Here is a 72,089-nt window from a genome sequence, read left to right on the forward strand (position 1 = left end):
TTCATGAAAAATTTTGATCCTTTTTCGTTATATCAATAATATTTGAAGAAAAATGATAAAAAAACAATTTTGGCTAATGAATGACAAAAAGTTTAAACAATATTATTAAGGATCTTTTGTCAAGACCCAAAAAGCGAGGTCATAATGGCACGCATCCCAAACTCTATCTCGATGTGTAAGCCGAAAAGTAAAACAATATGAGACTCCCAAAGGAAAGTCAGGCCACAAACAAATGCAAAATAAAGAACGACAACGAAAATATATGAAGACCTAATGTCATAAGTGTAAAGAGCATCTAGATACAAAATCTAAATCTGAATGCATAGTTTAAGTCTATAAATATAGAAAAGATTGTAAATGAAAAATGGACTAGCGGCGATCTGGATCTTAAGATCTCACCATTGATTCAATGATGATGTGTCAGCTAGAATCAACTATAGCGTTGGGTACCTGACTAGTATCTGCATTAAAAGGGATATAAAAGTAGGGGTGAGTACAATCCACATGTACTCAGTAAGTTTAACCAACTGAGTATAAGAAATTAATCAAAAGCTAAGAAATAAACTAAGGAACACTTTCACCTGCATGCAGAATAGTTCCACTCCAGCTAGTTGTCGCTAATTTATATAGAAAGATGCGAATAAAATAAATACATAATTATAGTTCAATATCACAATTAATAAGATAAAATAATTATCACAGGTATCAATGCAATGCAATGCACTATGATGATGGAATAATATGATGGTATGGTGGGATCAAGGCTGTCTCACAACCTGTCGTATACACCTGCTGAGTCGTGCTACATAGCAAGACCCAAAGGGGTCTCGCAGATCATATACCTCGTCACAATCTTAATGTATCAACTACCTCACCACCCAACTTGTGGCCAAGGACTCATGATACTAATATCCCTTCCACTTGCCACCTACTCATGGTCAAGGGATCACAATGTATCCACTGCCCTGCCATAAAACTGCCTCGGTCAGAGACTCAAGATACAAGGGTTTAAAGGTGTCACATTTCTTTCTCAAAAAGAATTTTCACAGATCTCAACTTCCCAATGATCAATGATAATATGAATGACGATGAATGAATTCATATCATATAAGGCATGGAGGTAGTTTACAACTCAACATGTAATACAAGGTTCAAAGTTCTCAAAACTTAACCAAAACATGATGTTTACCCTTAATAGACAGTAATGGGAAGGAAATGCCTCAAATTAAGTGTTTACCACTTTATAAATAATATTTCAATACTCAAGCATGCTAAAAAAACCAACTCAACCCCTCGAGCAGGCATTACAAGTCAAATAACCTCTTCACATCTCTAACTCAGTTAACTCATGGATTACAAAGTCTCAATCACAAATAAAATATCACATAAGACCCCCACACGGGTTACACAGCACAGGTAAGCCCCCACATGGGCATCACAATATAAATTATCAGTCCCAAACTATACTACCACTCCATCCCAAAGTCTACAACATAGAATTTGACTAATCACCCCAACTCATCCCCAAGAAGGATAGCCAAACCTACCTCGATAGCCAAAACCGCACTTGAACACCTCCATCGGATGATCAACTCTCGTATTTAATGTCCGGAATGACAATCCACTATCAAAAATAAAATATACACATCACAAATAGTCCAATGACACCCATATTGATAGGTTTCGAAATCGGAGGTAAAACAGTCCAAAAATTGATAAATTTCTAAAAGAGTCGAATCTGAAATTGGATTACAAAAATACGTTCTACTAGTAATATGGAACTCATGGTTGAAAAAACTCATAAAAATAGAGTACAAAATGAGTTAGAAATCACCAATTTCCTTAAATTTGGATTAGGGAAGAAACAGGAAGCTTTTGGGGTATGAATCTCACATTTACGAATGTGAAACTGATAGGAAATGAATTAGAATTGAAAAAGGAACTTACCCTAAAGGATTTTCTCAAAAAACTTCATCAAAATTGCCTCCCACAAGCTTCAAGAGTCTGAAAATGGTGGTAATGAAGAAATTGGACCTTTTTCCCGAAGTTATTGTTCAGGGACCCTTAATTACTCATCATGATCATGAGTCATTAAATCTCACGATAGCACCACTATCGTGATCGCGTAGACACATCATAATCTCAAAGAACACTAGAAAAGGAAACCCTTCGCAATCGTGGAGTCCACCCTCATGATCGCAAAGCCTACGAAATCTGTACATCACGATCGTGTGACCCCATGTCGCGATCGCGATGAAGAGAGAGTACAACACCAGAAACCAGAACACAACAGATTGTCAAGTCTAAAAATGCTATCGGTTAAACCCTCGAAAACCATTTAGAGTCTGATAAAAATAAACCGAATATGCTAATACACTGAATTCAACATTGTGGACTCAATGGAATTGTCAAATTTTTGAAAAGAAGTCATTTTGACCAAAAATACCCTCCCCAACCCCTTATAGGCCTAAAACTCAACTTTTGGCCTAAAAATTCAAAACGATAATTAAGGTCTCGGGGCTTTAAATCAATGCTCAACTAGACCAAACTCAATGTTCCAGACGCAACGGAATTGACAGAAATCTCATCCGACGCTCAGATCTCAAAATGTTGACCGAAGTCAAACCAATTCATTTAAAACCTCACTTTTCAACTTGAGACTTCAAATTCACATATCAACTCCAAATCAGTTTTTGACGACACTACTAGACCAAATTCCCAATTCTGAAGCTGATGAACTGATGAAATCCCATTCCGAGACCCGTAGCTCCATTTGGTATGGAAAACCACTTTTTCACCTCTTAACTATGTAGAACTCAAAAATATACCCATTTCACTATCTATAAATACTTAAACACATTCAACCACACAAACTAAACAAATAATACTCGGAGGCACTAATGATAGAGGTAAAATGGTAATTTTGTGCAAATTTCCAAAAATGACCCTCAAGGTCATTAAAACATCTACTACTAAAAATGATGTTCGTCCTCGAACATAAGATAAGGGAAAGTACCTGGAGTATCAAAGAGGTGAGGATATCAGGCCCGCATATCAGACTCTAACTCCCATGTCGCCTCCTCAATAGGCTGATGTCGCCACTGCACCTTGATCGAAGCAATCTCCTTAGTCTTGAGCTTACGAATCTGTCTATCTAGGATAGTTATCGGCTCCTCCTCATAAGTTAAATCAGGACCAACCTCTATCGCACCATAAGAGATCATATGGGACTCATTCGGTATGTACTTGCTAAGCATAGAGACATGAAACACTAAATGGACAGCTAATAGTCTAGGGGTTAAGATAAGCCACCCCACCCACTCTCCTTAAAACCTCGAATGGTCCAATAAACATCAGGATAAGCTTGCCCTTCTTCCCAAATTTTATCACATCTTTCATGGGCAATATTTTAAGCCACACACAATCACCTACCATAAACTCTAAGGTCGAACCCTCCTGTCAGCATAGCTCTTTTAACGACTCTGTGTTATCAATATTCGACCCTGAATCAAACTTACCAACTCCATCGTATCTCTGAGTAAGTCAGTATCTAATGCATCGACTGCAACTGAATCAAACCACCCAATGGGTGACCGACACCTACGACCATACAATGCCTCAAATGGTGCCATTTGAATGCTGGAGTGATAGCTATTATTATAGGCAAACTCTGTTAAGGGCAAGTGTAGGTCCCATCGAACACCAAAATCAATTACACAGGCCCTAAACATGTCCTTCAGCACCTGAATAGTCTGCTCAAACTGGCCATCAGTCTGGGATGAAATGCTGAACTCATCTCTAGTTGTGTACCCAAACCATACTGCAATGCCTCCCAGAAGTGAGAGGTGAACACAGAACCCCAATCCAACACAACAGAGATAGGCACCCCATGCAACCTAACAATCTCACGAAGATAGATCCTACCTAACTAATTCGCATTATAGCTAGTCTTCACCAAAAGGAAATAGGCTAATTTGGTCAATCGGTCCACAATCACCCATACAGAATCATACTTACCCAATGTCGTGGGTAATCCAGACACAAAGTACATGGTAATATGCTCCCACTTATATTCGAGAATGGGCATCCTTTACATAGAACCACCCAGTTTCTGATGCTCATACTTCACCTGTTGGCAATTTAGACACTTAACCACAAAATCAACAATGTCCCTCTTTATGCCACACCATCAATAGTATTGTTTCAAGTCATGAAACATCTTTGATACTCCTAGCTGAATTGAATACTTGGAATAATGGGCCTCCTCCAATATTATACGTACCCAATCACCAACCTTGGGCATACAAATATGACTATTTATCCTCAAAACTCCCTCCGGATCAAGAGAAGATGATTTTGGTTCACCACTCAATAATTTGTCTCGAATGGTCCTCAACTTTTCATTCTCAAACTGGTGTGCCTGTATCTGGTCCATCAAGATAGATCTAGCCTCCACAAAGGCCAAAATGCTAGGATGTGTAGAAATATCAAGTTAGACCAACTTCCTAGACAATGACTGAACCTCCAAATCCAAAGTCCTCCCATCCGCCTTAAGGAAGGCTAAACTACCCATACTAGATACTTTGCAACTCAGGGCATATGCTACCACATTAGCTTTGCCCAGATGATAAAGAATGGTGATGTCAAAATCTTTCAATAACTCCAACCACTTACGCTACCTCATATTCAGATTCGACTGAGAAAAGATGTACTTAAGGCTACGGTGGTCAATAAAGACCTCATAATGCATACCATAGAAATAGTGCCTCCACAACTTCAGAACGAACACCACCGCCAAATCTAGGTCATGGGTAGGATAGTTCTTCTCATATACCTTAAACTTTCGAGAAGCATAAGTTATAACTCTACCCTTTTGCATCAAAACACCACCCAAGCCGACTCCCAAAGCATCACAAAACACGATGAAGGACACACCCTCCTTGGGTAAGGCTAGAATAGGCGTCGAAGTCAATAACTTCTTGAGCTTTTGAAAACTCACCTCACACTCATTGGTCTATAAAAATGCTACGATCTTTTGAGTTAGCCTAGTCAATAAGACTGCAATAGAAGAGAAGCCCTAGATAAACCGACAATAATAGCCTACCAACCCAATAAAACTCTGAATCTCGATAGCTAAAGTAGGCCTAGCCCAATCAAGAACCGTTGCAATCTTGGCCGGATCGACCATAATACCATCTTTGATCACCATATGACCCAAGAACATCACAGACTCGATCCAAAACTCACACTTGGAGAATTTTGCATACAACTTCTCCTCTCTCAATCTCTAAAGGACTGTCCTCAAGTGTATAACATGTTCTACCTCACTCTTGGAATAAACCAAGATGTCATCAATAAACACGATCACAAATGAGTCCAAATAAGGCCGGAATACATGGTTCATTAACTCTATGAAAGTAGTAGGGGCATTAGTCAACCCAAAGGACATAACCAAGAACTCATAATGACCATATCGAGTCCTAAACGCAGTCTTTGGGATATCATATTCTCAAACTCTCAAATGATGATAACCCGACCTCAAATCAATTTTAGAGAACACAGATGCACCCGAAGTTGGTCAAATAAATCATTGATGCGAAGAAGAGAGAGTACTTGTTCTTGATGGTGAATTTGTTCAACTATCGATAATCAATACACATCCTCATAGTACCATCCTTCTTCTTCATAAATAAGATTGGTGCACCCCACGATGATACACTAAGCCGAATAAACCCCTTCTTCAACAAATCTTCCAATTGTTATTTTAACTTCTTCTACTCTGCCAGAGCCATCCGATAAGGAGAAATAGAGATGGGCTTGGTGCCCAACTCTAAATCAATCACAGAATTGATATCACGATCAGGAGGAACACCAGGTAAGTCTATAGGAAACACATCCATAAACTCTCTCACCACCCTCGTAGTTTCAAAAGGAAGTGATTTTATAGTGAGATCACGTACATGAGCCAAATAATACAAACAACCCTTATCCATCAGACGACAAGCACTAATATATGTCATCACCCCCTTCGGATACGAACTCGGATTACCCTTTCATACCAAGCTAGGCAAATCAGGATAAGCTAAGGTCTAATAATCTAATATAGCATGATAAGGAGATACTAGTCCATAAATAATATCACATCAAAATTAAGCATGTCTAATAAAATCAAGTCCATATGGGTCTCTCTACCCAAAAATATCACCAAATACCTTGATATAAATTGATCCACCACTAAAGACTCACCTACCGAGGTAGAAATAGTAATAGGCACAATAAGAGGCTCACACACATAATCTCTACCCATATCAAAATATGTCGACACATAAGAATAGGTAGACCCTGGATCAAATAATATCGAAGCAAGATGTTGGCAAATCGGAAAAATACCTATAACAACTGCATTAGAGGCCTCCGCCTCAGATCTACCTGTTATACAACACAGCACAACTGACGGTCACTTTGGCTTGTGAACCACCATGAGCGCCACCTCTAGCTCCACCCTTGGAACCCTTGGTGCCACCTCTAGTGCCTTGTGTAGTACCTCGAACGGCTGGGGCAGGAATAGAATGAACAGTCGGTATCTCGGGCTGCCCGATAGAAGGAGCATGCTTGGGGCAATCTTGGATGTTATGCACAAATTCATCACATACAAAGCAGCCTCGAGGTCTTAAACCCCGTGGAGGATAACCAAAAGTGTTAATATGGCCTCCAAAACTCGAAGAACCACCATAACCCATTTGATATGACCTAGGCCCACCTGTACTATCTGAGCCCTGGACAGCTGCCTAGACTAGTTTGCCCTGATAGTTGTGGGTACCTGAACCTAGATATTCCCTGCCTCTAGAGGAGTGACCACCAAACTGACCCTACAAACGAAACCTCTTAGCCCCACCCTGTTTAGAATGTCGAATTCTCTCAATCATCCTGGTGTGGTCAATAACACTCTGAAAAGTACCACCTGATAACACAAGGAAAGTTGTAGCCTCTTGAGATAACCCGCGAATCCATTCACTAGTTTGCGGATCTGCTCAAACTCAGTAGGGATATTAGATATGGCATAATGAGACAACTCATGAAAGTGAGCCTCGTACTCAGGTACAGATAAGGAGCCTTGATCCAATCTATCAAACTCATCTTGGCACTGGTCACGGAGGCTATAAGGCATAAACTTCTTGAGGACACTGCAGTAAGAGGTGCAACATACTCCATGTACCTCCAAAATACCCAAATTGAACAACCTATCTTGACACTCGATCAAAATTCAAAAGCCTCTTCATCGGTTATACCATCAAACTTGAGAGGCAAAGATTTGATGAATCTCTCAAAACTTTTCTGCCCCCATGCAGACATAGCAACACTAGCACAAAAATTGGTGAAGCCACAAATTTTGGAGGAATGAAAAGTGGGGCTGAATGGATACCCAAAATCTGAAATCCAAACACTCAAGGTCTAACCGATCACTTCTCTGCTTTTTCAACCTGATGCTACACATTCTCATACTTATAAATGGGCTCGGGTGGGGCCTCACTAGATCATCTTCGAGCAGGAGCTGTCCTCTCAAGCCCGACCATTACCTTTAACCCGGAAAGAATAGAATAGAGGTTTACAATATTTGATATGAATAACTTGCACGAAAGAAATCAAAAAAAGGAATTTATCCTAACAAATATATTATAGCCTCTCGAAGATAAGTACAAACGTCTACATATCAATCTGCAAAACTCTACTAGACACCCTGCCCTTTAACACATGAGATCGATGAACCTAGCACTCTGTTACTAATTTGTTAAGACCCAAAAAGTGAGGTCATGAAGACACGAATCACAAACCCCATCCCGATGTGTAAGCCAAAAAGTAAAACCATATGAGACTCCCAAAAGGAAGTCAGGCTACAAATAAATGTAAAATAAAAAATGAGAATGAAAATATCCAAGACCTAATGTCATAAGTGTAAAGAGCATCTAGATATAAAATCTAAATCTGAATACACAATTTAAGTCTCTGAATATAGAAAAGACTGTAAATGAAAGATGGACTAGCGGCGATCTGGATTCTAAGATCTCACCACTGATCCGATGATGATGTATCAACTAAAATCAACTACAACGCTGGGTACCCTGACCAGTATCTACATCAAAAGGGACATAGAAGTAGGAGTGAGTACAATCCACATATACTCAGTAGGTTTAACTAACTTAGTATAAGAAATTAATCAAAAGTTATGAAATAAACTAAGGAATGTTTTCACCTGTACGCCAAAAAGTTCCACTTCAGCTATGCTGCTGTCAATTTATATAGAACGACGTGAATAAACTAAACACATAATTATAGTTCAATATCACAATTAAACAGATAAAATAATTATCACAGGTATCAATGCAATGCAATGCACTATGATGATGTAATGATATGATGGTACGGTGGGATCAAGGCTTGTGCTACCAAGCAGGACCCATGGGGGTTTCGCAGATCATATACCTCGTCACAATCTCAATGTATCAACTACTTCACCACCCAGCTTGTGGCCAAGGACTCATGATACTAATATCTTTTCCACTCGCCACCTACTCGTGGTCAAGGGATCACAATGTATCCACTACCCTGCCATAAAACTGCCTCGGTCAAAGACTCAAGATACAAGGGTTTAAAGGTGTCATATTTTCTTTCTCAAAAGGAATTTCCATAGATCTCAACTTCCCAATGATCAATGATAATATGAATGAGGATGAATGCATTCACATCATATAAGGCATAGAGGTAATTTACAACTCAACATGTAATACAAGGTTCAAAGTTCTCAAAACTTAACCTAAACATGATATTTACCCTCAATAGACAGTAATGGGAAGGAAATGCCTCAAATTAAGTATTCACCACTTTCTCAACAATATTTCAATACTCAAGCATGCTCAAAAACCCCAACTCAACCCATAGGCGGGCATTACAAGTCAAATAACCTTTTCACATCTCTAACTCAGTTAAGTCATGGATTACACAATCTCAATCACAAATAAAATATCACATAAGGCCCTCCCACACGGGCTACACAACACATGTAAGCCCTCGTACAGGCATCACAAATATAAATTATCAATCCCAAACTACACTACCACCCCATCCCAAAGTCTATAACATAGAATTTGACTAATCACCCCAACTCAGCCCCAAGAAAGATAGTCAAACCTACCTTGATAGCCTAAACCCGACTCAAACACCTCCACTAGATGATCAACTCTAGAATTCAATACCCAAAATGACAACCCATTATCAAGAATGAAATATACGTGTCATAAAGAGTCCAATAACACCCATATTGTTACGTTTCAAAATCGGGGGTGAAGTAGTTCAAAAATTGATAAATTTTGAAAAGAGTCGAATATGAAATTTGATTGCAAAAATAAGTTCTACTAGTAATAAGAAAGTCAAGGTTGAAAAAAACCATAAATATAAAGTACAAAATGAGTTAGAAATCACCAATTTTGTTAAATTCGGATTAGGGAAGAAACAAGAAGTTTTTGGGGTTTGAATCTAATAGGAATATGAAACTGATAGGAAATGAATTAGAATTGAAAAAGAACTTACCCTAAAGGATTTTCTCTAAAAACTTCGTTAAAATTGCCTCCCACAAGCTTCAAGAGTTTGAAAATAGTGGAAATGAAGAAATTAGACCTTTTTCCCGTAGCTACTGTTCAAGGACCCTTAATTACTCATCGCGATCACGAGTCATTAAATCTCACGATCGTGAAGCATACGAGAGCACCACTATCGCGATTACTTAGACACATCGCGATCGCGAAGAATACTAGAAAAAGAAATCCTTCGCGATTGCAGAGCCTACCCTCGTGATCGCGAAGCCCACGAAACCTGTACATTGTGATCGCTTGACCCCACATCACGATCACGATGAAGAGAGAGTACAACACTAAAACCAGAACACATCAGATTGCTATCTAAAAATGCTCTCGGTTGGACCCTCAAAAATCATTTGGGGTTCGATAAAAATAAATCAGATATGATACTACACTGAATTCGATATTTCAGACTCAATGGAATTTCATCAAATTTTTGAAAAGAAGTCGTTTTGACCAAAAATACCCTTCCGTACCCCTCATTGGCCTAAAACTCAACTTTTGGCCTAAAAACTCAAAACGATGATTAAGGTCTCGGGCCTTTAAGTCAATGCTCAACTAGACCAAACTCGATGTTCTGGACACAACAGAACTGACAGAAATCTCATCTGATGTTCGGATCTCAAAACATTGACTAAAGTCAAACCAACTCATTTAAAACCTCAATTTTCAATCTGAGACCTTAAATTCACATATCAACTCCAAATCAGTTTCCGAAGACTATCCTAGACCAAATTCCCCATTTTGGAGTTGAGGGAATTGACAGAATCCCGTTATGATACCCGTAGCTCCATTTGGTACCAAAAATTACTTTTTCACCTTTTAAATCTATAGAACTCAAGAATATGCTCATTTCATTATCTATCAAGTCTTTAACACATTCAACCACACGAACTAAACAAATAATACTCAGTGGCACTAATGATAGGGGTAAAATAATAATTTTGCATAAATTTTTGAAAATGACAGTCAAGGTCATTACACCTTCATACTTTTAATATAGTATAAATAGATAGATAGATAATAGTCAAATTTAAAATGTTGAAATAAATAAAATATCTATTTTTAATGTAGGAGCCAAGTAAAATAAAATGAAATAATTAATAAAATTCTACCAAATTAGACAAAATTTTAAACAAAAGTAAATAATTGAAAGCAAACTAATTAGAAATTTTTTCAAGAGCCGCACATGACCATCAACGAAGAGCCTGCTTGACATTGTTGTTGGGAGCCAGAAACACTTATATTGTGAGAAAAGAACTTCTTTTGAAAAAATTAAGGTGTTTGGCTAATCAATAAAACTGCTTTTAATATAAAGCATAATCAATTTTTCTACTTTTGTGGAGAAGCTAAAAAAATTTGCTTCTTGAAAAAAGCAGAAACAGAAGCAGAAAATTATTTTTTTCACGACCGAACTATCCTTGTCATATATATATATATATATATATATATATATACCAATATATCTCTTACATTTATTTATTATATTGGTGAATTTTCGTATGTGATGATTTAATTTATGGAATGATTTTTAAATTTATTTTGCTTGATATTTTAATTATATTTAAATATCATGTTAATATTATTAATATTTAATTTATTTTTTTATTATCTATGTATAATATTTATTGAAAATTTGAATATTACATTTTAATTTAATAAAAATAAAAATTTAATTAAATTTTTTGTAATAGATGTTTAAATAATTTTTTTGTAAAATAATCTTAATATTAGTAGTGCATTGATACTTGTCATTTTTTTTTGGTAATTTGACTCTCAAAAGCATTTTTAAATTTTTTTTTTAGCCAAACACAACATGTTTATCAAACACACTTTTCAAATGAATTAACTAAACACAAATTATTTTTTAAAAGAACTTTTCTAAAAATCATTTTTAAAAAATGATTATAAAAAATAAGCCTTTTAGCAGAAATGCCAAACATGCCCGAAGAAGCCAAAAAATAGTGAATTGAAGCGGTTCAAAATTAAGTAAATTACCAAAGTATCTTCTCATTCCCACTTCTTCTAGTATAGTTAAAGGTATTTATGGTCTCTTGAGATAACGGCAGAGGCATTTTTGATCTCAAAATGTAACAACGGGTATAAGTGGTCTATTTCGCATAGTTCAGGAAATTTTTTGACCCTTTTCCATTATATCAATAATATTTGAAGGAAAACGATAAAAAGACGATTTTGCCTAATGAATGACAAAAAGTTCAAATAATATTATTAAGGACCTTCATACTTTTAATATAATATAAATAGATAGATAGATTTTTTTTATGGGAAACAGACCTTGCCCAAGGCTCCACCCCTCGTAGCGGTCAGGGGTTGAGCCGCACACCCCCAAGCCTTATTATAAATAAAATAGATAGATAATAGTCAAATTAAAAATGTTGAAATAAATAAAATATCTATTTTTAATGTAGGAGCTAAGTAAAATAAAATACAACAACAACAAATTGAGTATAATTTTACCATGTGGGGTCTGAAATAATATGCGACTCCACTGGAGATCGAACCCAAAATCTCTTATTTCGTAGACCAGCGCCTTATGAAACAATTAATAAAATTCTACCACAATAGACAAAATTTTAAACAAAAATTGATAAGTGAAAGCAAACCAATTAGCAATTTTTTCAGGAGCCGCCTGTGGCCATCAACGAAGAGCCTGTTTGACATTGTTGTTGGGAGGCCAAAAACACTTATTTTGAGATAAAACACTTTTTTTGAAAATGTTATGGTGTTTGACTAATCAATAAAACTACTTTTAATATGAAGCATAATCAATTTTTCTACTTTTGTGGAGAAGCTTAAAAATTTGCTTCTTGAAAGAAGCAGAAGCAGAATTTGTTTTTCAAGACTAAACTATCCTTGTCATATATACATATTTACCAATATATCTCTTACATTTATTTATTATATTGGTGAATTTTCGTATGTGATGATTTAATTTGTGGATTGATTTTTAAATTTACTTTGTTTGATATTTTAATTATATTTAAATATCATGTTAATATTATATTAATATTTAATTTATTTTTTTATTATCTATGTATAATATTAGATTGAAAATTTGAATATGTACATTTTAATTTAATAAAAACAAAAATTTAATTAAAATTTTTGTAATTGATGTTTAAATAATTTTTTTATAAAATAATATTAATATTAGTAGTGCATTGATACTTGTCATTTTTTGTAATTTGACTCTCAAAAGCATTGTTTTTTTAAAAAAATTAGTCAAACACAACATATGTTATCAAACACACTTTTCAAATGAATTAACCAAACACAAATTATTTTTTTAAAACACTTTTCTAACAAACCATTTTAAAAAAGTGATTCTAAAAATAAGCATTTTTAGCAGAAATGCCAAACATGCTCGAAGAAGCCAAAAAATACTCAATTGAAGCGGCTCAAAATTAATTAAATTACCAAAGTATCCTCTCATTCCCACTTCTTCTAATATAGTTAAAGGTATTTGTGGCCTCTTGAGATAACGACAGGGGCATTTCTGATCTCAAAATATAACGACGGATATAAGTGGTCTATTTCGCATAGTTCAAGAAATTTTTTGACCCTTTTCCGTTATATCAATTATATTTGAAGGAAAACGATAAAAAAGACGATTTTGGCTAATGAGTGACAAAAAGTTCAAACAATATTATTAAGGACCTTCATACTTTTAATATAGTATAAATAGATAGATAATAGTCAAATTTAAAGTGTTGAAATAAATAAAATATCTATTTTTAATGTAGGAGCCAAGTTAAATAAAATAAAACAATTAATAAAATTCTACCAAAATAGACAAAATTTTAAACAAAATAGATAATTGAACGCAAACCAATTAGCAATTTTTTCAAGAGCCGCACATAGCCATCAACGAAGAGCCTGTTTGACATTGTTGTTGGGAGGCTAAAAATACTTATTTTGAGATAAAAGCAATTTTTTTTGAAAAAATTAAGGTGTTCGACTGATCAATAAAACTGCTTTTAATATGAAGCATAATCAATTTTTCTGCTTTTGTGGAGAAGCTAAAAAATTTTGCTCCCTGAAAAAAAAAGTAGAAAATTATTTTTTTAAGACCAAACTATCTTTGTCATATATACATACTTACCAATATATCTCTTACATTTATTTATTATTGTGGTGAATTTTTGTATGTGATGATTTAATTTGTGGAATAATTTTTAAATATATTTTTCTTGATATTTTAATTATATTTAAATATCATGATAATATTATATCAATATTTAATTTATTTTTTTATTATCTATGTATACTATTAATTGAAAATTTGAATATGTACATTCTAATTTAATAAAAATAAAAATTTAATTAAAATTTTTGTAATAGCTGTTTAAATAATTATTTTATAAAATAATCTTAATATTAGAAGTGGATAGATACTTGTCAATTTTTGAAATTTGATTCTCAAAAGCATTTTTTTAAAAATTAGTCAAACACAAAATGTTAATCAAAAACACTTTTCAAATGAATTAATCAAATTTATGTATTTTTAAAGCACTTTTCTAAAGTTGAAGCGGCTGAACATTATGTAAATTACCAAAGTATCCTCTCATTCCCACTTCTAATTCTAATATATAGAAAACAGTAGAAGTATGATTAGCAATAACGGCTGGAGTGGTGAATTTTGGCATCTCCGCTGCTTAAACCCTAAAACTCACCAGCAGCAGCACCGCGGCTATACACGCCCATACCTTGCAAGGGGTGTGCCGGGTAGCAATGAATGGAGTCAATTACTGAAGCTATTTTGTTCTACTTCTATGTTCAAGCCATGTTAATTTTTGTTCGGGGCCTATTAGGTATTACATTCAGAAAGTCTGACCGTGTAAGCCATTTGTCAACTGCTACATTTACTCCCTTGATTCCATTTCCGCAAAACTTCTTCTTCTTTGTCAACAACTTCCTTTGGTTTTTCAGATACCCATTTTCCACGAATACTACTAATACTTTTGATAGTTTTAATGGGTTTTTGGATGCCAATGCCATAAAGAATATCATAAAGGAAGAGAAATGGGAAGATGATTTTAGGATTGCCAGACTATTTGATTCCTCTTTAGCTCCAATTTGGGTCTCCAAAATTCTATTGGCATTGAAACAAGAGCCAAAGTTAGTGTTGAAGTTTTTCAAGTGGGCAAAAACACAGAATGCTTTTTGTCATACTGCAGACGGTTATTGTATTGTAGCTCACATTTTGTTCTATTCTAGAATGTACAGTGATACATATGATGTTCTAAAAGAATTGGTTACCCTGTGTAATGATAAAAAGGTGTTGCCTTGTTCTGATGTACTTGATGTTCTTTGGTCAACGAGGAATGCTTGTAAGCCGGGGTATGGGGTGTTTGATGCATTATTTAGTGTACTAGTTGAGTTGGGGTTGCTTAAGGAGGCTAGTGGGTGCTTTTTAAGGATGAGAAGTTTTAGAGTTCTTCCCAAAGCACGATCTTGCAATTATCTGTTGCACAGACTCTCTAAGTTAGGTGATAAGAACTCATCATTGAAGTTCTTTGATGATATGATTGAGTCTGGAATTGTTCCAACAGTGTATACCTACAATATAATGATTGGCTATTTGTGCAAGGATGGGGATTTGAATGCAGCAAAAAGGTTATTTACTCAGATGAAGGATATAGGCATTGATCCAGATATTGTTACATACAATTCTCTCATTGATGGAATTGGTAAGCATGGGGAGCTTGAGGATATGGTTTCTCTCTACAAAGAATTGAAGAAATCTAAATGTCTTCCTGATGTAATAACATACAATACATTCATCAATTGTTTCTGTCGAACAGGAAGGATGGCAGTAGCATTTGAGTATCTGCATGAGATGAAGAGAAGTGGCTTGAAGCCCAATGTGGTTACCTATAGCATATTTATTGATGTTTTTGCCAAAGAAGGAATGTTACAAGGAGCTATCAAGTTCTTTGTAGACATGAGGCGGGTTGGTCTTGCTCCTAATGAATTTGCTTATACTTCGTTGATTGATGCTCATTTTAAAGTTGGTAAAGTTGATGAAGCGTTGAAGCTTGTTAAAGAGATGCTAGAGGTAGGAGTTAAGTTAAATGTCGTGACCTATGCGACATTGGTTGATGGCCTTTGTAATGCGGGGAATATCAAGGAAGCTGAAGAAGCTTTTAGGGTCATGTTTAAGGATGGGATTGTCCCAAATTTAGAAGTCTATACTGCTCTTATCCATGGGTATATCAGATCAAAAAGGCTAGTGGATGCTTTGAATATTTTGGAACAAATGAAAGAAAATAATATCAGACCAGACACATTACTCTATGGAATAGTTTTATGGAGTTTTTGCTCTGACGAGAAGTTTGAAGAAGCCAGAGTTTTATTTGATAAAATGAAGGGACTTGGGATGGAGGGAAACTATGTCATATACACAATACTTGCTGACGCTTACTTTAAAGCTGGAAAATGCCTAGAAGCACAGACTCTGCTAAATGAAATGCAGGAAAGAGGTATTTCCCCTACTGTTGTGACATATTCTGCATTAATTGATGGCTTGTGTCGGCTGGGATTTGTCCAGGAAGCAATGGACTATTTCCGTTCTATGCCAAAATTGGGTTTGCAGCCTAATGTCGTGGCTTATACAGCTCTAATTCATGGCCTCTGTAGAAATAAATGTCTACAGGCTGCGGAAAAGATGTTCAATGAAATGCTTGGGAAAGGTATACGTCCAGATAAAATAGTTTATACCTCCTTGATAGATGGAAATCTAAAGCAGGGAAATATTCAAGATGCTTTAGATTTACGAAGGCGAATGACCGGAAGTGGTTTGGAGCTTGACCTTCATGCCTACACTGCTTTGATATGTGGGCTTTCAAAAAATGGCCAGGTGCCTCAGGCGAGATTTTTTTTTGATGAGATGATTGATAAGGGTGTTAAACCTGATGAGGTTGTATTTTCATGTCTTATAAGAAAATATCAAGAGATTGGTAATCTAGAAGAAGTTCTTGCATTGCAAATTGAAATGATGAAAAGAGGCCTTACGACAGTTACAAGTGACATTGCAGTTCATAATATGCAAACCTGAGAAATTGTATTTTGGTTGTCTGGTTACATCATTGACAGAAGAGATCGCAATTATACTCAGTGTGCTCTCCTATATCTAATTCAACCCCATCTCAATACCGAGGTAAGTTTCAGTTCGTTCCTGTATTCATTTGTGCTCACATGTTGACTAAATGTAACAAATAGAAAAACTAAGATAAAAAGCTCAGTGTTCTGTGCAGATTATGTTTTCTTGCAAACTTGCACTTGAAATAGTGCTGAAACCTGTTAGATTTCGTTTCCTACTTGCACAAATTAGTAGGAACCTTTTGTGTACCTCCGGGAACTTTTTCTATACAGTTTACAGCACCAGTTTAGTGCTGATACATCAGTAAAATGCCTTTCTAAGTAAATGGTGGTATAGGATCCCCTTGTCTAGTTTCCTTTAGACTGCAGAAAAGGACGCATGGTGTACAACTGAATGGAAGATTTTACTGTCCATACACAATGGCTTATCCATGTGATCTATTTATAGCCAAACTCCATAAAGATTAGCATGACCAAAGACCTTCTTGATGTCCAATTCACACAATTCATGTGGTTCTCCTTTCCTGAATCTTGATTCGACCATCTGATTTGCTATGATGGATGCATCCAGAACAGTGTTGGGAAAAGCGCTCTCCATATCGCCTTTGGCGAGAGGTGATCTCGCAAAGGCGAGTGGCGACGCGGTGAGCCAACAGAGGCGTCACCCCTTTTTTTCTAAAAAAAAGCTGACTTGATTTAATAATTAAAAGGCTATATTAGGGTTTATTTGGACAAAGTCACAAACCACGACTTTCTTCTTCAAATTTCTCTTCAGCAACGCACTTCTCTTCTGCTTCAGCCTTCTGGTACATCTTTATTCTTCTTTTTTCTTGTTTATCCTCTGCTTCGCGGCTTCGCCGACTACAGGCAGACACTCTTTTCTTTTTCTTCTTTCGGACTCTTAACCAGTAGACCTGCAGTTACTGTGCAGTGTGCACAGCTTCCTGTTAGTCATTCCTCTGTTTTTTTATTCTCTGTTTTTTTATTTTTGGAATCTGCCTATTTTTTAATTTTTTTTTCTAGTCCTATTTTTATTTCTGCCCAACTCTAGTTTCTTGACCTAATTGATGAAGAATCCCAGGAGGAATAAGATGAGGAGAAATAGAATGAAATGGATATTGGACGTCAAGAATTTGAATATCTTGAAGAAGAATAGACTTTTAGAGTTCTAGTATTGCTTGTCAATTGTCTTATGAATTGTTGAGTCATTCAAGTTCTACACTTTTAGTAGCTACTGTATACTATCTACTATCTACTATCTACTATTAGTTTTTGAATTGAAATATTTGCTAATATGTTATTGCTATTGAGTTTTTGGTTATTTATATAAGCAATTAAATATTTTGGTATTAATTGACGCCTCAATTAAAAAAAGGTGAGCGCCTTGCCGCGAGGCGAGATAGACCCTTGCTGCCTTTTGTCTCTTTCTCCGTCCAAAACACTGATCTAGAATGTCTCCCAAGTCCCAAAAAAGCGTCCTGGGATGTGGTGGTGAGCTTATCAGTCACCAGTTCCAACTTTCCATCTAGCTCCTTTGGCTATTATTTTATAAACTCTCTCCACCACCGTTCTTCATTAGTATTAGCACAATAAAGGAAGATTAAATTTTTTCCCACAAAATTATTGTATGTGTCAGATTTATTGCTGAAAACGAGGGTCATCCACTCTACTGAAAGTATGTGTTTCGAGGCATACCAGTTATAAGTTAAATTATCCATGAAGTTTAGTTTGTGAGGGGTCTTATAATTGGGGAAGTCAAGTCAGTGGTGATTCATAATAAGTTAAAGATGAGTTGCCTAGATTAAAGTGTGAGCCTTTTGTTTATCCTTCTCTTCTTTTTCATATTTGTTCCTTGAACTAGACTGTATTCTCTGTATGGCTTGTCCATTGTCTACTAATTTATCAATATCATCCTTTTAATTCTGTTTATTTGTGCTTGGTTCCACATCAAACAAAGCATCTATAGTAATTGTTTCATATTAAACAAAACTATTGTAAGCTAGATACCCCTACCAAGAACAAGTATTGTAAGCATGAGAGCAGTCGAAATATGAAACGACGCACTGGTTCTTTTGTCTTCCTTAGGTCATATTACTTAATTTTGCCATGATCCTTATTGTAGGGTATTGGGTTATCTCCTAGATCTGAGCCTGCCTGGAAACAGAGGAAAGGCGGTAAGTTTCATAATTGGTGCTTAAGATTCGGTTGGAAATGTTGCATTATGGTTTGATTTTCTTCTTTTGTTTTTGGAAAGAAAATGGATACAAATCATTTTAAATATCAAAAGAGAAGAGTAATTGACCCTTGTGCTTTTTGTAATTTGTGGACTACTTTTGTGTGGCAATGGAATAGGCTAATCACCCACTCTTGGTTTTAGAAACTATGCGAGTTATCCCCTTGTTGGCTAATAATGTCCAACACCGAACTTTTCTTTTCTAAAGAAGTGGTAAAATACTTGTACTTCGTTAAGATTTTATGAACTGATCAATTAAGTCATAGAGTAGTAACACTTGGGCTTAATACATACTTTACTCCCCAAAACTGAAAAAAAATTCATGTACACCTTTTCTTTTTGTGTATCCTTTTACATGCTTTATCTATTATTTCTGTAGCAAAAGCCTCACTAAAATGTCATGTGGTGTGAGTGTCACTATGTCAGTTGCCAACCCAATCAACACACTCAAGGGTAAAAATCTGTCAAAATCCCATTTCTAAAATATTTAGCAGCAGGTTATTTCTTCTCTTTAGATGTTATCTTTTTTTTTTTGGGAACAAGCTCTTTAGTTTTTATCTCTTTATCTACACTTCTTTTATCTAATTTCTCCATTCTAGTTTTTATTTTTCCTTTTTTTGGTTTCTCTTTCCTTCGTTCCCCAATAATTCTTGTTCCCTGAACTCTCCGCCACAACATTGCTCCAGAAAGAGCCACTTTAGGTGCACACTTTACTATTGCCCACATGAACTCAACTATGGAGAAAGCAGCCACTAGAGGTGCACATTCTACTGTGAGCCACATCAACTCAACCACAAGCCAACTGAACAGTATCTCTCTTGCAAGAACCATTTTAATCTTATTTGTTTTACTTTTATCTTTTTTTTTGTTGGTAATGCATATTCTGATTTTGTGTTTGGTTTTAAATTTGTCAATCGGAAAATGGATTTGGTGATGGCGAATTTTGCCGAAACAAAATTGACGGTGAAAGGCTAGAGGATTACGGGAATGAAAGTAGAGAGATATCTACCATGATTTGCTCCAGTAAAAAAATCAAACAAGAATAGGCAATGGGAAAAGGGAGTTTCACCCGAAAAATGGTGGAAAACTAGCTAGGTAGGACCTTCATTTTGAATGATTTTTTTAATATCTTTTGAGAAGAAGGATTTTTTTTATATCTTATTTTATGACACATGTTATGTCAAGATCGTGAGTGGTCCATAGGGTCTTAGACATGGATTTTGATAATTAAGAGGATGCTAACATATAAAAGGTGTATAGTGTTAGAATAGGAATAAGAATAGTACATCGAATCCTATTTGAAATAGTAGTGTATAGAATCCTACTTAGAATAGGAAATAGTATATACAATCCTACTTGGAAAAGAGTTATAATAGAGTGTCTATAAATAAGACCTCGTAATAATATAGATACACAATTCAATAATATTCTTCCTCGTAATAATATAGATACACAATTCAATAATATTCTTCTTCAATATTTCTCACTTTGTATCAGAGAATAGCTAAAAAAAGCTTCCGCAGCCGGCGAGCAGATATAACTCATATGGCCACCCATTTGGCCAATGATTATGTTAGCCAAAGTTTGGGCAATACTAATGCATGAAAAATAATCATCATGCTGAGAAGGTCTGATTTAAGAAGCATCCGGGGATCGGGACAAATAAAGTAGTTAACATGCTTCTTTTCGACGACTTCTTAGATCTAATTTTTGTAGCACCGTGCATCTTTTCGGTGACTACTTTCTCAAATTTGGTTTGTGTAGCACCTGTGCATCTTTTCGGCGACTACTTTCTCATATCTAATTTGTTTAGCACCGTGCATTTTTTCGATGACTACTTTCTCATATCTTATTTGTGTAGCACCATACATCTTTCCGGTTTCTACTTTCACATATCTAATTTGCGTAGTGTTGTGCATTTTTTTGGTGACTACTTTCTCATATCTGATTTATGCAGCACCGTGCATCTTTCCCGTGACTACTTTCTCATATCTCATTTGTATAGATAGCACCATGCATTTTTCAGACTACTTTCTCATAACTAAGTTGCGTAGTATCATGCTTCTTTTCAGTGACTCCTCAGATCTAATTTATGTAGTTTCGTGCGTCTTTCGGTGACTCCTCAGATGTGACTTGTGTAGTTTCACTTTTCGTCAGTGTTGTGCAAAAAACACCACCACCAAGAGGTACAGTAGCCAAACCAACGTCGCCGGTCGCAGATCCTTCACGCCTGGCTAGATCTAGGGTTCCAGCGATTACATCAGTTCCACACACTAGTACCTGAGCATGTTTCTGCCAATTTTCCTGACTTTCTTGTTCAATAGCAACTAGTCTCTTGATTTTGTGATTATCCATATATTTTATACCAGATTTCGAACACTTTCGGCGATCGCTATATTGTTTTCGACAAATTTGAGTTTTCAAGCCGCATTTTCTCTCTGTTTTAGTTTCACTTTTGCCAAAAGAGTATACTCATATATTTGGGCTGGATTTTCAGTGATACTTTTTCTCTCGTGGCTAAAATAACATATGTTTGCCTTTTTTTAATCTATGGTTGCTGTTTGCCATTGGCCTCTTAATCCCTTGGACATTAAGAACGTTTTTCTCCATGGTGATCTCGATGTATGGAGCAACCACTTAGTTTTATTGCTTAGGGGAGTCTAGTAGACTTGTGTGTTGATTGTGCAGATCACTCTATGGTCTGAAACAATCTTTTCAAGTGTGGTTTGGAAAGTTCAACACAGTAATTCAGGAGTTGGCATGACTCATAGTGGAGATGATCACTCTATGTTTTGTCGACATTTTGCATCAAATCTAGTATTTCATGAGAGGACTAAACACATTGAGATTGACGGTTACTTTGTCAGAGAAAAGATGCTCTTGGGAAATATTGTTACAAAATTTGTGAAGTTGAGTAATCAACTTGCATATATCTTCACTAAGCCCGACATCGGTCCTCGTATTAATTACATCTGTAACAAGCTCGGTATATATGACTTGTATTCACCTGTTTGAGGGGGAGTGTTAGAATCGGAATATGAACACGAATAGTACATTGAATCCTATTTGGAATAGGAATATTATATAGAATCTTACTTGGAATAGAAATAGCATGTACAATCCTACTTGAAAAAGGATTGTAATAGTCTATATATAGGACCTTGTAATAATGTAGATAGACAATTCAATAATATTCTTCTCCAGTATTTCTCACATATAGAAAGGATTCATGTGAAACTTTTATGATTTTCTTGAAGGAAACTTGGCTTTTAGCTTATCAAATTTTTTATTCTTGAATTTTTATTTAGTAAGCCTTGAGAATTAAAATATTTCTCTTTTTAATATTTGAGTGAGATAAGAGAATTTGTTATAACGATGGTGTGAAAGGACAAATCATTACTCCTTTTTTTGGTGTGAGAGGAGATCAACATAAACTCTTGATGCCTAAATAGAATTTTTAGATATTTTGGAAAGAAAAATTAGTCATATTTTTCACTTTTGGATAACCCAAAATGGAGGGAGGATTATGGCTAGTCGTTTCACATGTGTACAAAAGACTATAAATATCTTCTCTACATTATACAGTGGAGGAAGTGTTGGAGAACTTCACGATACTCCATTTCTTATTCCAATTGTTAAGAGAAATGGTAGAAGCTCTTAGGATGTGTTGGAAGCCATTCATAGAGTGGAATGCATTGTAAGAGATGTCTTGCTTCTTTTTTTCCTTTATATTTTGGGTTTTGTGAGCTTGGATTATAGTAATACAACAACTATTTCTCAATCCCGAACGGATATATGAAACCTCAGAGACCATGTTCTTAAATTCATCTTAGACCAACATTAACAAAATGAAAAATAAAAATGATAAGTAGTACTTTTCTGTATCTCTTCTTAGCATAAGAATCTCCGATAGGGCTTCAAGACATCTAGAAAAATAGTATCTAAAGTAAATGTATTAACATGAAAAATTTCTTTTCAACTAATTGGTATTGCCTACATAAATATATCTTTGCCTTCCATTTTGTCATCTTTCACCAAGTCTACATTGATTCAAGAGATTGTAGGCTTTTTAAAACAATTTCTTTCCATGTGATTTAGGTATACCTCATCCTTTTTTGACCCCTCTACTCACCATGGTTTCACACCTACAAGTCGGTGCATATGGATCAAAGAATCTTTAGAACGTTTTTTTCATTTTATCCTTAATATGTGCTATTTGCACCTTCCATTGAATGTTGTCATTTCTAATCTTATTTGATTTTGTGTGACTGCACATCAATCTTAGCATCCACATATATGTGACGCTCATCTTGTCGATGTGTTGGAAGAAACATTGATTGTCTTATAGAACCTACATTTCTCCTTGATGGGCACCCTTCTATCACATTACACCTCGGTAACATTTTTTCATTTCAGCCATCCAATTTTGAGGGAATAATTCACTTGCATTCCTGCTAGCATTATAAAAAGCTCTGGTCTTAACGCTCCTACTAGTATTATGCAGCCTTTTCTCTGGTTCGTTGAGTCCGGTTTCTCGTTTACCCCCAATAGAGGAGCTGCTCCCACCAGACAGGCAACCACGGGTCAAAATGCACTCTTCGCACAACAAATCCACATTGAAGTTGACTTATTCACTTGGCCAATTGTCTGGTATTTTATATCTTAGCATTTTCACAGACTTGTTTCAAAATTTTAATATATACACGAACCAGGTGTACTTCTGCGTTATTGGCGATTGGTAAAAGGTCGGCACAAAGTGATTCATCATGCTCAAACATAAGTGGATCGCTTCTTATTTGACAATGGAATGAAAAATGTGTCCATGTAAATGATCAAGACCTCGCAAACAATAATGCTCGTTCCTTTTTATTTTGCTATTGGGGCCATCTTCTATCATATCCCTTACCTATGGTTCAAGAAAGGATTTGCCAGAATGATTGCAATGAGACACACCAACAATCAAGCCTTTGGCAACTTTCCCTTTAAGTGACAACAAGGTGAGCCACTTCAAGTGGAAAATGGTAGTGAATCACGAACTTGCCCAATCTCATCCAAATCGGCCTCAAAAGGCAATCAATAAGCTATATGTAGTGCCTATATTTTCTCTTGACCTTCCTTCTCTTGTGCAGGGCGTTGATCGATTGGAAAGTTCCTTTCCCTTAAGGAAGAGGGTCAGTCTCAAAGAAATTGTAAGTAGTTGGTTTAGTGCTCTCTTGAAAGAGCCAACATAGCAACATTTTCACCTACCATTTCTTTCTCCTAGAATAATGAACCTAGGTCTGTGAATTGTTTGCATTTAGGCCCCACAATCCTATCTATTCTCACCTAAACTTCGTTCTTTTTATGCTGGCGTAACTTTTATTTTTTGGATAACTTGTAGCACATATATTTAGTTTTACTTCTAATTATGCTAAAGCCCTTGCTTTCTAGACTTTGGCTCTTTAATTTAAGCTTTTGTTTTACACCTTCGCTGGAATCTTCAAGGCTGAGTATATGCGGCCACTTAAAATTGTATGTATTTTTCATTTAAATACTTGTACCAAGTCTTATTCCAATTAAACATGTGTAAATCATGAAAACTCAGTGTAAGACATCATGACATCATTATACATTTTATCTTCAGTCTTTCAAGATTATCAGCATTCCAACAAAGGGCAAACTAAACCAATAGATGGGAGATCCATAATTAGGCACCCATTGCTCATAAGCAATGCACCAGAGAACCAACTTATGACGAATACTTGTCCTCCCGAATAACAAGGTTGTTTGGTGCATTAGGATTCATAACGGTTATTCATTCTCTTGAATAAAAGGCCATACAATCAATATCAATTAGTTCATATCGTTTTATCAACATGACATATTAGTCGTATAATTTTTATAATTCATATTCATCTTCCCATTAATAGGAGTGTTTCAAAGCCATTGTTCGGTTTAGAAATCATATTCAAAAGCATTATTCAAGTTTAAATTCAATAACCCATACTTAGAGTAAAATAATATGTGCATACATATATCATACTATATAACAAAATATAGAGGCTCAATGCTAGTTTGTCTCGCACGTGCATAAAGCCTTGTTCAAAACACCGTTATTGTCAAAAGAGGTTTCGAAGGAGATATACCTCAAATCCCCCTAAAATTATTCCCATTGTATGCTCCAATGCTCAAACAATCACTCTACATACAATTGGAAACTTGATTGAATTCTAAATTTTAATTATTTTCCTGAAACTAGTAATCTAGCCTAGAATGATGTTCTTGACTATTCAAGTCAATACCCAATGTTCTAACCTCTTTCAATAGCCTATACTATCTCTAATTCACCTTGTAAATGTCATAAGAGATCATAGATCTTACCTTTTGAAGTTTCCCTAAAAATTCCTCTTCAATTGATCTTGGATTGATTTTTCAACAATCTATGGATTTGGATGATAATCTCGTGTTAATCCTTGATAATTTGATGTGATTTGACTATATGATGATGAACTCTTGTTGGGTGTTTGGGTATGAGTCAAGGCCGAAATAACTCGAAATAATTCATCCAAAATGAAATACGGTTTAAAATTTTGAAATACTGCATTTTATAGATTTTGTTGTCAGGTTTGATATGATGGACATTTAGTCTGTATGTTGAACATGTGGGAGACATATGGTCTGTATGTATGACATACGGTGCTCATGTGGACTCCACATCTAGACTTCCGAGGCCTCAAATTTTCCCAATTTTTAGTGCAGACGGTGGACATATGCTCTACATCTGCCGTATCTTGACCCAAATTTTCAATTTTTTATTCTTTTCAATTCCAATCTTTTTGTACACTTGGTACACACTTAAATATCGACTTCAACCCGTGAATACACATCAATTGCCAAGGGTCTGGTCTAACCACAAGCATTTAATAGTTCAAAACTAACCCGAATTTGCGAGGAGTTACAAAAACACTAGGTGATTTCTTTCTGTTTGCTAAAGCTTTGGTGACAAAGTTATTCGATATATCTGTTGGTAGCAGGTATCTAGTAGAATAGTCAAGGTGTGCGCAAGCTGGTCGGACACCACCACTATATTTTTTTATATATATACACAAGATATGCATGGATATGTACATATACATCTGTTTATACATTATACATAGGTTAATTTACATATGAATGCATAATTGACCCTTTAAAAGCATATCTTGTTTAGTGTACAAGCTAGTGTGCACTCCTGGCCAAGGGAAGTCCATATACTGCTGAAGTGAAAATATACTTCAAACTGGTATAAAGTTCGGTGCGTTTATTTTAGTTCATTTAATGTCAAAGTTCTGCTAAAAGGGTGGATGTTTCGCACTTGGTGAATTTCTTTCTTGGTGAACTAACCTAAGGGGCTTTGACAGTGAGACTCTAAAGACGTAAACTTTGTAGAGGTCTTATTGTTATCCATGTTGGCATGTCTTCACGGTGTTTGCAAGCTCCAATTTATTTTTGAATTGGTTAAATGTATGGATCTCTTTTCTGCATATATATGTAGTGGTATATTTGAAGTATTTGGCTGGCTTATACATTTTCAAAAATGCTTTCCACAGTTAGCTAAGAGTTGATAGTTTGTTGAATTGAATGTGGCATTGTGTTCCCGTTTAAGATCCATAAATAGTTGACCAATTATATGCTGTATCATAGGTATGTTTGTGGTACTGACCAAAAGAAGGGTTGCTTCTTGTGGAAATGCTTTTGGGTTCGTGTGGAAGAGGATTTTTGGCTTCTTTAACGATCAGGAAAGGATATGATGTTTATAAGATTATGTGTACCAATTAAAATAAAAGGAGATATTTGGCTTCTGTGCATAGGCTTTTCTTATGTTAGTGAAAGAAACTAGGATGAAAACGAGATAATAATGAAAGGTTACTGGTTAATTAAAGTGCAAGGATCTTAAACACTGCATTAACCAATAACTATGTCCGTATGCAGTGGACAAATCTCCAGATACAAAGATAATGATAATAATTTTTCTTCTCCTTCAATATTCTCCTAGATACATGCATTTACACCAACATAAAGATAACTCCTATCACCTGCTGTAGATAATTGTTGCTAATAATAACTGCTGGTTATAACTACTTAGATAACTACTGCTCATATATTTTGACCTATTTAAAACAAAGAAACTAAGATAAAGGAGTAGTTGTATCAGTTAGCTTTAACATAACTTCTATGGAATTAGTCTGCAGAGCCGTCTATGGTTTTCTTCTTCTGAATTCTCTTATATGGTTATCTGGGTATGTAACGTCTATGGTTTTCTTTATTTCTGAATCCTCTTATATGGTTCCCTAATGGTATAAGGATATGGTCACCTCGGGATGTATTTTCTTACCTCAACACGTCTTTCTTTTCGTTAACTTGCAATATAATCATCCCTCCAAGAACTAGCACTTTAATCTGTTAATAAGGCCCCAAGTGAATTAACCGCTTAGACCAGAATATTATTTTGCTTTTAATTTTGTCAATTGGCAACTCATGATTTTTTCAGGAGCTCGTTACTGTTCACAGTGGAGAGCTGGAGGAAGATCAAATATCACTGAACATGAATCTTGAAGGAACTTTTACAACTATATTGTGACCATCAACGTAACTGGAAATTTCCTACCTTAGTTTATTTGTAAGTGATGAAACCATATTGGCTGTTGATTCTACATTTTCTTATTCCAGTTTTCATGAACCAGGTACATCACCATGAGACAGCAGAGCCAAAATCTTGCACATTGTCATGGACTAAGCATGAAGTTGTTTTAAGTCATTGATTTAGAGGCCAATTATCAGTTCAATCTTCACATGATGAACTGAGCAAGAGGAAGGGAACTGCCATGAAGGTGATGCTAGCTAGATAAATTTTGCTCTTTACCGAGGGGACAAACATAAAATAGTGGTCAGTGACATGAAAACAATGTTCTCTTTTTCTGAATACCATTGGTGGAAAACTACTGCCTTTTCCCTGGAAGCAGCTATTAGTTATACAGATGTCATTGAGGACGAAGGTTCAAATTCCAGTTGATGCAAGAAATGCTAGTGTTCTTCCTAATTGTCTTCGTCTTACTGGATAGAGTTATACTGTACAACGGGACACCAGTTCTTTTAAAAAAGTTGCAATGAGATGTTGCTGAAAAATTCCTTAGTATGGTAAATTACGATTTCAACATCGCTTTGGTACTGTAAATTTGGGTCCTTGGCCTATTTGTTTAACATCATTTCTATGCCAAATTTGAGCTGTTCTGCGATGATGATTTGATTCATCAATTTACCAAGATGAAGAGAAATTTAACTATGTGATTTCTTTGGTGTGGCCAGTGTCTTAGCTTCACATTTGAGGCTCTGCTTTCTTTTTAATTTTATAATTTGAATAGCGAGGGTGGATTGGGGTTTGGCAAACAGGTGAAGGGGAGAGAAGTTGATTCCTTGCATTGGACAGTTAAAAGCTGTGAAGTGCAATAAATATTGGTGTGAAGTGCAATAAATATTGAAGACATTGAATAATCAATTGGTGGGAATCGACAACCTAGAGTTATGCTTCCAGACCTCGGCATAAGAGCTCTGTTTCATCATTGATTTTGTGCCTGCTTCCTTCTTTCGTGAAGAAGCCATTAGCCATGGATATGATCATTGATCACCACAATCCTCCTCCCTGACTTGGTGTCAAAATTATCTCAGCAACTAAAGGAGTTTCTTGCCAAAGTTACTCAATAATTGACAGAATCTAGATACAAACCAAACAACCGACCAGTTAGACCAACATGCTGGATATCTTAAGGATGAAACCTAGGGGTGTCAAATGGGCGGGTTAGGTTCAAATTGAGAATATTAAAATGGGTTAGAATAAAAATCAGGTTGGGTCATGATCCGTCCAAATTTACTTTGGGCTCAATGGGTTAGACTCAATTGGGCTCAAATTCGGGTTGGGTTATGACCTGCCCAATTTGACCCGCTTAATCTCAATAATTTTAACATTATTATTTACATTTTATAACCACAATTTGAATTTCAATTCATGAAAATAAAAATAAAAATTTATAAATGGATAGATTAATCTTAAAAGAAATAAAATAGATAGTAATTCATACATTTAATATGAGAAAATACATTATACTAATAAAGATTCTTTTAAAATAGGTTAAAGCTTGAATGAGCTGAGATTAAACTCAATACAAATTATCTTGAGCCCAAACACGAATTGAACGGATTAATCTATATTTGAGCTCATTTTGACACCCCTAATGAAGTCCATAACCCAGGCAGAAACCACACTTCTATACCATATGGCTAAAGACAAAGCAAAGATGTATTAACCTTGGAAAATCTCAACAACCTTGGATAGATTTTTGTATTTGACATGTGTGCTTGTTGTCAATATATAATTTAAAGCTCGCATTTTAGTCATTTGCCTACCGAATCAGTATCATCAGTTTTAAAGTGAAAATTTTCAAGATGTCATTTTTAATTGATTGTGTATTTAATATCCTTTATTTGCTCAATAAGTTGAATCCGTTAGAACTATTTCTTCCTGAAAATATTCTCGCTTCTTTTTTTATCTCTCTCATCTTCTTTTCTCTGGCCAACGAGTTTTCATTATTTTGGAAGAAATTTTAATTGGTATTATCATGGAAAGTGAAAGATTGTTGTCGATATTGATTCAACGTGGTAATAGATGGGATTTGTACAGGTCTGTTACTCAAAAAAATTGTTTTCGATTATTAAAATTTTTTAGATTAAAATAAACAATTCGATACATTTTGATTAAGTGATTCCTTTGATTATCCGTTAATTCGAATGATGAAATCTAATTGTGACATGAATTTTGTGATAATTTCATATATTTGTGAATTATACATGATAAATTTCATATACTTTTGAATTTTCTATTAGTATATATTTAATAAGAGTTGTATTAAATTGGTATGGAGTTAATGTAATCTGTACATTGTTGGTATGAATATGGTGTAAATTTTGTATAATCTTGTGTCATATTTGGCATAATTATAGTATAAAATGTGTAATTTTTTTGTTAATTAAAACTGTTCAAAATTGACATTTTTAGTACATGTTTAGTAAGAGTTGTATGAAGTTGATATAGTCTGTTGATATATGGCATGTTTAGTATTTATATTTAATTGGTATGGAGTTAATGTAATGTGTACATAGCTGGTATTAATATGGTATAAATTTTGTATAATTATCTGTTATTTTGTACGACGACTTTTTGATGACACAAGAAAATATGTAGGTTTTCTAATGGAAGAGATTATATATGAGTCTAGCACTCTATATGATGGTCTGGTTAAGGTGATTTCTTTGCAGCTAGGAGTGGACACAACTGTCGGCGACTTGGAGATTAAGTACATTATGAGCGAAAGGTGTCCATCAATTCAAAACATAATGATGTGGGCGTATGCGTATACTTGGACCAGAAGAAAGTTAATATTAATTTCTTCATCAAATTTCTATTGTGCGTAACATAGAAGAACTGGGCTATGAATATTTTAGAATGTGGCTTTATGGTAATTGAATGTTTAATTGGAGAACCAGGAACTGATGTTGATTTATACTCGAATAATTCAGTCCGTTTAATTGAAAGAAACACCGTAGAAGAAGTTGATGAATTGGATGATGAAGGTTCTGCTATAATCAACAACCCTGCAAATTTGTTGATAGATGTTAAACAAGTTTACAACAACAAGAATACGCTTGTGGAGGTGATAAGGCACTACACAATAGTACATAAATTTCGATTCGTTGTAATCCATTTCAGTTCGGCGTGATAAAATTTTAATGATTTATTTATTTATGATATATTTTTTTTTATTGATATATTCGTTTGATTTGTTCTTTGTTGATCAAACAACTATTACCTTAGTTGTTCTTCTAAAGATTGTTCATGGTTAATGAATGCTTCATGTTTGAGTCAATCTGGACTTTCTAAGATCTGAAAATTTTATGATAATCACAAATGTTCAGTTAGAGATAGAGTTTATGCAAGACGTTAAGGAATAACAACCCTTGTAGTTGTTATTATATTGGATAAGTTTATCAATCCAAAGAAAACATACACCCCTAAGGATATAGCCGAAGACATGTTGAAATTACACAGTGTTTCGCTGTCATATATGTAGGCATGGAGAGCTAAAGAAAAAGCAATAAAAATAGTACAAAGTAACCCAATTGAATCATATGCAAAACTTCTGGGTTACTTGTACATTTTGAAGGAAACCTACCCCGATTTCGTTGTAAGTTTGAAGAGAAAAGAAGTCAATTTATTTTTATATACATTTATTGCGTTGGAAGCATCTATTAAAGACATGAGAATACCGCAGGCCAGTAGTAGTTGTTGACGGGGCAGTCTTGAAAGGTGCATAGGGTGGGACAATTCTGATTGCAAGTACAATGGATCAAGGAGGTATAATTCAAATCTAAAATACATATAATATAATTTAATATAATTTTGATATATAAACTGTGTTCTGTTTATGTGTATCATTTGAGTATATTTGTTTGGTAACCAAACATGTCACATACTCTCACCTGCGTACACGATAATAGATCCTAAAAATGATGATTTATGAACTTGAATTTTTAAAGAAATTTAGGGAAGCATTTGGAGAAAGAGCGAATATGTATTTTATGTCCGATAGGAATGAAAGCCTATGAAAAGTTACTGCAAGGGTGTATATTAAGTTAGGTCATCATGCTTGCATTTGGCATTTGTGGTGCAATGTTCTCAAGCAGTTTCATAAAAATATTGAGCATTTAAGGAAGCTTTTTTTTTGCCATGACAAAGCGTACACACTACAAGAATTTGAGAAATTGATGGAAAGAATAGACATCACAGATAAGAGAATAAGAGGTTATTTGTTTTAGCTTGGGTATCATAAGTGGTTAAGGGCTCATTCAAAGGTTAATAGAACATGGACGATGACTTCAAACATAGTGAAGTCCATAAATAATACTAACGGGTTGGAAAGGAGACTCCCTGTTGTGTCCCTACTTAATTTTATGAGGATAACCATTCAAACATGGAATGCGAAGCACTGTGATAAGGCTGGAAAAATCACAATAAATCTGACAACAAAGTATGATCTTAAACTAAAAGATAACATTGAGTTGTCTAACAAAATGAAGATATGAATAGTATATTTAGTACGTTCGATACATTATTTCTTATTTATTTGACATTTATTTTAGGTAATTCCATCAACTCAATTTATACGTACTGTTACTGATGGACCTAAGTGGTATATAGTGTGTGTAAGAAACAAAAAATATAGTTGTAGCCGCTTTCAATTTGATGAGATGTCTTGCGGTCATTCCATGACTATTCTTAGGTACAAAAGTCTACACGAAGAAGATTATTGCTCTCCATTTTATAGCAATAAAGTTTTTCAAGAAGCAAATGCAATTCCTTTTGAACCTCTTCCATGTGAGATTACATGGAATATACCAAGTTATGTGTTGAAATCTAAATTATTGCCTCCTGGGTTTAAGAGAAAAGTAGGGAGGCCACTTACGGTACGCTAGAGGAGATTTACTGATGTTAAATTTAAGAGCTCTAATGTTACATGCAACACATGTCGTTAGGAGGGTCACAACAGGAAGACATATTCAAATTGTCCTGCTGAAAATTAGTTAGAATTTTTGAGTTTATATTTGTTTAGTTTTGACAAACACGTGTATGTTTTTGGTCCTGGTTTTATAATGAGATTAAATTTTATAGTATTTATTATGTGCTGAAAAAATTATTTTGTGTTTGAATTTTTTTAAAATATGGAATATATTATATATTGTGTTGAATATAGTACTTTTTTTGTATGAAATTTGCTTAAATTTTAAATTCCAATCAAGTTTGTATCCCATTGGCATCTTAGAATTAACTCAAATATAATGGTGTATGAAATATGAACCTAATAGAAAATTTAAGTGTAAAAATGTATAAAATCAAATGATGTTTGTATTCCATTGGTATTGAATAAAAAACTTAAGTATAACATTATATGAAAACTTAAAAGTGTAACACTGTATAAAATCAAATCCAACTTGTACACCATTGACATCTTATAATAAATCTCATGTATGATAGTATATGAAATCTAAATCCTAATGGAATACTTAATTGTAAGAATGTGTGAAATCAAATCATGTTTGTATCCCATTGATATACAAATTAAAAACATAAACATAACATTATATGAAAACGTAAGTGAAACAATGTATAAACTCAAATCCCAATTATATCCTATTCACATCTTAGATTAAAACTCAGATATAATAGTGTATGAAATATGTATCCTATTAGAAAACTTATGTGTTACAATGTATACAAACAAATTATGTTTGTATCCAATTGGTAACCGAATAAAAACCTTATGTATATCATTACATGAAAATTGTATCCAATTAGAAATTAAAATGTTTATTTAATTATTACTAAAGTTAATATGTAATGTGGATATGGACCTATAAATATATGATTATTATTTATAATCAGTTTGTAAATTGAATTTAGATTTGATTTTTACGTTAAAAGATTTAAATATCTATATAGTTGTATGCAATTTGGAGCCATAGAATATCATTTGGATACAAGAAAATCAAGGCAAACAAAAGACATCAAAAAAACTACCATATAGAATATTGTGGACCTTAATTCAAAGGAGTTTAGATAGTGGTATCAGTTCCATAGGAGCTCAATCTGTCAGATTTCAATGAACTAGGAAAAGTACAATTTTGTAAGGTAAAAAAGGGTAAGAGCAATCACCTATATGGGAGAATGCTTAGAAAATTATGATGAAGATCCGTCAATGCATCAGTAGGGGTTCACTACAACAACCAGATCTTGGTTGTTAGATGTAAGACCTCAAAAGTTAGAAGGCTAAGCAAATGAAAGTGTTGCAGAAAAAAGTTGCAAAAAATGATATGGTGCAGCCTTCTATGAGCCAACTTACAATTCTAAGAAGTTCTATGAGCCGTAGGAAGGCAGTCGTAGAAAGACTAGAACTTAAGGAAAAATTGAGTACTGAGATAAGTCATGCGACGATTCATAGAAGATTTGACAATCCATAGAAAGGACCCGTAGGAAAGGTCCTAAGGAATGAAAATTTTACCAAGTGTGAACCCACTCTATGAGGGGCTCCTATGGACCGTAGAAATTCCTACGACCGTTAGGATGGACCCGTAGAGTAAGTTCAAAAACTCTGAATTTGAGATTTTGAAAAGTTATCAGGACGAGAAGGATCTACGATCCGTAGGACTTTTGATGGACCGTAGATTGGACTCGTAAGTTAAGTCCTGAGTTTTGGATTTTCAACTGAGTGTTGATGTGTTTGATGAACCATTCCTACGACCCGTAACATTTTTGACGATCCTTAGGACCTGTTCATAAGTCCCAAATGTAATTTCCAGTACCCCAAGTTTTGGTGCACTATTTTTATGATCCATTCCTACGATCCGTAGAAGGATCTACGATTCGTATGTTCCAGTTGTAGGTCCATTTTGACAAATTTTAAGTAGGGGTATTTTGGACCTTTTCCACTAATTTAACCCCTAAACTACGTCATTTTGGACCTATAACTACCCCTATAACCATTTTTAGCTTGAAATATATCCTATTCCCTCCAATACTCCCATTCTCTCAAAAATTTCCTCAACTCATCTTCTCCGAATTCTCTCTCAAGCTCAAGGAAGAAAAGCTAGGGTTTTAATCTTCAAAGTTCTTCAACCTTTACTATTGTAAGACTTTGATTATCAAGGTATGTTGGAAATTCATCCATGGATCCTTTCTATCCACGGAGTCCCAAAGTTTTTCTATCAATTTTAATTCTACAAATTTTAGGGTTTTGATCAAATTGCATTGGGTCGATTCAATTTTCTTCTACTTAATTTCAATAGTGTATTCATGCATAATTTGAGTTGAATTTTATGTTTTCAATAATTTTTGTAATGACCCATGTGCTATGTTATGAAATTGAAATCTTATACCATGAATTTATGATCAAGAATTTATGGATGATTTATGAAAGTGATTTATTATGATTCAAGTATGTTTTTAAGTACAAAACCATGAATTGTGAAAGGTTTTCTCACAATGTATTGATCCTCTGGGTCATTTTTGAATTAATGCATTTATTTCATAGTTTAGAGCATTTCTGTAGAGACCCCAAGTTATTTATGACTTGTTGGAACTGACTGTTCAGTCACCTGATTATTCATTTGGGTTTTAGGTCCGGTTCCCTAATATGGAGTTTTTATAACTTGAAAAGTTGATTTTGGTCATTACTTCAGATAAACGACCTCACAACAGAACTCTGACGGTTCTGTTAGCTTTGGAATGGCCAAATTAGGCTTGTAGCATGATCGATATGAGTATCAAGGCATTCGATGTGAGTTTGGGTCCATTTGGCTCTTTAGCCTTTGAAATTTGACCTAAGATTGACTTTGGTCAATATTCTCGGAAAATGCGCTTGGATGAAAATTCATTCAGCGTGGTCAGTTTCAAAATATCGAGTTTGGTCTAGAATGACTCTTCATTCGCTTTTCGAGGCTTCCAGTCTAGTTCTGAGGCCTATTGTGGAAATGGAAAAACTATGGCACTTGGGTGTAGGATCCACTTTTTATTAAAATAACCTTGTATGAGCATTTTGAATGCATTATTGAGTCTAAAACGTTGAATTTGGTGGGGTATTATATCTTATTTGCGCGTACGGGATTCTGCATCCTATCGGGGATTTTGAAATGACCAAAACTCAGCTGGTGTATCAACTGATATTGTAGGACCTAGTACCCATCACATTCGCGAGGCCTATGGCTGCAATTGCGAGGGTCTGGTCCCTTTGGCTTCTGTGATCGCGTGATCCCTCTCGCGATTGCATAAGGTATTGATCTGCGTTGACCCTCCATGGTCTTTGTGATCGTGAGGTCCCATCTCCTTAATTGTGATGGTCAGACAATCAATGGGCTGCGATCGCGAAGAGCATTTTGTCTGGTCTCTTAAATAAGAGATAAGATGCGATCAACCTTATTTTCAAAACTTTAAATAGATATAACTCTCTCAATTCTTGTCCAAATTGAGTGATTCGAAGCCCAAATTGTGGGGATTTTCTGGGGGAACGTACATGAGTGTTTGGAAGTGATTGGGGAGGTTTTTTGTGAGGTAAAATCACGTATTTAGCTGCTATCCTTAGTGTTTCTTTAGCTTAAAATGTGATTTTAATGCATGTCTTATTTTCCACTGATTCAACCCTCGAATTCTATTCCATTTTAGAACACAAGTTCGTGGTAGTGTTTATTACCTTTTCACAGAGTTAATTCTAAAATTTTCAAAGCGGGTTCCATATTTCCATTATTGACTCTGAAATTGAACCATCTCCGAATTTGATAATTTTAGTGTTAAAATGACCGCATTGACGTTTTTATTCTATTTTTGATAGCATGGCAATATTCTATGGCCATACAAAAGGGAAAATCTCTGGTTACTTGAGTTGGAGCGTGCACGATCAACCTATAGGTAGGCTATAATTTTTCCCTTCTTTGATTGAGCATGTTTAGGCATTTGTATGATGATTTGTGTGAAATTAGGGTATTTAGGTGTTGATCATGCTAAATTCCTAGAAACCATGCCTTAGGCTTTATTTTTGGGAAATTTGGGTTATTGAAGCATGCTTCTTGTTATTGTTGATCATCCGTACCTTGTGGTGTGTATTCTGTGTTTAGTTTATATTGTTGGAAACATGTTTGGCCTTAGTCTAGGCTTAGACTAGTGATTTCCATAGACTTGCTTATTTTTCAATTCGTTAGGCCTTATAACTTCTCTGACATTACTTCAGATGACTTATCTCCCTGTAGACATAGCAGACTTGAGTCTAATAGTCTGGACCTTATCTAGGTAGTGACAAAACTTTTGGAACCGTATATCCATAATTTTCTGATTTCATGGGTCCCGTATCACTTGATTTCTAGTTTTGGAAGTCTTCATTGATTATGGTTGGATGTGGTTTGGGCTGGAGTGATTTATTGATGGCACTCAGATTGGGGGTACTACCCATGACACTTGAGTTGCCGCTGATCCTAATTATGACCGATTTTCCTCTATTTGTGGTTCCGATTTTCCTCTATTTGTGGTTCAAGTCTCCAAATCACTTCACTAGGCATGATGCGGTTCAAATCCTTACCTTCGTAATATAGCCTCGGTTCAATTCCCTAGCTTTACTTAGCTGTGGTTCAACTCCACCTCGTTTACAACCTTGGTTCAAGTCTATAGCTACCTTTCAACCTCGGTTCAAGTCCACAACTGCTATTACTTGGGTTCAAGTCCTTAGTCACATTTACGTGTGGTTTAAGTCCTTGATTATCCTTATCCTTGGTTATTCCAAATCTCGGTTCAAGTCCTTAATCCCTTTGTATTCATTTGATTTTAAGTCCATAACTCCTTCATGCTTTGAATTAATAGCTTTAGGATCTTGGGATGGTTTAGTTTAAGTCTATGGGAAATTGTGACACTGTTGCTACTACATCAACTTCTTTCATTTCATTTCAACCATCTTTGCTCTTATCAGGCTTATGGGAGTCCATTTGGGTTGTTACTTTTAATTGTGTACAAGCGTACCCATAGGGTTTATGGGAGCCAGGCATATTTAGTTAGCTTCTCTCTTTCTCTTTGTGTGTGAGTATGCTGGTGTACATACCTATTTGATTGCCTTGTTCTTGTCTCTAGTTGTGTTTTAGTTTCTTGCATTTTAGATTGCTTTTGCTTTTCTTGCTTATTCGGCCTATGATTCCTATTGAGTACCTATTATTTTGGTACTTATACTACACTCTGTATCTATTTTTGTGATGCAGGTCCAAGCATCAGCTATCAGCGTTGTTATCCAACCAGTTGTAGTCTTGATCAGAGCCAAGGGTGAGCACACAATGTCCTGGATTTACCTATCTACATCTATATATATGTATTTTCTATCTTTTGTTTTTTGAGACAGTCTTGTTTCTGTTGTCCACTTTTGGGACTTGTACTTATTTTGTAGTAGCTCTGTACTTGTGACTTTCAAGTTCTTGGAGGGATCTTTTATTTGTATATATTTTTGGTTTGCTTTCTCTCGTTCATTTGTTTTCATGCTGTTTTATTACTATTTTTAGTTTAAATGTTGTTCGTCTACCCTTACATCCTATTACTCATAGTTACTGGATATGGTTTGTCTTGCCTACTAGTGGATCATATTAGGAGCCATTATGACTCGAGGATTCGGGTCATGACAAGTTGGTATCATATCCTCAAATTCATTGGTCTCATTTGTATAAAGCTAAGGTTTAGTAGAGTCCCGCGGATCATTGCAGAGACGTTCGTAACTTATCTTTGGGAGGTTACATGTGTCTTTGTATCGCTGTCGTGTAGTGAGTGTCTTATCAGTTTCATGAAGTCTCATTTGTTTCACTTTTTTACAAGATGGTTCACACACGTGATAGGGCCTCAACTAGGGATAGAGGCCGACCTTGAGGTAGTGCTAGAGCTGCAGCCCTAGCACATGACAAAGAGAAGACTTTGGAGCCAGAGGTGGAGCCACAGGTACCTCCAGTACATTATCAGTTGGTAGGCCTGGTACCAGCCTAGCCACCGTCCACACCAGTCGTATCTCCGGACCTACAAGTTATATTTCCCAAATACTAGCTGGTATAAGGGGCATGCAGTAGGTCCTAGCTCCAGCTATTCTAGCACCGTAGGATCAACCTGCATCAGTGTCATAAGTAGTTCAACCACCACCGATACTTGCCACCCAGTTGAATAATTTAAAAGGCATCATGCAACTATGTGAGTAGAAGTTTCTTTGTGTGTTTTTTAGATTATCACCACCGTGGTTTTTTGGGGCTATGGGTAAGGATGCCCATGAGTTTCTACCTACTTACCATGAGTGGTTGCAAAATTTTTGATTAGTGGAGTCGAGAGGAGATGACTTCATCACTTATCAGCTAAACAGTCTTGCCAGGATGTGGTGGTATTCATATCTAGAGACCAGGCCAATTGGGTCTCCACTAGTGTCATGGACAGAGTTTTCTGAGGCCTTCTTGACCTGATTTATTCCTCGGAGTGTAAGAGATCAACTTTCACAGTTGGATCAAGGCTCCAAGAGAGTGTCGAAGTACGAGGCCAGATTTCACAACCTCTCCAGGCATGCCACTATGATCTTACCTATTGAGAAGGAGATAGTTTGATGCTTCGGGTTTGAGACTACAACTATGGATTGAGACTCAGTCGTTAGTCTTAGCGGGCTGCTCTTTTTTGGATATGGTGGGACATGACCGCACACTTGAGCAACTCTATCGTGTGGCCCAAGGAGGAAGCAACAAGAGAGCTAGACAGGATGACAGTTAGGGTGGGCCCTATTTTAGGCCCAGAGATTCATTTAATAGGCCCTGCCAAAGGTTCCAGCAAGGTCAGTCAAGTGCCCATTTCAGGCTTTGCTTCATGCTACTAAGGGTGACTAGAATCTTCAGGATGGTTCTAGTACCGGTGTGAGTCAGGGCCGAGGTGGTATTCAAATGAGTTCTTCAAGTCGAGGTGGCCGACCCCAGTTGCAAGTAGACAATCATAGAGGTGATATGACTGTAGGAAGCTAGATCATTGGTCCCATGAGTGTCCTTTTCGTAAGTCAGCTGCACTAGTTCCACGGTAGCAAGACCCGCACTAGCAATAATACTTCTAGTTAGAGGTGGACGCCAGGGCCAGGACAACAGGGTTGGCCGTTAGGGTGCATATGGAGGTACTAAGGGAGGAAGGATAGGTGGCCAAGTAGATGCATGGGGTAGTGGAGCCTAAGGCCACTTTTATATAGCTCCAACTAGAGCAAAGGCTGAGGCATCAGAAGATGTGATCACAAGTACGATTCTTTTATGGCATCGGCCGACCTCAGCTTTATTTGATCCTGGCTCCACCTATTCATATATCTGTGTATTGTGCCCTCAATTGAGTATGAGTCTTGAGCCCTTAGCTGAACCATTGTGTGTTTTGACCTCGGTAGATGATTTTTTAGTAGTGGATTGGGTCATCAGATCTTGTGTGGTAACTATTCAAGGACGGGACACTAGGTCTGATCTTATTTTACTTGATATGCTGGATTTTGACAAGATTTGGGGCATGTACTGGTTATCCCCTCATCGTGCGATTTTGGATTGTTATGCCAAGATCGTTACCTTACCATAGTCTGAGAGTTTACAGATGTGTTTCATGCCGACCTGCCTGGCCTTTCTCCGGATTGTAATATTGACTTTGTCATTGATTTAGAGCCAGGTATTCATCCTATTTCTATCCCACCGTACTGTATAGCCACCGCAGAGCTTAAGGAGCTCAGTGTTCAAATTCAGGATCTCTTAGTTAATGTCATGACCCAATCTCGTAGGTCGCGACTTATGCTCGAGTTGGACACCCATATGTACCCTTAGCCCCAATTAGCATACTAGCAGAATAAACAAATATAGAAATCAAATGAGGTCGCTAGAGAGCACACGAAAGTAGATGTAGCACACGAAGGCCGTTAAGGCTGTCACAGAACACAAAATCCCAAAACACATATACAGAACCCACAGAACATATACAGAACCTACAACACAAATCTACAGACCTTTACAAAATGATAGCCTAATCATATGATGGGATAGGGCCCCATCGTACCCCTAACCAATGTGTACAAATATGCAACAGAAAAGTTAGTACCAAAATAGGGGCTCCGGATAAATGAGCACTACCAAATAGTAGAGTGGATGTCCTAAGCAAGTGGATCAGCAAATCGAGCGTCTGTACCTGCGGGCATGTAACGCAGCCTCCGAAGAAAGGGGGTCAGTACAAAAAATGTATCAAATATGTAAAGCATAGACTGTAATAAATAAAGTCATAACCAGAACATAATGTGAAAAAAAGAAATGAGCAAAATATCCAGAATATCAAAATGCTTATCACGACCCCCGATAATGCATGCAAAAAATATATGTCATATCCGGCCCCATTATGGGACTCGGTGAACAAAATGTGGTCGTCATCCCGTCACTAACGCCACAATAAAATATACTCCAGAGTAGGAAATATCTTCGTAAGAGATCATATCATATCAGATGGCCATATTATATCATATCCTCAGACATCAGTATATGTGTACATGACACAACATACACCACAACCTATGTACATGTCATGCCTGCCCCCTCACATCGAGGCATAACGAATAATGCAGAGAAGTACGCATGATAACATGTCCTGGACCGGGCTTAGTGGAGAAAGCATTGAGGCATCCACGAGTGGAGTAGTGAGAAACTAAATGCAATATGAAATACAAAACATTTACAAAGACTCGATAGCATAACTCCGATGACAAATCATATAAGAGGAATTGAGCGATAATCATAGTGTATGTCTTTCAGATATCACGATGGTCTATGTCAAAGTAATCTTTCTAAACTTATTTTCATACTTCAAAATATATTCTGGGACTCAAGAAAATAATTGAAACAACTGTCGTTTTGGTAGTTGGAAAAGTAACAAAGAATTCCCTTTGAATTCTACTCAAGAAATAAGTCAAATGGAACAATAAAGGGAAATTCGGAGATAGTGGGCCCACCTCGACCAAATGAGGTAACGTACACAAATAACGTGCGTTAAACTTCATGGCTTTACTTATAAGAGTTCTAAAGTAGTCGTGTTCTATTCGTGCAAGTCGTAGATGTTTAGATAATTTTTTCCAACTATTCATAAATATTCATTTCAATTTTTCTGAATGAAAAATAGGCAAGTTTAGGTGCATATTCCGAAGAGTAGAGTCATCGTCGAGGCTCGTATCCAAACCTATTACACCTAGGACATGCCAAGAGAAGGAGAGGTAAAGCTTTACATATCTTATTGGCCTTTTGCGCTTGTCCCAATTCAAATCCTATTTTTCTCCAAATCTACAATTGGTCACATTTACCAAATATTAACTATAAGGCTTTAAGAATTTAGCCCTAACCAATACTTGTCTACAGAAATTTGGGCAGCATCTCCCCTATACATACAACATCCCCGAGATTTTAACTCGGTCAAAATGTCAACAACCATACCAACAATAATATCAATAAAATCAACAATCAATTTAAAACACATCGTAACATAAATTATCTACATAGTGCAACAACTTCCAATCCAATTTTGTACTTTTAAATCAATATCAACGTTTTTGTGTTTATATACTAATTTAAGATCGTTCAACCATAGGTCAAGAACATTCCAAACAAGATATACAATATTCACCAATTCCATATTTCACCCAAAATCTCTATATATGCAACAAAACTATCACGACGCATTTTCTACCTTCAAATTCATAGTCGACAACAACAATCCCCACTCTAGCAATTTCATTTCCATAATATCCTAAAATTATACTAAGATGAAATAAGTTCCTACAATCAATTTCAATGCCGACTTAAACCATTTAACCTTCCTTTACATTATAAGGATCATAACAACTACAACTAGAATACTACATAAAATTTAATTCATCTTGCCTATACAACAATACATATATATGGCCATAAACATATGTACACCCACCATGCAAACTTCCATATTTCCATAAATTCTACCCATTTCTTCATACTACAACGTAAACAAGCCTTCATAACATAATAAAAAGGGATTAATTCTTAACTTTTCTTTCTAACTTCTCCACTTGACCAAGGTGTTAAATCGATGAAACAAGCGTCCTATCTTCCGAAATAACTATACCGCGTTATAGAGGACCCTTGAATTAGCAGAAATACTAGAAGAAAATAATTTCTGGAACAAGATTTCAAGGGCCAAAATTTCCTAGGCCATAACATATTTTTTTTTCTTTGGTTTTTCTCCTTTCTCAATTTTTCTTGAAAGTTCCATGATTTATGATTAAGTGGCACCTTTTATTCATTTATCACATGGATAGATTACATGTGCTTGGGTCTTTTTTTTGGACCATGGGCCACTCCTTATGGTTGGGCCTCTCTTATTTTTTTTTAAAGTTCCAAGCCCAATCACTTAGTCCATATATATATATATATGTTTTTTTTGAGGAATTCATGAAACTATTTTTTTTTAAAACTCAAATTTTTGCCCTTAGCCTTTTCCAATATTTCCACATCCCAAAATTTTCATAACCAACTTATGTATCAAGCAAGATCAAAATATAACATTATCCTTAACTTGTTACCATTAACCCAAAATGTCCAAATGTGCAAAATACGGGTTATAATCATTCCCGAATAAGCTTCACCTTATCAACTGCCTGGTGAATCAAATCTGGGCCAATCAACTTAGTCTCATCCACATCGAACCAACCAATAGGTGATCTGCATTTTTTTCCATATAGTGCCTCGTACGGTGCCATTTGGATGCTTGAATGATAGCTGTAAATTGAAGAAAATTTCACAAGTGGCAGATGATCATCCCATCTACCACTGAGGTCAATAACACAAGCCTGCAATATATCTTCCAATGTCTGAATAGTGCGATTGGCCTGTCCGTCAGACTGAGGATGGAATGCTGTACTAAGGCTCACCTAGGTCCCCAATCCTTCCTGAAAAGATCTCCAGAAATTAGCTGTAAACTGGGCACCTTTGTCGGTGATAATGGATACAGAAACTCCGTGGAGCTTTACTATTTCCTTAACATACAACCTGGCATAATCCTCAGCAGAATAAGTAATCTGAATCGGGAAGAAATGAGCCAATTTAGTCAACCTATCAACAATAACCCATATCGAATCATACTTCCGTGGAGTGCGAGGTAGACCTGTAATGAAATCCATATTAATGATCTCCCACTTCCATGTCGGGATTTCCATCTCTTGTAATAATCCACCTGGTTTCTGGTGTTCAATATTGACCTATTGACAGTTAAGATATTGGGCAATAAATTCTGCAATATCTCTTTTCATATCATACCACCAGTATAAATATCTAAGGTCATGGTACATCTTTGTTATCCCTAGATGAATAGAATACCAAGCATAATGTGCCTCGCCCATAACCTATCGCCATAGCCCAACCATGTCAGGTACACATAACCTGCCCCTGTGTAATAATACTCCATCAGATGTAATCCCGAATGGGTTGTTCTCTCTTTCAAGACCTGTGTCTCGGTACCGTGCCAAAAAAAGATCTTTGTATTGATGTCGCTTTATTTCTTCTATAATAGAGGATTCAGCAAATTCTCAGACTGAAACCCCAATTCCTCCAGATTCGGCAAAAAGAACTCCAAGACAGGCCAGCTGACCAATTTCATGAACTTTTTTTTCTAGTGGAACGTCTGCCAAGCTACCCAAGGACTTACGGTTAAGTGCATCTTCCACGACGTTGACCTTTCCAGGATGATATAAAATATCAATATCATAATCTTTTAAGAACTCTAGCCATTTCCTCTGTCGTAAATTCAATTTTTTTTGCTTAAAAATTTACTGGAGACTCTTGTGATATGTATATATATCAATATGAACGCCATATAAATAGTGCCTCCATACCTTCAGAGCATGAATCACTGCTGCCAGTTCTAGATCATGAGTAGGGTAATTTCTTTTATGCTTTTTAAGCTGTTGGGAAGCGTAAGCTATAACTTTACCGTGTTGCATTAGGACACAACCTATTCCCACACCCGAAGCATCATAATAGATAACATACCCTTCTGTCTCTTCAAGAAGAGTTAAAACTGGAGCTGTAGTTAACTTCTCTTTCAATAACTGAAAGCTTCATTCATAGGCATCAGTCCACTAGAATTTGGCTCCCTTCTGAGTTAATCTTGTCAATGGTGCTGAAATTGAAGAAAATTTATGTATAAATCTTTTGTAATATCCTACTAATCCCAGGAAGCTAGTACCTCTATGGGTGTCGTCGGTCTAGGCCAGTTCTTTATAGCCTCGATCTTCTGCGTGTCTACCCGAATACCATTAGCCCCGACAAATGTCCCAGAAATGTCATAAAAGTCAATTAGAATTCACATTTAGAAAATTTAGCATATAGTTTCTGGTATCGGAGTACCGCAAGTACCGTTCTCAGATGATCTGCATGCTCTTCTTCTGACTGGGAATAAATCAGAATATCATCAATAAACACAATCACAAACATATCTAGAAATGGTCTGAATACTCGATTCATCAGGTCCATGAATACCGCCGGAGCATTCGTCAGCCCAAAAGACATCACTCTGAACTCATAATGTCCATATCGGGTCCGAAATGCTCTCTTCAGAATATCTGATTCTCTTACCCGCACCTGATGATAACCTGATTGCAAGTTTATTTTTTTGAAACACATGGCACCCTGCAACTGATCAAACAAATCATTAATCTTGGGGAGGGGGTATTTATTCCTTATAGTTACCTTATTCAGCTGCCTATAATCAATACACATTCACAGCGACCCATCTTTCTTTCTCATAAATAATATTAGGGCTCTCCAAGGCGAAGTGCTAGGTCTGATGAAGCCTTTTCCAGTAAGTCTTTCAACTGCTCCTTCCATTTTTTTAATTCTGCAGGTGCCATTCTATACGGAGGAATAGATATCGGCTAGGTATCTGGCAGTACATCTATAAAAAAATCTATCTCCCATTCAAGAGGAAGATCTAGAAGCTCATCTAGAAATACATCTGGGAATTCATTAACTATTGGGGCTGACTGGAGAGTTGGTACTTCTACCTTCAAGTTTTGTACGTGAACCAGGTTATAAATATAGCCTTTTCTAATCATCTTCCTTGCCTTAAGATATGAAATAAACTTACCTCTCGGCGATGCTGTATTACCTGCCCATACTATCACTAGTTCTCTTGGAAATTAGAAATGAACTACCTTCCGTTGACAGTCAACATTAGCATAATAGGAAGATAGCCAATCCATACCTATAATCACATCAAATTCAGTCATCTCCAGCTCTACTAAGTCTGCCTTAGTGCAACGAACATATATAATTACCGAGCAATTTTTATATATCTACTTTGCTATAATAGAATCCCCTATCGGAGTGGCTACCTCGAATGGTTCTATCGATTCAGGTTTTATCCCAATTTTATCTGCAATCAATGGAGAAATATAAGATAATGTAGAGCCTGGATCTATCAGTGCATATACAGTATGAGAAAAGGTCAATAATGTACCTATGATCACATTTGGAGATGCCTCCTGATCCTGCCGGGTGGCCAAAGTATAAGTGCGGTTCAAAGGACCGCTAAAACTAGAGACCTCGCCATAGCCTCTACCGCGGCCTATTGGTGTAGACGCACCCTACCCCGTGGGGTACATAGCTACCGAAGAAGATGATGACCCAATAGTTGATTCGATAGGCTGAGTTGCACTACCCAAATTACCCTTATATGGGCAATATCTCATCGCATGGCCTTGATGGCCATAAGAAAAACAAGCCCCTGTAGCACGGTAGCACTCTCCTAGATGGTACCTTCCATAATAAGAACACTGAGGCCTAGGTGGCCTCATCTGACCAGAGCCTCTGTTTGGCTGTGAACTGAAAGCCTTGAAGCTCGGACCTGCTCCTGAATATCCTGTTCCACCTGGTCTTCAGCCTGAGGATTGTGGAGGCATACTCTATGCTGGCTGGGTGGGCTATTTGCTACCCTACTGCTGGGATAATCTGCTCTATAACTCTCCAGAATATCCAGCTGATCTGGCTCTCTTGGGCTGACTCCTGCCAAAATCTCAGTCGGACTGGTATCCTCTATGTCTGTCCTTCATGCCCTGAGCATGTGCCTGTATACAGGCGATGTCCATCCCTGGTTGGGAAGCCATCACCAAACAACTATCAAACAGATACTGATCTAGGCCTATCACATATCTATACATCCTGTCAGTCATATCAGCTACCAAAGCAGGTCCATATCGGGCCAATAAGTTGAACTCCAAACTATAATCGTGAATACTACGGCCTTGCTGCATCAACAGTAAAAATCTATCTACTTTGGCTTTCTGCATCTCAGAAGGCAGGAAATGACTGAGAAAAGCCCCTGTAAACTCATCCCATACCACTAGAGAAGCGACTCTGCCCCTGGACAACTTTTAGGACTCATACCAGTTAGCTGCTACCTCGTGTAGTCTATACGATGACAACTCAACGACTCTATTGCAGAAGCCTTAATCAGACATAATGTACGCTGCATCTCCCTAATGAACTCTTGGGTATCCTTCTCGAGCTTTGTCCTGAAGAACTCTGGAGGATTACAGGTCAGAAACTCACTAGCCCTCGAACTATCTAGCCTGTGTACCTGATCTCCGCCTAAACTGTATTTGTGCTCCTGGCCTGCCATCAATCTAGTCAATAGCTGGACCGCATCCCATATAGCCCTATCCTCAGCTCCTAGCTATAGAGCTAGAGGCTCGGGTGTTGAGGCTCTGAAAACTGGTGGTGAAGATGCCTTTTGATCCGCAGCTGGGGCTGCCCTAATCTCCTTTGATACTGGCGGTGTCGCAGAGCAGGCCGTCGGGGGCACAGTCTCCAGCTCAAGCTGAGGTCAGGCCATGGTAACTCTATGGGCCTGACTAGCCTCCCCGAGCACTGCTGATTTGCTCTTTTGGGCAGCCGTCGCTTTCCTCAGAGATATCACTGTAAACATAACAATTAGTTTTGTTAGGGAATAATCATCCTGAAAAGGACTCTACTAGACATCCTAAATGCCCTGTAGCCTCCTATTTATAGATGTGGTGCATAGCACACCGATGAACAGGACTCTACTAGACATAGTCTGTAGACACTTTGAGGACCAAACCACTCTAATACCACTTTTATCACGACCTAATCCCGTAGGTCGCAACTCATGCCCGAGTTGGACACCCATACATACCCTTAGCCCCAATTAGCATACTAGCCGAATAAACAAATGTAGAAATCAAATGAGGTCACTAAAGAGCATACGAAGGCCGTTAAGGATGTCATGGAACACAAAACCCCAAAACACATATACAGAACCCACAAAATATATATAGAACCCACAATACAAATCTATAGACCTCTACAAAATGATAGCCAAATCATATGATAGGATAGGGCCCCATCGTACCCCTGACCAACATGTATAAATATGCAACAAAAAAGTTAGTACCAAAATAGGGGCTCTGGATAAAGGAGCACTGTCAAATAGCAGAGTGGATGTCCTAAGCAAGCGGATTGTCAAATTAAGCGTCTGTACCTACGGGCATATAATGTAGCCCCCGAAGAAATAGGGTCAGTACATAAAATATACCGAATATGTAAAGCATGGACTATAATAAATAAAGTCATAACCAGAACAGAATGTGCAAAAAAGAAATAAGTGAAATATCCAGAATATCAAAATGCTTATCACAACCCTCAATAATGCATGCGGAAAAACATTCATATTCGGCCCCAATACGGGACTCGATGAGCAAAATATGGTCGCTATCCCATCACTGGCGCCACAACACAACATACTCCAGAGTAGGGAATATCTCCGTAAGAGATCATATCATATCAAATGGCCATATCATATCATATCCTCAGACATCAGCATATGTGTACATGGCACAACATACACCACAACCTATGTACATGTCATGCCTGCCCCCTCACATCGGGGCACAACAAACAATTCAGAGAAGTATGCATGATAACATGTCCTAGCCCAAGCTCAGTGGAAGAAGCATTGAGGCATCCACGAGTGGAGTAGTGAGAAACTAAATGCAATATAAAATACAAAAAATTTACAAAGACTCGATAACATAACTCCGATGACAAATCATATAAGAGGAATTGAGCGGTAATCATAGTGTATGTCTTTCAGATGCCACGATGGTCTATGTCAAAGTAATCTTTCTGAACTCATTTTCATATTTCAAAATATATTTTGGGACTTAAGGAAATAATTGAAACAACTGTCATTTTGGTAGTTGGAAAAATAACAAAGAATTCCCTTTGAATTCTACTCAAAAAATAAGTCAAATGGAACAATAAAGGGAAATTCAGGGATAGTGGGCCCACCTCGGCCAAATGAGGTGACGTACACAAATTACGTGCGTTAAACTTCATAATGTTACTTATAAGAGTTATAAGGTAGTCGTGATCTATTCGTGCAAGTCCTAGATGTTTAGATAATTTTTTCCAACTATTCATAAATATTCATTTTAATTTTTCTGAATAAAAAAGGGGCAAGTTTAGGTGCAGATTCCGAAGAGTAGAGTCATCCTCGAGGCTCGTATCCAAGCCTATTATACCTAGGGCATGCCAAGATAAGGAGAGGTAAAGCTTTACATACCTTATTGGCCTTTTGCGCTTGTCCCATTTCAAATCCTGCTTTCCTCCAAATCTATAATTGCTCACATTTACCAAATATTAACTATAAGGCTTTAAGAATTCAACCCTAACCAATACTTGTCTACAGAAATTTGGGCAGCATCTCCCCTATACATACAACATCCCCGAGATTTCAACTCGGTCAAAATGTCAACAACCATACCAACAATAATACCAATAACATCAATAATCAATTTAAAACACATCGTAACATAAATTATCTACATAGTGCAACAACTTCTAATCCAATTTTGCACTTTCAAATTAATATCAACATTTTTGTGTTTATATATTAATTTATGATCGTTCAACCATAGGCCAAGAACATTCCAAACAAGATATACAATATTCACCAATTCCATATTTCACCCGAAATCTCTATATATGCAACAAAACTATTACGACGCATTTTCTACTTTCAAATTCATAGTCGATAACAACAATCCCCACTTTAGCAATTTTATTTCCATAATATCCTAAAATTATACTAAGATGACATAAGTTCCTACAATCAATTTTAATGCCGACTTAAACCATTTAACCTTCCTTTACATTATAAGGATCATAACAACTACAACTAGAATACTACATAAAATTTAATTCATTTTTCCTATACAACAATACATATACATGGCCATACACATATGCACACCCACCATGCAAACTTCCATATTTCCATAAATTCTACCCATTTCTACATACTACATAAACAAGCCTTCATAACATAATAAAATAGATTAATTCTTATCTTTTCTTCCTAACTTCTCCACTCGACCAAGGTGTTAAATCGATGAAACAAGCGTCCTATCTTCCAAAATAACTATACCGCGTTATAGAGGACCCTTGAATTAGTGGAAATACTAGAAGAAAATAATTTTTGGAACAAAATTTTAAGGGCCAAAATTTCCTAGGCCATAGCATATTTTTTTCCTTTGGTTCTTCTCCTTTCTCTATTTTTCTTGAAAATTCCATGATTTATGATTAAGTGGCTCCTTTTATTCATTTATCACATGGATAGATTACATGGGCTTGGGTATTTGTTTTTTGGACCATGGGCCACTCCTTATGGTTAGGCCTCTCTTATTTTTTTTTTAAAGTTCCAAGCCCAATCACTTAGTCCATATATATATATATATATGTTTTTTTTGAGGAATTAATGAAACTATTTTTTTTGAAACTCCAATTTTTGCCCTTAGCCTTTTCCAATATTTCCACATCCCAAAATTTTCATAACCAACTTATGTATCAAGCAAGATAAAAATATAACATTATCCTTAACTTGTTACCATTAACCCAAAATGTCCAAATGTGCAAAATACGGGTTATAACAGTTAAGGGATTCATTTGGCATAGTGTATCACCATGGGGTGCCCCAGTCCTATTTGTTATGAAGAAGAACGGTACTAGGTGTTGAGAAGAACAATACTATATGGATGTGTGTTGATTATAGGCAACTAAATAAGGTGACGGTGAGGAACTGTTACCCCATGCCTCGTATTGATGGTATATTTGACCAACTTTAGGGTGCCGTGGTGTTTTCTAAGATTGATATGATATTTGTCTACCACTAGTTGAATCTTAGGGAAGAGGACATCCCTAAGATCGCATTTAGGACTCATTACGATCATTATGAGTTCCTAGTGATGTCTTTCGGGTTGATTTATTCCTATTCCCCTTCATGGACTTGATGATTCATGTATTCAGACCATATTTGGACTCTTTTGTCATAGTTTTCATCGATGATATATTGGTATACTCAGGAGTCAGGTTGAGCATGAACATCATTTGATGATAGTGCTCTAGACGTTTAGAGATGAATGACTTTATGCCAAGTTCTCAAAGTGCAAGTTTGTCTTGAGTCTGTATCATTATTGGGGCACGTGGTGTCCAAGGATGGCATTATGGTAGATCTGACAAAGATTGAGGCTATTTGGGATTGGGCCAGGCCCACCTCTATGACTGAGATTCGTAACTTCGTCAGATTGGAAGGGTACTATAGGTGCTATGTTGAGAAATTTCTATTGTAGCAGCACCTTTAACTCAGTTGACTTGCCAGGATGTCCCTTTTGAGTGGACGGAGGAGTATGAGAGGAGCTTTCTAAGGCTCAAGGAGTTTCTTACCACCGCTCCTATATTGACTCTTCTAGTTGAGGGCGAGGGATTCACAGTTTTTATTGTGATATATTCAATGTTAGCTTGGGTTATGTACTAATGCAGGGGGGACGGTTATTTCTTATACATCGAGGCTGCTTAAGCTGCATAAGCAAAACTACCCCACTAATGACTTACAATTGGCGGCAGTAGTTTTCATGCTTAATATTTGGAGGCACTATCTGTATGGAGTTCGAAGCGAGTCTACACTAATCCTAGGAGCCTTCAGTACATTATGGGTTAGTGGGATCTTAATTTGAGTCAACTCTATTAGATTGAGCTCTTGAAGAACTACAACCTATCTATTCTCTATTATTCGGGTAAAGCAAATGTAGTAGCAGATGCCTTGAGTTGGAAGGTAGTGAGTATGAGTGTCATTATTTATCGATTGGCCAAGTCAGCACACTTCCTCTCTATTCATACTTCCTACAATGTTGAGAGGTTGGCCCGTATCTATATTTGGGTGGTAGTTCGTCTTTATAGTGTGCCTATTTCCATCATTTCAAATCAGGACTCTCAGTTTACATCCATATTTTAGAGGACTTTTCAAGAGGAGTTGGGTACCTATGTCAATCTTAGCATAACTTTTCACCCGCAGACTGATGGTCAATCGGAGTGCACTCTTTAGGTTCTTGAGGATATGTTGTGGGCCTGTGTCATAGATTTTGGAGGTTAGTAGGACTATCTTTTGCGTTTGGCATAGTTTGTGTACAATAAAAAATACACTCTAGTATTCAAATGGCCCCATTCTAACCTTATCTGGTAGGCATTGTCGCTCTCTGGTTGGTTGGTTTGAGTCTACAAATCCTAGGCCACATGGTACAGAATTGATGTAGAAGGCCTTAAATCATGTGAGGGTGATATAGGATAGGCTCAAGATAGCTCAGATTAGACACTAGAGTTATGAGGATCATAGGCGTCGACCATTGAGATTTGCTGTTGGTGATAGAGTATTCCTCCATGTATCACCTATGAAGAGTGGATGAGATTTGGGAGGTGGGGCAAGCTTAGCCCTAAATATATTGTCCCTTTTGAGATTTTGAGGACAGTTGGTGAGGTTTCATATGAGTTAGCTTTCCCTCCGACCTTTTAAACTATCCACCCAATTTTCCATATTTCAATGCTATGCTGGTATGTTCTAGATGAGTCTCATAAGCTTTAGTATAATGCGGTTGAATTGGATAATCACCTGAGTTATATTGAGGAGCCAGTCGCTATTTTGTATAGAGATGTCAGACAATTAAAATCCAAAGCCATTCCTGTGGTTAAGGTCCGTTGGAGGCATCGTCCAGTTGAGGAGGCTACTTGGGAGATCGATTAGGAGATATGGGAGTAGTTCCTCGGATTATTTGAGCCTTCAGGTACTTCTTGACTCTTACTTTCTCGAAAAAAAGTTCTTTTAGTAATGGATATTGTAATGACCCTCTGGGTCATTTTTGAATTAGTGCATTCATTTCATCATTTAGAGAATTCATGTAGCAACCCCAAGTTATTTATGACTTATTGGCATTGACTGTTTGGTCCCTTGGTCGTTTATTTGGGCTTTAGGCCCGGTTTCCTATTTTGGAGTTTTTATAACTTAAAAAGTTGATTTTGGTCATTACTTCAGGTAAAGGACCTCAGAACAGAATTCTAACGGTTCTATCAACTCCAGAATGGCAAAATTAGGCTAGTAGCATGGTCGACACGAGTATTGAGGCATTCAGTACGAGTTTGGGGCCATTTGACACTTTAGCCTTTGAAATTTGGCCTATTATTGAGTTTGGTCAACATTCTCGAAAAACACGCTTAGATGAATATTCTATCAGTGCGGTTTGGTTCCAAAATACTGAGTTTGGTCTAGAACGACCCTTCGTTCGCTTCTTGAGGCTTTTGGTTTAATGTTGAGGCCCATTGTGGAAATAGGCTAAATATGGAAGTTAGGGGTGGGACCCACTTTTTATTAAAATAACCTCTTATGGAAATTGTAAATGTGCCATTGAGTTCGGATCATTGAATTTGGTGGGGTAGTATATCTCATTTGGGCGCATGAGATTCTGAATGAATCCCTAGCATCCTGTCGGGGATTTTGAGCTGGCCAAAACACAGCTGGTGCATCAGCTGATGTTATAGGCCCTAGTACCCATCACGTTCAAAAGGCCTATAGCCTCGATCTGGAGGGCTTTCCCCATTTAGCTTCTGCGATCATGTGATCCCTCTCGCGGTCGCGATGAGGGGTTGACTGGTATTGACCATCCATGGTCTTCGCTATCCCAAGGTCCTACCTCCTCGATCGCAATGGTCAGCTGGTCAATGGGACGTGATCGAGCCTTTGGATCTGTGATCGCAAAGAGCATTTCATCTGGTCTCTTAAGTGAGAGATCAGAAGCGATCATCCTTAATTCCTAAACTTTGAATGGCCATAACTCTCTTAATTATTGTCCAAATTGAGTGATATGATGCCTGAATTGTTGGGATTTACTAGGAGAACAAATAAGAATGTTCAAAAATAAGTGGGCTGGCTTCGTGTAAGGTAAAATTGCATATTTAGCTGCTGTCCTTAGTATTTCTTTAACTTAAAATGTGATTTTAATGCATGTCTAGTTTCCTGCTAATTCGAGCCATGAATGGTGTTTCATTTTAGAACACAAGTTTGGGGTAGTGTTTAGGACCTTTTCATAGAGTTAATGTTGGAATTATTGGAGGGGGTCCCCTATTCCCATTTTGACTCCATAATTGGTCTATCTCCGAATTTGATATTTTTAGCGTTAAAATGATCGTATTGATGTTGATATTCTATTTTTGATAGCGTGACAGCGTTTTGAGGCTGTATGGAAGGGAAAAACTCAAGTTACTTGATTTGGAGTGCGCATGGTCTGCCTACATGTATGGTATGACTTTTTCCTCCTTAGACTGAGCATGTTTAAGCATTTCTATGATGATTTGTGTGAAATTAGGGGTATTTGGGTATTGATTATTCTAAATTCATAAAAACCATGCCTTAGACTCTATTTTCTGGAAATTTGGGTTATTAAAGCATGCCTTCTATTACTGTTGATCATTTGTACCTTGTGGTGTATATTGTGTATTTGGTTTATATTGTTGGGAGCCTGATTGGCCTTAGTCTAGGCTTAGACTAGTGATTGCCATAGATTTGCATAAATTTGGAGCCGTTAGGCCTTGGAACTTCTCTGACGTTGCTTTGAATGGCTTAGCTCCCTGTAGACTGATATAAAAGACTTGATTTGGATATTCTGGGCCTTAGATAGTAGCGACCCAACTTTTGGAATCGTATATCCATAATTGCCTTATTTCACCTGTCTCGTATCACTTAGATCCTGGTTCTAGAAGTCTATTCATTGATTCTAGTTGGATGTGGTTTGAGTTGGAGTGATTTATTGATGGCACTCGGATTTGGGTACTCCCCTTGACACTTGAGTTACCGCTGATCCTAGTTATGACCGATTTGCATCTATTTGTGGTTCAAGTCTCCAAATCACTTCACCGGGCGTGACATGGTTCAAATCCTTGCCTTCATATTATAGCCTCGGTTCAAGTCCCTAGATTTACTTAGTTGTGGTTTAACTCCACCGCGTTTACAACCTTGGTTCAAGTCCATAGCTACCTTTCAGCCTTGGTTTAAGTCCATAACTTCTATTACTTAGGTTCAAGTCCTTGGTCACATTTACGCGTGGTTCAAGTCCTTGATTATCCTTATCCTTGGTTCAAGTCCTTAATCCCTTTATATTCATTCGGTTTAAGTCCATAATTCCTTCATGATTCGAATTCACAGCTTCAGGATCTCGAGATAGTTTAGTTTAAGTCTACGGGAAATTGTGACACTGTTGGTACTACATCAACTTCTTTCATTTCATTTCAATCGTCTTTGCTCCTATCAGGATTATGGGAGTCTATTTTGGTTGTTACTTTTAATTGTGTACAAGCATACCCGTAGGGTTTATGGGAGCTGGGCGGATTTAGTTAGCTTCTCTCTTTCTCTTTGTGTGTAAGTATGCTGGTGTACATACCTATTTGATTTCCTTGTTCTTGTCTCTAGTTGTGTTTTAGTTTCTTGCATTTCAGATTGCTTTTGCTTTTATTGCTTATTCGGTCTATGATTCCTATTGGGTACCTATTATTTTGGTACTCATACTACACTCTATATCTATTTTCGTGATGCAGGTCCGAGCACCAGCTATCAGCATTGATCTCCAGCCAGCTGCAGTCTTGATCAGAGGCGAGGGTGAGCACACAATGTCCTAGATTTACCCATCTACATCTGTATATATGTATTTTCCATCTTTTATTTTTTTGAGATAGTTTTGTTTACGTGGTCCACTTTTGGACTTGTACTTATTTTTTAGTAGCTCTGTACTTGTGATTTTCAGGTTTTAGGAATGATATTTTATTTGTATATATTTTTAGTTTGCTTCTACCTGATCATTTGTGTTTATGCTATTTTATTACCTTTTTAGTTTGAATATTTATATTCTACCCTTAAATCACATTACTCACAGTTTTAGGATATGGGTTGGCTTGCCTACTGGTGGGTCATAGTGGGCACCATCATGAATCGAGGATTCGGGTCATGACATGACACACAATATGCAAGTTATGATGATTTGGGTGCTTAGAAATGTAAGTATCAACAAGTTCAAGTTATGATCATGGTTTTCAAGTATATATTCTTATGATGTATTTTCATGATGTTGGATGGGTTGATTTACATTTCCTAATGACTATGTTTTATTTATTCCATTGGGATTAACTTAGCACAAAGCGAATTTTGTGGTGGGGATCCATGAGGAAACCCTGATAGCAACCCTTAGTTCCAAAACTATGTGCCACTGTAGGTTTGCAAGTATGGCTTAACTAGTGGATCTACATATACCTCATATTATGTTTATGATATGGAATCTACCTTGGTAAGTAGCCTCTCTCATCTCGGTGTGAGAGTTACATCAAATTTTATGTCATAACTCATATGGTCTTACATGTTGATTAAGGTTAATATCCCACATATGTTTATGCTATGTCTATAAGCTTATGATGATGTTTCATGATGCATTGACCACATGATTATAATTTCTATTGTTCTTTGTTACTTTATTTCTCATGTTGGTGAACCAGGAGCTTTTCCTATGCCCCGTCTAGACTAGTAGAGGCATGTTAGATTTTGTCTATGTCTATATTTTCATGTTCTTTTAGAGATGATGTATCCTTTATCAAGATATTCATGTTGAGACTTTCATTCCACATTTATGATTTAGTCTTAATGACTTTATTTAAATTAGGTATGCTCATATGTAGTATGCTAAGAGGCTTGGTTGGACTCCTTCGGAATTCTAATCATCGTGTTGTGACTAGGGCTTAGCTTGGGTGATGACAAACTTGATAATAGAACACAAGGTTTAAGGTGTCCTAGGGATTCTAACATGCCACACCAAGTAGAGTCTTGTTCATGGGTCTGAAGCGCACCACCTCTACTAATAGGAGGCTATGAGGCATTTAGGAAACTTCACTTATTTTATCATTCTTATGTCGTGTGATACACTTGATCTCCAAGACTTTTCCCTCTAACACAATCTCTTTGCGATTACATAATTATGCCTCCAAGAAGAGCTCCCGTATAAAGGAATGTCAATAGAGAAATAAGTTACTCAAGCTCCAAATGACTCTTTGAATGAGAAAGTCTCATGCGGAGTTTTGGACCGCATTTCAAGTGCTTTCCCAAGCTGTAACTGCTCAATCTAATAGAGAAGTGGTAGCTCCCATGAACCCAAATGTAGGTACGGTGGCTAGCCGAGTTCGTGATTTCACCTATATGAACCCTCCTGAGTTTCATGGTTCTAAGGTGTACGAGGATCCATAAGAATTTATTAAAGGCATGGTAAGATTGTTTGCATTGTGGGCATTAGTCCGGTGGAAAAAGGCAAACTTGGCGGCGTATCAAATTAAGGAAGAGGATCAAGTATGGTTTGATCAATGGAGAAGTGATAGGGATATAGGTATGGGTCCCATTGATTGAGAAGAGTTCAAGGGTATGTTTCTTGATCATTTATTCCCATTAGAGTTAAGGGAAGCTAAGGTTCAAGAATTCATCAATTTGAGGCAAGGAAGTATGAGTTTAAGAGAATATGCCTTGAAATTCACTAAGTTGTCAAAATATGCTCTCATAGTTTCCGATCCAGAAGCTTGAATGAGCTAGTCTATTTCAGTTGTGTCGGAGTTGGTGGCTAAAGAATGTAGAACCTCCATGCTAATAAAGGAGATGGACATCTCAAGGCTTATGACACAAATAGAACAAATAGAAGAGGAGAAGTTGAAGGACATGTCTGGAAGAGATTCCAAGAGGGCTTAGATCGATAGTGGAGAGTTTGCTCATGGCAAGTCGAGTAATGGTGGTCGTTCTCAATTTTGCAAAACTTACTCCGGAAAAAATTATTCAAACACTCCGGCTCAAAAATTCAACAAAGATATGGTGTACAACCTAAGCCTCAATGTAAGACTCCGGAAGTTGAAAAGTCAAAACAAAAAAAAAACTTTAAGAAGAAGTGGAATGTCTCAGATTCTAATAGTTGACCTATGAGTTATAGGAACTCCTATGGGTCATGGGAGTGATCATAGGGTTGATATTGATGTTGGAAAATTGGTCTAGTATGGAAATGAGTTTACAAGCCATTGTACGACTTATAGTATTGACGATGATTCGTAGAGTCGATCTCTAATTTCATAAATTTAAAAAGCCTCAATACTTTTGAAATGAATTAAGAGGATGAGTCGTATAAAGGTCCCCTACGAGTTAGTTTTATGATCCATAGACTTTTCTATGACCCGTAGACTTGACTCGCAGGGGAGAAGTGCAATTTTTTGTAGCTTCAGTTTTGTGCACTTGAGTTCGACGAATTGGGTCTATGATCCATAGAAGTTTTGATGACTCGTAAAGAGACACTCGTAGAGTCCTTCAACCATTTTAATAAAAGGTATTTTTGTCCTTTCCCATTTTATGCTCAATTAATCTAGACACTTTTGGGGGAAGATTCAGAGCCTATAACTACGCCATTCTTCAAATTCCCCCTATTCTTATTCATTCTCTCAAATTCCCTAAGGCAAGGAAGAATAGACTCCCCCAAGAACTTCATCTTTCCCAAGCAAGGGTTCCAAGGGTTTCATCACTCAAACTCCTCTACTAGAGCGTTGATAGCTAAGGTATGTGGGATTTTATACACAAATTCCTTTCATCCATGGAGTCACCAAGGTTTTCCTCAAAATTTCCTCACTTCAAATTTCATTCTAACCCTAGATTGATGAGATTGCAGGGGCCTATTTCAATTATGTTTCGACTTGGCTTCAATGATTGTATTATGTATGATTCTATTTTAATTGCATGATTTTAAGGTGTTTTACAAGTGCGTATGCATAATGCTATTTTCAATAGTGATTCCATGAACTATGGTCATGATTTCAATGGTTTTTCAATGAAGGCTTTTATACATGATGTTCAAGACTTATGAATGATTGATGAAGATAATATATGATGTTTCAATGATGTTTAAGTAATTTCTTAAGGTGTGATAAGGACAATTCACACACAATCATGATTAAAGAGGTGATAACGAAAATTCTTACCAAATTTGTGGATTCTTATGAATCAACTATGTTAATGAGGTACTCTTAGGACTATTTTCATGATGATGCTACTGATGATGTTTTAATGAATTTCTATTGGAAATTGACTAAGCACTGAAGAATTTTAGATGGGGTTCGGTTCGATAACCAAAAGTAGTTACCCAAGGGAATCCTAGTAGCAACCTAAAGTTCTAAATTACATTTCCCTCGTATGTTGCCTTTATGTCCTAGCTAGTGGATCTACGTATAGGTTATGATGCTTATGATGTTCTCACAGAGTTTATCTTGGAAAGTAGCCTCTCTATTATTGATGTGGAAGTTACATCGAATTCCATATTATAGCTCGCATGGTTTTACATGTCGGTTAAAGTTCCTATCCCACATAAGCTATATGAAATGAAATAAGTTTTACTATGATGTTTATAGTGCATTGACCACACATTTTAATATGATTTCAAATGCTTTTCAAGTCTTATTCATGCTTTTCATTTCATTGATCATGCATCCTATATTCATACCTTAGCTATTGTTTCCATGTAATAATATATATTTTTCCTATATTGTAGCATAATATAGGGATGGACGAGCATACGCCACATTCTATTCGTGGCTAGAGCTTGCTATTATTTCTAAGTTGTTCAGTGAGTCCTCATTCATCGAGGATGATACTTTCTTTCATGTTATTACTTTTGAATCCTTTTATATTAGGGTGACCTAGGAGCTTCTCCTACTCTCCCATCTAGCATATAGAGGCATGTTTAGACCTAGAGTGGATGTAGTCCGGTTTGACATATGATTTGAGTTTTTTTCGTTCATATCTAGACTTCTATGATTGAGAATATTCTTCCGCTTGATCTCATTATTCTTTATTGAACTTTTGAATGCAATGTATGGTAAGATGGCCTGGTTGGGATCCTTTCGCCTTTCGGTCACCATGTCATGACCTGACCTATGGCCTAGTCATAACACAGTAATCAAAACTCTAAAGGTCTCCAACTAAGCCTTCTTGGCATATCGTAAATATACATAAGGTAAAGTAAAGCGTAAATAACATAGGAAAAAGTCTAAATCATGAATCGTAAAAGAGAGTGTAAACTCGACTACATAGGCTCTACATTATTTGTCCAACATATGTCTTTACTAATCAAGAAGGGCGGGGGTTAAGATATGTCCCTAGCTCACCCTGAACATGAATATAACAAAAATCTTTAAAAGGAAATAAACATATAACTCGATCTCGATAGATGAGGACTCACCAATCTTCATCGGATGGGAACTCTACTAGCCACATGTGAATGGAATATGATCCTCACCTCCTACATTATAAGACAATGTAAGAAATAGTATGCGTTACTACGTTTGAATATACTAAGTATGTGGGTATACCATGAAATATAAATCGTAGGATGCAATGATCAAAAAACATACATGGTAAAGAGGATAAATCATGAGAAAGCCATAATGATCAAAGTATTAAAGACATAGTTGAGATCATAAAAGAACATAAAAAGAGTATATATATGTGGGATATAACCATAACCAATAATAATATCATGCGAGCTATAACATGGAATATCGATGTCTCCCCATACAATGGAAGAAAGGGGAACCTACTTGCCAAAGTAGACTCTATCCCTCTAGATGGGTCATATACATACGTTATATGTGGATCCACTAGCTAGGCCAAAGGGAAATCGTATGATGGCATGTAGTTATGAGACAAGAGACTTTATATAAGGACCCCGTAGGTCAAACCCCCACCTCAAGTCTCATTTGGTGCTAAGTCAAATCACACGGAATATGCAACATAGTCATATTTAGCATATAATCATAAACTTATTCATAAACTTCATAATTCATAGATTAGCTTATTTTTATGTCATACTTGCAATGTGAGTATAAGCCTTTCAACATCACAATATCATACTTGCATAATTTATGTCATTAGGTTCCTAGGTCACCAATTAAGGATCCTAAATCTCCTTTTTTCATAAATTGCATGAAATTCATATCTTGAACATATTTGAAATCTGCAATCATAATTCATACTTGAATTTAGGGTAAAACTTGAATAGATAGTCAATTTGATTGAAAACCCTGAAATACTTGAAGATCATTGAACTTCTAATAATAATTCATGTAAATCATTATTAAAAATAGCTTCTTGAATGGACATTCATAATTTGACTTGAAATCATACAATTGATGTAGAATCATACTTATAATGATCATTGATTACAATTAAAAATATAATTGAAATAACCCAATATAATTCACCAAAACTAAGGTTAGAAAACCAATGAATTTTAAAAAGATCTTTTGAGAAAAACCTTGGAACTCCATGGGAAAAGGAACTCATGGATCAATCCCTACATACCTTGATGAAATCAGCTAAGAATTGAAGAGGAACCTTGATGAACTTGAAATCCTTTATTAAAATTGTAGGAGAACCTTGAGAGAATTGCTTAGTCTTGATTTAGGGAAATTTAGGAGAATGAATAGAATAGGAGGGAAATTTGAAAAATTGGGTAAATGTAGACCTTAAACTTTTCCATAAAAGTGTCTAAGTTCATTGAACCAAACTTGGAAAAAGACCCTTATACCATTATTTAATCTGGAATTTGGACCCATGATTTGAGACTCTATGATTCGTAGAAGTGGTGATGAGTCATAGGAATGACTCATCTTGCAGGTCCCTTAAAATCCCTGAAAGTTGGATCTCTGAAGTTGCTTCTACGAGTCATTCTTACAACTCGTAAAAAAGAGTTATGGGTCGTAGACTCTTGTCGTCCTGCAGGTTCGAAATCTTACATATTTTGGGCCTCTGAAGTTTGTATATGACTCGTGTTTATGATTTATCATCCCCTCTATAACTTGTCTTGCTGAGTCGTAGAGTGGGTTTGTGAGACTTGATAGTTGTAGGAGTTTCAAATACTGCACTACAAATGATTTCTATGAGTTGTAGACTGCTTCAAGAGTTGTCAAATGACTCGTAGACCCCCACACTTGCCTTATCAAATTTTTAGCCTCATATTCACTTCCAAGATTCACCTCTATGACTCGTAAGAGTCCCTACAAGTCGTAGACTCATTCATAAACTCAGAAACTATCTAAATTTCCTTGAATTCTCTTTTATTCATTTTTTCAACTTTTGGGGTCATAAAATATCTCCCCCATCAGAATATTCGTCCTCAAATGAGATCAACTCAGCACGAAAAGGACATGGAACGAGGACTAGCTACCCAACATAGCCATGAGATTTTAAATCTTAACAGAAATCATAATTTAACACCGGCTAAAATATTGTAGGTAGTGTTCTAATTCTCGATGAAAATGATACTACTTCGGTACTTTGATCATAACTCTTCATAGTATAATCCAAATTAGGTGATTCAAGTTGCGAAAGAACCCCAACATCATTGTTTACAACTTTTGTGAATACAATAGCTTAAGATTCGGAAGCTAAGAAGTCAAATAAATTAATTTTTGCAAGACTTGGTGCTGTAACAAAATAGAGTATTTGTAAAAGAAAAATCATATCTCACTATAGAATGATTCAATTTAGTATATTCTTGAATGACATGAAAGGAGACTTGTAGATCTACAATTCATATGAAGATACCAAATCCTAATTAGGAAGTTATCTTATTCAAACATAGTTCCGAAAAAGGGTATTCCATAAAAAAAGATTCATCTCACCAACCATGGAAGATTAAGACGCATGACATCATCCATGACATCAAAATCCTTCATTTGACATCACCCATGACATCATAATCCTTCATTGACATCACCCATTACATCAAAATCCTCTATTGAATTTTCAAGATCATTCTTTGTAATTATTTTATTTATTGTTAGGTCCCTCCTTCACACTTATAAATGCCCACCTTATTTCCTTATTCTGTGCATCATACTTTCTTAGCCAACTCTTCTCTCTATACACTTCTTTACTCATTCTCAAATATAGTTTTAGTTTTTAGTAGTATATAAATACTATTTTCATGATTCATTACTCCAGGTAGTACACAAAATGACCTAGAGAGGAGAAAAGGCGGGGGTTCAAGAGTGTTAATTGAGTCCTTTAAAATCTGAATAAAGCTTTGAATTTTAGGTATGTAAGGCTTCAATGAGAGTATTTCTTCCACTCTAATGCCTAAAATTTTTCGATTATATGATAAATTATATTTATTTACCCAATTCTCTTCAAGATTTACCCTAAGGTATGTGGGTGTTTCTCTGTTCATAATTCTTTCAACTAAATCTTTTGATTTCAAGTAAGATTTTCTTATGGGTAATTCTTATTTCTACTTAACAGCATAAATTATGGTTAAACTAATGATTATTGGTCTATTTTGATGCAAAATAATTTTATATATATGGATTGATGCTTTGCAAGTATTTTCTCTACTTAGCTCTTTAAAGATTCGTGAAATTCATGGCAGGTTGTTTAAAGCATGATTTAATTATTGGATTTCATAGTGGTTATGCATAAGTCTAATACGAAGTGAATAGAACCCACCTAGTTTTACTATGTTTTTAATAAAGTTTGACTTGAAAATTTTGACTCCAAATGGATGTTTATGAAACCAACATCTATGATTAAAAGGGAGTCTTATCAAATAAAAAAATAATGGATTCTTTATGCAATAAGAACAATTCTTGCATATTTAAATCACCAAAGGTTTTAATGAGGTTTTCCACCTAATGTAATGTTTTGAATTTTCAAGCTATATGCTATGACTATTTTGAAGTATTAATCTATTTCATGGGATTGAATTAGCACCAAATGGGGCATTAAAGTAGGATTCAGTAAGGGAATACTAGTAGCAACCCTTTGTCTCATTAACTATGTACTAACATAGGAGCCTTTGTAGACTTTTTAGGCTAATGGATCCACGAAAGCGCTTAAAGTTAAAGTTAAAGAATGAATGTAAAGTTGATGGAGTTATACCCTAGGCAAGTAGACACCCCAGCCAATGTAAGGGGTTATATTGGATTCTATGTAATAGCTCACATGGTCTTAATGTCGGTTATAGTCATCTTCCCACACATGTATAATTTAAATGATATCTACTTGATTACTCATGCATGCACTCATTTATGTACTTTACCTTATAAATGTCCTAAATGTTTTACATTGAATTACATGCCTACATACTTAGTACATTCAAAGTACTAACATATACTTTTACATACATGATATCACCATGTTGGAATCGGTGCTCCTCCTCGTTCTCCTCCACATGACTAGTTGAGATTTTATTGAAGGCTACTTTTGGTGGGTTCCCATGTTCTTGGAATAATACTCCTGTATCTTTCTAGATGATAATATGTTGAGACCTTTAGACACTTAATATGTCATTTCATTCTATTTTAATTAAGGGTGAGCTAGGGACTTGTCTTAGCCCCCACTAAATCTAAAAGTTAGAGGCATTGTTGGACATATGTAAGTTGAAGGTTTACTATTTGGTTTCCTCTTGCTTATTTATTATCATTACCTATGAAAGGTTGAAAGAATGATAAGAGGCTTGTTTGAGGTACTTTCAGGTCCCTTATTTGCCGTGTCATGTCTAGTCCCTAGGCTCAGGTTGTGAAAAACTTGGTATCAAAGACTGAGGTTTTGAATGGTTGTCAGAGTCTAACATACCACGTCGAATGGGGTCTTGTTCATGGTTGTAAAGCACACCACAATTATCAATAGGAGAATATGAGGTGTGTAGGAAAGTTTCCCTTCTTTCCTGATTCATGTCTTGCAATAGAGCATACTCTAGGTCTTTTCCCCCTTAATAATTATTCTTTGCGATTTTCAAAAGTTGCCTTCAAGAAGAGCTCCAATCCAAAGAGGGATTGATATTAATGAAGGTGGTATTCTTGTTCAAAATGGTTTAAAATTATCATTGGTAGCTGATGTTAAAAGCAAGGCAAGACATGGGTCCAACCTTAGTTAAATTAAAGAAATTGGTGGTTTATAAAAGAATAAAGTTCTCTCACAAGGGGGGAGATGGAGTACCTAGTTATTAAGGTCGATTGTGGTTCTAATGTTAATGATATTAGAAGAGTCATGGAGAGAGAAAGAGAGAGTGGGTGTTCCATATCATGATGATGGTGGCATGCTTATTCCATTTATGTTTATAAACATGGAAGAAGAGCTAGATGGATCTTGTTCAGTGTATTAGATAGGTAAGAGTATATTGGTGTGGACCTTGGTAGGATTTAATGCCAATGTGGATGTAGAGATGCTAAGGTAGGCATAAAAATTATTAAGTGATTTTGACTTTAAGGGAGCCATAAAGTGGTTAAAATGGTAGACTCGAATGCGTGATTGTAGATATGTGAGTGATTGTAGTAGTCTATTGATGACTTCCTGTTAAGGTTTTCAAATTAGTGTATTAGAATGGTTGTAGAACTAATCTTGAATATGGTATTGATGGCATGTGGGTGAATGTACGATATATTGGATGTTTATTTATTAGGTCTTGTGGTTTGTTGAACATGGTAGTAAGGGGTAGCACTCTTGGAATAGAATTCTGTATAGAGGTATATGGCCCTAAGGCTTTTTGGTAAGGTGGACTATATACGTAATTTGTCATTGGAGTTAGCCTCGGTTTATCCGGTATTCCATGTATCTTTGTTGAGGAAGTGTGTAGGTGATCCAAATTCCATTGTGTCTTTGGAAGTAGTGAATGTTGAAGAAAATTTGACCTATGAGAAGGTCCCGATTGAGATTTTAGACCGGAAAGTCAAGAGGTTAAGGAACAAGAAAGTTGAATCCGTCAAAGCCCTTGGGAGGGATAGACAAGTTAAAAGTACTACATGGGAAGCTAATATGATGAAGCGATACTGACTTGAAAGCTTTGACTCCAAATAAATGTTTATGAAAGTATTTTCTATGATCAAAGACAAGTCTTACAAAATAAAAGAATGATGAATGATATAAATGATGGATTCTTTAAGCAATAAAGACAATTCTTGCATATTTAAATCACCAAAGGTTTTAATGAGCTATTCCATCAAATGTGATGTTTTGAATTCTCAAGCTATATGCTATGACTATTTTGAAGCATTAAACTATTTTGTGGGATTGACTTAGCACCAAATGGGGCATTGAGGTAGGATTCGGTAAGAGAATCCTAGTAGCAACCCCTTATCTCATTAGCTATGTGCCAACATAGGATCCCTTGTATGCTTTTCAGGCTAATGGATCTACGAAAGCCCTTACAGTTAAAGTTAATAAATGAATGTAAAGTTAACGGAGTTCTACCCTAAGCAAATAGGCTTTTCGACCAACGTAGGGGGTTATGTTGGATTCCATGTAATAGCTCACATGATCTTAATGTCGGTTATAGTCATCTCCCCACATATGTATGATTTAAATGATATGTACTTGATTACTCATGTATGCATTCATTTATGTACTTTACCTTATCAATGCCCTAAATATTTTACATTGTATTGCATGCATACATACTTAGTACATTCAAAGTACTAACACTTACTTTCGCCTACATTATATCACCAAAAAGGAACCGGTGCTCCTTCTCGTTCTCCTCTACATGGCTAGTTGAGATTTCGTTTGAAGGCTACTTTTGGTGAGTTTCCATATTTCAGGAACACTAATCCTTTATCTTTGTAGATTGTGATATGTTGAGACATTTAGACACTTGCTGTGGAATTTCATTCTATTTTGATTGCGGGTGAGCTAGGGACTTGTCTTACCCCCGCTAAATCTAAAAGTTAGAGGTATTATTGGACATATGTAAGTTGAAGATTTACTATTATTGTTTTCGCTTGTTTATTTATTGTCATTACCTATGGAAGGTTGAAAGAATGCTAAGACGCTTGTTTGAGGTACTTTTGGATTCCTTATTCATTATGTCACATCTAGGCCCTAGGCTCGGGTCGTGACACATGACTTTAAAACCAACTTCATTAACATGCATGCATATGAAAGACTTATAAAACTAAAACTTAGGAGTGGATCAAGCTGAACATGAGTAACTTTAGTACCTTTGGCTTGAGTGGATGGAAAGAGATATGGATCACGCTTTATCATGTACGCTTTTGCTTTCCATGTAACATTCTCTACTTGTTGATTTCTCCATAATACCTTGAATGATGCATCCTCTTTGTTCCTTAATCTCTTCACTTGCCGGTCTAAGATTTTGATCGGAACCTCCTCACAAGTCAAGTATTTTCAATGTTCACATTCTCCAATGGTACAGTAGCATTTGGAGCACCCACAAACTTCCTTAATATCGACACATGAAACTCTGGATGAACCACAATCAACTCAAATAACAAGTCTAACTCATATGCTATCTTGCCAATACGTCTTAGGATTTTATAAAGTACTACATATCTAGGACTCAATTTCCCTTTCTTACTAAAATGCATTACACCCTTCATGGAAAAAACCTTTAAATATACCCAATATTCCATATCAAATTCAAGCTTCCTTTTCCTAAAATTCGAATAGGCCTTTTGACAACTTTGAGTCGTCTTCAATCTCTCCCTTATGAGTCTCACCTTCCCCATAACATCTATCACCAAATCGAGACCAATCAATGCCATCTCCCTTAGTTCATATCATTCCACTAGTGGTCTACATCTTTTTACATATAAGGCTTCTGATGTGTCACCAAAATACAACATTTATGACGCCTAAAATAAAGAGTTATTGTAAGTTCTCAAATAGATTTTGTTAGTTCGATATGTGTTTTTAGTTAATTTTCAGGAAAATTGAAGCATGCTCGGGTTGATGGTATTTGGCATGGTTCATGTGAAAATTTGATTGATTTTTAAGTATGTTGGTACTTGGTGTTGTGGTGATGCCAAAAGGAAAGAAAAATTTCACAAGAGGTGTTCAAACACTTGAGTTTAGCAAGGTTTCATATAATTTGAAAGGAGAACTCAAAGAACGAAATTCACCGGGACTTGAAGGACCTTGGAATGGGTGTTGGAGGATTAAATAAACATGTTATGATCAAGTATTCCCACCAATACAGCCACCACGGGCCGTGGTAGGAAGTACTAGCCATGAAAAGTACCTCCAATCCGTGAAGAAGGCTCTCTAATAAGCTGCCAAGAAATTGGCTAAGGCTCACACCAAAAAAGCCTCACCACGAGCTGTGGTCCTCACCAATGTATATGGTGGGCACTTGGTGTTGTGGCCAGCCATCAAAATTCAAAGGCAAAAAGCGTCAAGGGCAAGGTAATCACCAAAAGCCAAAGCAAGGAGCAACATGGCTAAGACAACCACCAAGAGCCGTGGTCCTCGCCACTGGCCGTGGTGGGTATCATGGTGGGTTATACTGACACAAAAGGCTAAGGTAATCACCAAGAAAGGCCACCATGATCCGTGGTGCCCACCACTGGTCATGGTGTCTCCCTTCCAGAGCAATCCGAAGTGCATCAAGTTTCCTTTTCCTAGTTGGTTTAGGACTAGTTTTAGACTTCTATAAATACCTTATTTTGTTGTAGGTTTAGGGAGCCCCTCTGCCACATTTTCCCTAATGTTTGAGGGGTATTATACCCGACCTAAACTATATTTTTGAATTTGTTTCATTGAAAACACACGCTGGGAAGTAGCTAAAGGAACAACGCGACAACTTGTGTTTCTTGGCTATCTTTGGAGACTTGAATCAAATTTTGCTTGCTAGTTTGCTTTGTTTGATTATTTTGTTTATTTTCTATCACTTTGTAAGTATTTTTTCATTAATTATACACAATTTCTTGTTGCTTTAATTGTAATTATGCATAGCTGGTCCCACAACTAGGGTTTTGGGAACCATGATGACTTAATTAAAATAGGCAAAAGTAGGATGGTTATTTGTGACTTATTTTTACATGTATTGTGATTTCTTCATTTAAAAGTCTTTCTTAGTGAGTTCACGCATTAAGAACTTTCCCATTTTCATTGCTTTCCCATGAGGGAGGTAGTAATTAGGAAAAGAAATACACATTAAAAATTCGAAGAGCGTTATGACCTGACTTAGGGCCTAGTCGTAACACGACGATCAAAACCCCGAAGGGCTCAAAACAAGCCTCTTGTACATATCAAAGCATATATAAGGTAAAATATAAAAGCTGAAACATCATAAGAGAGTCTAAAATATGAATAGAAATCTAAAAATGTCTTAAGACGACATACACTCAAACATACGTCCAACGAGATGCCTCTAAACATGAGAATGGGAGGGGGATAAGACATGTCCTTAGCTCACCCTCAATACACAACATAAGCAAAAGTCTTTTGACAAGAAAACAATAAGTAACTTGAAACTAGTTTCTGGTCAATGAGGACTTACCACCACACCTTTGAATAGGAACACCTACTAGTTACATGGACGATTAGGATCTTCAATCTCAACCCCTACATTATGAGACAATGTAGGAAAAAAGTATGCATTAGTACGTTGGAATGTACTAAGTATGAGGGCGTGACATGCAATAAAAATCATGGAATGCAAAGGTCAAGTAAAACATGTGATAAGTTGGAATATGTAAAGTCATGAGAAAATGATATTGACCAAAGCATTTAAAACCATAAATTCAATTCATAAAATACTTAAGAAATCATACATATGTGGGATTGAAACCATAACCAAAAATAAGACCATGCGATCTATAACATAGAATCCGATCATACCCACATTGAGTAAGAGGAGACTACTTTGCCAAGGTAGAATCCTAATCATAAACATGTGCTATTTGTGGATCCATTAGCTAGGCCATAAAGGCAACCTACGGTGGCACATAGTTTATGGGACATGAGGCTGCTACTAAGGCTTTTGGAAGGTCCCCCACCTAAAGTCCACTCGATGCTAAGTCAAATCCCACAGAATACATACATAACATAAGATCATAATATCATATATCGTAGTCATGATCATAGGCTTGAAATCATAGAGTAGCTCATTTTCATAACATATTTGTAATGTGAGAATTGTCCTTTCATCATTACAATCATATTTGTATAATTCATATCATTAGGCCTTAGGTCACTACATAGGATCCTAAGTCACCTTACTTCATAATTGACATATAATTCCATAATTTGAGACATACTTATAATTCATGATCATAATGGAAATACATAATCATAATTCATACTTTGAAAATTCATGACCATAGCTTGTTCTTGAAATTTGGGTATAACATGGATGCATTATCAATTGACTTGAAAGTCATGAAATTAACTTGAAAATATGCATGATCATAAACTTTATATCAGCCCATACATAATTCATATAGATAATATCTTTTAGATGCATAAATCAAAATACCCATAATTTACATCATGAACCCTAGAAATCAAAATAGGAGAATTCATGGAAAAATACTTCAATTTAATTCAATAACCATCAATTTATATTAAAATAGACTCATGATCTTATTTTAAATCAAAATTCATGAAATTGAAATAGAGATCATAAAACTCATAAAATACTATAGTTTAATTTGATAGAAAATCTTGAGAAATTAATTGGGCTTCATGGATGAAAGGATGTATGAATTAATACTCACATACCTTGAGTGAGAACACCAATTAATTTGGAAGAACTTGAGAATTTTGATGGAGAAATTGAATGAATTTGCTTGAAGTTTTCAATGGAAACTCTTGAGACCCTTTTTGTAAGGAGAAAAATATTTGATAGATGAATTGTAGAAGAATGAATTGAATTAGATGTTTAAGTTAATTTATAGAGTTGAATTAGGTCCTAAAAATGTCTAGTTTCATTAACTAATAATTTGGGAAAAGTCCAAAACACCCTTAAAAACTTAATTTTGGCCAGGACACCATCGCGGATCTGTCGCAGCCAACTCGGCCATAAGCTGTCCCCAGGTCCGCTATACGGTCCTATCGCGGAACACACTATTTTGTGTTTTCTTTGAAAATCTTTCTTCCATTCTACGGATCTTAAAAATCCACCGAGACCATTTTCCCTCAGGTTTTGACCCCCTAAATGATATTCCAAACTCAAATTTTCCAAAAAGGTTAAGGATAATGCGTTACATGAGCGACCTATTTTCAAGGCATTCTTAAGGCACTTATGAGCATTGTTTTTATTTTTTTAGGGATGTTACAATATCTCCCCCTCGGGAACATTCGTCCTCGAATAAAATTCAACTAATACAGGAAAGACATAGAAAAAGGATTTAGAAATCCAACATGGACATGAGGACACTTTGAAAAATATATATAACGTGTAAACATCATACTTAAAATAAAACATTGTCCTTGAGAGAAATCATTTTCATGAATCATGCATGCACATGAATGACATATAGAACTAAAGAATAGAAGTTCAATTGATTTAATCATGAGCAACTTAGTACCTCTAGGCTTGAGTGAAAGGAAAGAGATAAGGATATCGCTTCATCATGTCCGATTCCTCTTCCCACATAGCACTCTCTACTTGTTGATTCTTCTACAACACTTTGACAGATACAACATCTTTATTTCTCAGCCTCTTCACTTGCCTGTCTAAAATCTCAATCAAGACCTCCTCATAAGTCAAATTCTCTTCAATACTCACGTTCTCCATTGGTACAATTGAATTTGGATCACTTACAAACTTTCTCAACATCGACACATGAAATACTGAATGAACCAAAGCCAACTCAAGTGGCAAGTCTAACTCACATGCTACCTTACCAATACGCTTCAATATCCTATACGGTCCTATATATCTAGGGCTCAACTTCCCTTTCTTACCAAACCACATTACCCCTTTCATAGGTGAAATCTTCAAATACACCATATCGTCCACATCAAATTTAAGCTCTCTTGTCCTAGTGTCTGAATAGGACTTTTGACGACTTTGAGCCATTTTTAATCTTTCTCTTATGAGCCTTACTTTATCCATTGCATCAATTACCAAATCTGGACCAATCAATACCATCTCACTAACTTCAAACCACCCCACCGAAGACCTACATCTCCTCCCATACAAGGCTTCAAAATGAGCCATTTGGATGCTAGAGTGATAACTATTATTGTAAGAAAACTCAATCAATGGTAAATGGTC

The 72,089-nt window shown here is 36.2% G+C and overlaps 1 protein-coding gene across 12 annotated transcripts; it reads left to right on the plus strand.

Moving 5' to 3' along the window:
• Positions 1–14,282: 14,282 nt before the first annotated feature.
• On the plus strand, positions 14,283–28,293 carry LOC129872082 (putative pentatricopeptide repeat-containing protein At2g02150). 12 transcript variants are annotated; one of them, XM_055946936.1, is made up of 9 exons: positions 14,283–16,812; positions 18,877–18,928; positions 19,674–19,796; positions 19,958–20,082; positions 23,492–23,637; positions 23,700–23,984; positions 24,117–24,176; positions 27,497–27,594; positions 27,690–28,293. In XM_055946936.1, the coding sequence occupies exon 1, from the start codon at positions 14,389–14,391 to the stop codon at positions 16,708–16,710; it is 2,322 nt and encodes a 773-aa protein (XP_055802911.1). In that variant the 5' UTR covers positions 14,283–14,388; the 3' UTR covers positions 16,711–16,812; positions 18,877–18,928; positions 19,674–19,796; positions 19,958–20,082; positions 23,492–23,637; positions 23,700–23,984; positions 24,117–24,176; positions 27,497–27,594; positions 27,690–28,293. The 12 variants fall into 12 exon arrangements, with proteins under 12 accessions (XP_055802911.1, XP_055802914.1, XP_055802921.1 ...); XM_055946939.1 differs by lacking the exon at positions 23,492–23,637 and having other exon boundaries at positions 26,650–27,594; XM_055946946.1 differs by lacking the exon at positions 23,492–23,637 and having other exon boundaries at positions 27,497–27,625.
• Positions 28,294–72,089: the final 43,796 nt, after the last annotated feature.

This window comes from Solanum dulcamara, chromosome 11, assembly GCF_947179165.1.
Source record: "Solanum dulcamara chromosome 11, daSolDulc1.2, whole genome shotgun sequence".
Lineage (NCBI taxonomy): Eukaryota > Viridiplantae > Streptophyta > Magnoliopsida > Solanales > Solanaceae > Solanum > Solanum dulcamara.

What these genes read in the sequence shown, in the direction of transcription:
- LOC129872082 (XM_055946936.1), top strand. Translation starts at nt 14,389, where the DNA reads ATGGAGTCAATTACTGAAGCTATTTTGTTCTACTTCTATGTTCAAGCC.